Genomic DNA, 72,089 nt, shown 5'->3' on the forward strand with positions numbered 1-72,089 from the left:
ACTAGCCTCTATATATGTACTTTCTGTTACATTAACTTTTTCCATTTAATTTTTTTACTAAAAATATATTCTGATAAACCTCACCAAGTGAATGTGAAATATAACAACCAGTTCCTAAAATTATAATTCATGTACATGTAGAAATTAAGGTGTGGACATATATCTGGAAATGTTACATACCAGTGAAGCCCACCAGTTCTTTCTAATGACTAACAAGCGCAGAAACACAACTACTTCCATTACATTTTTGTTTGTTGGCAAGTATAGCCTGGCTTAAGCCAAAAATATGTGGCTTTCTAAATGAACAAAATCATTCAGTTTTTGCATTTTCTAGAAAGTTATTTATTTGTGGTTTTGTTAAAATGAGAAAAAAATATATAAATTGATGATTTAATTTGGACCTCCTGGTTATTGTTTCATGTTATACAAGAACTGCCCTTTTCAGTATGATGGCCACTAACTACATGTAGCTCATCAATTAAAATTAAATATAGTTTAAAATTCTGTTTCTCAGAATTTGTACTTAAGTAAAACTGGCAAAAGTTTAAAAAATAATTTGAATCTACTAGCATATTACATATGGTAGTTGTTTACTACTTGATTTGTATTTATATTTATATATGTTCTTTCTTAATTAACATATAATGTATTCTTTATTTCAGGGGTACAGGTATGTAAATCATCAGTCTTACACAATTCACAGCACTCACCATAGCACATACCCTCCCCAGTGTCTATCACCAGCCACCCTATCCCTTCCACACCCCTCCCCTCCAGCAACCCTCAATTTGTTTCCTGAGATTCAGAGTCTCTTATGGTTTGTCTCCCTCTCAGACTCTATTTATTCGTCAGAGAGAGAGAGAGTGAGAGAGAGGGAGGGAGCACAAGCAGGGGGATTGGCAGGCAGAGGGAGAAACAGATTCCCTGCTGAGTAGGAGCCTAATGCAGGGCTCCATCCCAGGACCCAGAGATCATGACCCAAGCCAAAGGCAGACGCTTAACCGACTGAGCCACCCAGGCATCTCATATTTATACACATTTTAGAGTCAGTTTTTTCAGATTTGCACTCTTGCAATGTATCTCAGCCACACAGAATTGCTTCATATTGTGTAAGTCCATACATGACAGCAGATTCCACACTCCTGTGCATTTTAACACATTCTACAGTGACTCCTCATTTTTGATAAGCTTTCTGAGTATTCCCTTGAGTATTTTCCTTTCTGAATAGCTGCTTTATATTTTCCTAATGTGAGGTTAAACAGCTCCTTTTAAGTAGTTTTTACTTATTATTATTTTGGCTTCTAGAGAATTCTGTTCTGAGCTCGTGTCTCCCTCTGCTTATTCAACAGAAACTCCTTAAGTTCTTTCTTCTGAAAAGACCTCATTGGGCCATTTCTCTTTTGGAAGACTGGCCTAACAGTTGTAGTAGACAAGGAGGAGCAGTTCTCTGAGAGTCAGAGACCTAGGCTAAATCACATGTTAAACAAGTTACTAAGTGAAGAAAGCTAGTTGATCTACTGTTCTGATCTTATTCTCCTTATTTTGGGCATGTTAAATATACTTTTTTACTTAAAGATCTGTTGGGTGAATAAAATTATATAATGAACCCTTTGGGTATTTGAAAGTTTTTTCAGATATCATTTGTTTTAATCTACATTTTTTATACATGTTGGCACCTCTATCCTTATTTTAGATTTAATAAATAATTATATTTCACCTGTTCTGCCTAGATAGAAAACAGATAAATTCTCAGGCACTAAGTTTCCAAAAAATGTAGTATTTTTTCATGTCTTAATTGCATCTTTTTCATGAATGATTCTCATCCAACAACCTGTTTGATGTCATTAATGGACTGGTGTGATAATTTAATCAAAAGAATTAAACTAGCTGTGTATGTAGTTTAACACTGATCTTTAAGACAAACCCTAAAGAATTGACTTCCTGTAATTTTCTTTATGAAATTCTATTAATGAAAGAATATTGTTTATATTACATAGCAAGAATTTCCTAGTGTTGAAAGTACTTTTACGACTAAAGACTATTTTAAAAACTAACATGAAATATCTGAATAATTATAATCCATTGGCATATATTTACTATTTTCAGACTATAAGGGCCATTACACTTCAGTGGACAGAATTTTGGTGAGGCATGATAGTGACTAGTACTTGCTTTGAAATTGGTGGATAAAAGTAGATTCTTGAGGTTTTGGTTGAAACACTGACAAAAAAAAAAATTATCTAACTGGTAGGGAAAGCTGAGAGAAGCAGATTTCATCAAGGACCGTGTGTTAAACATAGGTTCAAGACGTTTCAAACTAGAAAACCCTCTTAACTACCAAGTAGAGAGCTTGGTATCTGAATTTCAGGTCTGCAGTTCAGGGAATGAGCTCAGAGAAATGTGAAAAAATGGGGGCATCTTCAGCGTGTCAATTATATTTACAGTCTAATCTTCCACTGAGGTCATGAGAGAGGACAGAACACGGAAGTAACATTGTATCAAAAGCTACCGTGAACTCTCTTCCCTGCAGAAGCACAGTGCCTGGGGGGTGTTTGGGTTTAGAAACTTACAGTAGCCTATACAGCCTTCGTGGCTGTGGCTCATGGTGGCCGCTGGTCAGAGGATGACAAAGCCTCTGTTAAGGAAGATGATATATTATAGCAATTTTTAAAAAGCTAGAGGATTATAGTAAAGTATCTACAGCAGAAGGAGAACATAGGAAGGGGTATGGTTTAAATATGTCTCCCCAAAATTCACGTGTTGAATTTTATGTCTCCCCAAAATTCACGTGTTGAATCACAAATTACTAGTATCAGTAGGTGAGGTGTCTGGGAGTTGATGACATCATGGGGTGGAGCCCTCATGAAGGGGACTGTGTTCTTATACAAGAGAATCCTCAGAGCTCCCCAGCCCCTTTCCCCATGTAAGGATACAACAGGAAACTTGAAACCTAGAAGAGGGCTCTCACCTGATCATACAGGCACTCTGATCTGGGATTTCCAACCTCTTGAATTGTGAGCAATTAATTTCTGTTGTTTTTAAGTTACCCTCTTTGTGGCATTTTGTCGCAGCAGCCTGAATGGACTAAGACAGGAAATAGCTTATTCAAATGTTACCAAATATCCTTCATTATAAAAAAATAAAAAAGCTCATGCTAAGAGCATACATTTGAAGGGAAATGCCATAAAGTTCAAAATAAATCAAAATAAATTATTCAAGTAATTTGAATGCCAGCTCAGTCACAAAATTTGCTGGATTGTTAAAGTTTTTTAAAATATATTTTCTCTCATTTCTTATTTAGATACAGATTAATTAAGAAATACAAAACAGGGGCATCTCGGTGGCTCAGTTGGTTAAGCATTGAACTCTTGATTTTGGCTGAGGTCGTGATCTCAGAGTTCTGAGATGGAGCCCTGCCTCAAGCTCTGCGTTGAGTGTGGAGCCTGCTTAAAATTCTGTCTCCCTCTTCCTCTTCCACTGCCTCTTTCCCCCACCTCACTCACCTGTGTGCTTTCTCTTTATCTAAAAAAAAAAAAAAAAAAAGTAGTGGGCTCCTGGGTGGCTCCAAAGTAACTGCCTTTGGCTCAGGTCATGATCTCAGGGTCCTGGAATCAAGCCACATATTGGGCTCTCTGCTCATTCAGTGGTGAGTCTGCTTCTCCCTCTCTCTCTGTGATCTCTCTCTTTTTCACTCTCAAATAAATAAATAAAATCTTAAAAAAAAAAAAAGAAGTGCAAAATAATGAACTTTTTTCAGTTGTCTCCTTTGTCTGTTAGGCTGATTTCATAACTACTATTCAATTGGCAGTAGATTCGTTATTATTTATCTATACAAAACTTGCAAGACTTTTAAAATAATGAATGAACCTAAACCATCCTTTCCCAGAACTTGGTGTAAGAGCATATGTACATATCATCACATGAATACTATCTGATGTCATATTCAATTAGGAAAACAAGTGCGTGTGTGTGTGTGTGTGTGTGTGTGTGTGTGTGTTTATGTGTGTGTGTGTGGAATGTTACTAGAAAATTCCAACAGTCCAGAGTTTGACATAAACTTAACCTAAACTCTGGTTTCTAGTCTCTCATGTAAGAAATTTGGAAGTTGCTTCTCCGTCCTAACAACGAGCAAAAACTGAACAATAAGCATAAACTGAAAAATCAACTCCTCTTAGATCTGCAAGAGAAGTGAGTTCACTGGGCAAATCTGTGTCTCCCCCCACCCAGCCCCCCGAGTTGGAGTAGCAGGTGCCTGGGAACACCTGCTTTAACTCGGTTGTTGGAACTGAAAATGAGACCACCTGGGTCAACATAATTTAACTGTTGGCTCTGGAAATTCTTGCTCAGAACGTGAGACACCAAACTAATAACTTCACTATTTATTTCAAAAAATTCGTGCAAAGAGGTTAATCCTGGCAAAATTTTTCACATCTGAACAAACAGTTTTCTTATCATAACAGATTACTCAAGACTCACATTGAAACCCTCATCTTACCATTCCCAATTATTATATGAACTTTATCTAATCTTAAACCCCCTCCTGGAAAGATTTTTCTTAACCAGTCTTGCTCAGAGCTCAAACTCCAATAAACAGCCTTTTTAAACTTACTTCGTTTGAGAAACTACGAAGATTGCCAAGATTGTGTGTTCCCTTGCTATAGTAATTTTTACAAGCCAATTTTACTTGACTGACAGAGGTCTTCCTAGCATCTCTGTGTCAGTTGATAGTATATTACATAAACAAAAGCAATCAAAAACAAAAATATATCTCAAAGATTAGAAAGTCAGGCACAGCTACTTTATTTGCCCCCAAAAGCATAATTTTAAATAAGATTACCATACTATGATGACAGAATATGAATAATTATAACAGGAATACCTGGGTAGCTCAATTAAGTGTCCCACTCATGTTTTGGCTCGGGTCATGATCTCATGGGTTGTGAGATAAAGCATAGTCTAGGCTCCCTAAGTCTGCTTGAGATTCTCTCCCTCTGGCTCTCCCTGCACTCATGCATTCTCTTGTCTCTCTCTGTAAGTCAGTCTTAATAAAGCACAATAGCATTTTACTATAAATCCTTATAGTAAATGTACATGCCAAAAATTAAAAATAAAATTTCAAATATTAAAATATCTGGATAATTTTATGATTTGAAATTTTAGGGTAAACAAAGATTTTTCTCAAGTAAGTTACAGACATATATTTTTTATGACCAATTTTTTTTATTATGTTCAGTTAGCCAATATTTTTAACAATTTTATTTACCTTTTTCTGTTATCATAATTTATGTGGAAAAATATTATTCTTTATTTTAGATTATTAAAAATACACAGCCATTTGAGTGCAAGTCAAAATGTTAATAATAGAAATAAAAAATGCAAGGGTAGAATCTGAATAATTAATAATTGCTTTATATCTTTTAGGAAAATTCTATGCTGTCCTATTTGTAAAATAAAATATTATGAGATGGAGTTACCACTTAAAATGAATACATATGTATACTATGTATGTATAAAGAAATATTTATAATCGCATATCTGTATATATGTATGCATATATATTTTCCAATATCTTTATATATTTATCTTTATAAATTTTTTATATTTGGATATATTAATCCTAAAACATAAGCTAGCATTAGTCTATTTTTACTATCTAATATGATATCAAAACACAATAAGTGACAAGACACTTAATAAAATAAATGATTAGTTATGCCATAAGATTTTATTTAGTAATACATGACATAGAACATTCTTTCTGGTATACCATGAAGGCTTAAATGACCTTGGATGTGAAAAACAAACTGGAAAGTAAATCCTGTCATGTTTAGTTTCACAGCCGTATAAAAATATAATCAAATGTCAGCACAACAGCTTGCACGCTAACAATATCAAGTCCCAATAAAGTGTTTGGAATGCTACATTAAATTATTGGATACCGATTCTTATCAGATTTGATTTTTCCTTTGAGAAATTTGATAGAATCATCAGACACAGTCCTATTTTATGATCCTGAACTCTATTTTTATTTTAAAATTTCTGTTCATCTTATAACAAGTTTGTGAAATAAATGTATGAAAACTAAGAAAAAAGCCAATCATTAGGGTATTTTAAGGAGTCTATTTTGTATAATTATATTTTCTTCTTTAATAGTAGTATGACATATTGTCCATATATCAGAAATCCCACATCCAAAGAACATTTGTTAATAATAAAGACGGTTCATTAAGAAAGTTATGAAAACTTTCATACACCAAAAATCAGATTTTTCATATATTAAAAACCATGTGCTAAAAAATCAGAGCTATTAGTCTTTATCATCTCTAGTTAGGAAGCTAATATTCAATATACTTCACAAACATGAAGATTTATTAATCAAAACATAAATGATAAATTATAAGCATTAAAATTTTATAATCCTAGGACATATTTTTTGTATCTGTGCTATATTTTTTGCACTACACTAGCTATAATTTTACTTTTATCTGTAGTAGGCAGTTGATAAATATTTGCTGACTCCATTGCTGAATTTCATACATAAAACAAATAGAAGAATTCAAATATTTATTATTTAAAAAATCAATAGAATTCAATTTTCAAGCAAAGGAGAAAAATCATACAAAAAATCATATAATTATTTTGACAAAATTAAACATCCATTCACAGTAAAATTTTCTTAGAAAACTAGGAAAAGGAGAAAACTTTGTTCATCTAACTCTGTCTAAAATACATATACACAAAAATCTTCATGCAAATCCCATTCTTAATGTTTAAAAGTTGAAATACTGTCCTTCCAGATCTGAAACAAAGAATGGTAGCTTTAGTATCTTTGTCCTAATAATTTAGCTTTGAGTTTTTTCCTACTATTTTCTCTGTATTTTATATTAGTTTTCAGTAATGGCTGTTTTGTGTCTTCCATTTTCATCCTTGTTCTAGTTCAGGTGCAAAGAAATTAGGTCAGTATATAAAACATATCTGTGCATGTGTGTCTTTTGTGTGTATGCATATGCATTCAAAATTTCTAGATAGTAACAAAAAACTTTTCATATGTGATTTTAAAATTTGCTATTCTTAACTGTAAACTTCAAAACATCAAATGACTGAAATAAATCCAACAAAAGAAGTGTAAGACTTGTGGGGAAAATTTGTGGAAAGGAATGAAAGCATCCAAGGTATAGTGCTATACCATATTCAAGATTTGGAATATTCTATTATGTAAAGAAAATGTAACAGCATTTTTCTCAAAGCAGAAAAATGGCATATGTTTATCAAATATTTCATTTGTAATCACATAATAAAGCACATTATATCAGGGAAATGAATGGACTCTGGCTACCCACAAGAATAACTCATAAACAAACTGCTCCGTGAAAGAACCTAGCCTTAGAAAGAATACATGAGGTAGGATTCCCTTTATGGAAATCTAACATTAAAAACACCCAAATGGACAAAACTAAAACTACGTTTTGGGGATGCAAGCTTACTTGATAAAACAATTTCATCACACTGATACCCGAAAAAGTCAGCGTTAATTTTGGCAATGTGGAAGGCAGTTTGTAATTGGAAGGTATGGAAGAATGGAAATTTATGGGAAAATGGGAGATTTACATGTATGTTTTGTGTGTTTCTGTGTTATATTTCAAATTATAATCCAATATAAAATGACTAAAATTTAATATGTTAAGAGAGTATTTTGAATATTATTTTGCAGCTATTTAGTTTTAAAGAAATAAAGTTAATACTGCTATGAAATACATTGTTTACATTGCTTGACACATGTATAATAAACATGTATGAAAATATCATGCACATGATACATACTAAAAATAGACTCAACCTGAAGACTACTATTATTTTCAATCCTCAAATTATGTAGATTTACAAAAGGAACTTTATCTTAGAAAATTTTACTTTATTTTACTTGCAATTGTGTTTTAGTGAAATGTAAAAATTTCAGAAATGCATACACATTAATTACATAAGCCATATGAAAAAGTGAAAATAATGTATGTAAGATTTTGAAAATGGAATTTCCTGTAGTTTTTTTCATCAGCTACTGGTATTTCTTATGCTTGTTTATAATGATAACATAGCAATTTATTTGTATTTATTTTTTAATTTATTTAAAATTAATTAACATATAATGTATTATTAGTTTCAGAGAAGAGTTTAGTGATTCATCAGTTGCATATAACACCCATATAACCAGCTCATTACATCAAGTGCCCTCCTTAATGCCCATCACCCAGCTACTCCATTTCCATTAGTGTAATAAAAATATCTGTTCTCTCATACTTATATGCCCAAGGAATTACCACCCTTAGGAATCTACTTCTTGAATTTTGTCTTTAAATTATTAATGCCAGTTTTAAGGGCGCCTGGGTGGCTCAGTTGGTTAAACGTTTGCCTTCTGCTCAGGTCATAATCCTGGGGTCCTAGGACCCTGTCCTGTGTCAGACTCCCTGCTAGACTCCCTGTCAGACTCCCTTTCTCTCACCTTCTTCCTCTTCTCCCCTCTCCTCCTTCTGCTCAGGTCATAATCCTGGGGTCCTAGGACTCTGCCCTGTGTCAGACTCCTTGCTAGACTCCTTGTCAGACTCCCTTTCCTTGTCCTTCTTCCTCTCCTCCCCCCGACCCCTGTTCATGCTCTCTCTCAAATAAACAAGTAAAATCATTAAAATTTTTTTTAAAAATTAACACCATTTTAAAGATTCAAATTCATCACATAAATTTATATTGAGCATCAAGCTTATTATACATTGCTAGCTGTTCTGAAAAATATTTATTTGGAAAGCATATATCTATTATTCACAATATAAATCAGAATATAAAATATTTGGATAAATGCGTGTTTAAGAAGGACTTGAAAAACAATAATAATCATAAAATATTCCTATTCACCTGACTTACTTCGTTAAGTATACCTATTCTTGGTAGAAGACCAGAGAAAAACAATACTGCCTCTTCCACAGTATGTGCTTTTTCCATTGTTTTGCATCAGTTTTTCTTTTTTCTCTGCTCTCCTTACATTTTATTATGTGCTGTATTGTATCATTTATCTAATTCTAGTTTTTACTGGAATTTACTGGAATTATGCATTTGTTTTTAGTATTTTCCTAACTTTGATAAAATTGAAATTTTTGAAGGCATTGTGTGTGCACGTGTATGTGGGTGTGTTTCTGTGTTTTATATCCTTTTGCCTAGCAATGCCAAGCTATGGTATTTATTAAGCCATTGTTTCTTAGCTTTAAACCTATTCTTTTATTGCCTGCTTAGCAATGATTGTAGGACTGGGAATCTATAAACACCATTTCTTCTTTGTCAAAGAGTTCCTGTGTCTGGTGCTTGACAGGTAGGGGTTGCACCGTGAGATTGGCAGGCTGGAGAAGGAAAGGACTTGCAGGGTTTTGTTTACTTCTTGTGGGCTTCCCATTCCTTTCTATTGGCTAGTCCTTTTGTCAGCTTTGTATCTGTGGGGCACAGAATAAGAGCTGCTCTCCCAAATGATGCCCATATCCTAATTCTTGAATCCTGTGAACATATTACCGTCCTTTGCAAAAAAAAAAAAAAAAAAAAAAAGACTTTGCAGGTGTGTTTTCGTTAAGGGTTTTGAGATGGGAAAATTACCTGAATTATCCTCATGAACTCAATACCATCACAGGTGTCCTCAAATGTAGAGACAGGAAAGTCAGAGTCAGCAAAGATGTCACAATGCAAGCCAAGGGAGAGGGGAGATGTGACCAGAGGAGCATGGCTGATGGGCTTTGGTGATGGAGGAAAGTGACACAATCCATGGAGTGCAGGTGGCCTCTAGAAACTGGTAATGGAAAGGAGGTGGATTTTCACATAGATCTTCCAGGAAGAACGCAGCTGTGCTAACACCTTGATTGTTGACAGGAAGACCCATATCAGATTTCTGACTTCCAGAACTGCAATATAATTCTCTTGTGATGTTCAAAGCCAGTAATGTTGTAATAATGTGTTACATCAGCAATGGAAAGTAATAAACTCTTCTTGTCACCAACATGCCAGCAGTGCTGCTTCTCTCCAGCAGCAGCGGTTAGTTCTAGTAACAACAGCTGATTTATTTGCATTTTTCTGGTCCTTTCAGAACCAGCCTTATTGTACTCCCTCAGAATTAATGAACACTAAACCAGGTATCACTTCTTCATTTATCTTGGCTCTTGTCTGTGGGACTTATTTTTCCTGCTCAGAAGAAGGCATCACAAATATCTGAAACATTAGCAGTTTTTCTGAATTATGAGTTTCTGCTCCATGGGACCCTTCCCACTTTGGCTCCCTTGTGCTTACACTAGAAATCTGCTTCTTCAGGTGCCCACTGAAATACGTTACTGTTCTCTTTTTGCCTTTTTTTAGTTAATAATTCTTTTTTTTTTTCTTAAAGATTTCATTTATTTATTTGACAGACAGAGATCACAAGTAGGCAGAGAGGCAGGCAGAGAGAGAGGAGGAAGCAGGCTCCTCACTGAGCAGAGAGCCCGATGCGGGGCTCGATCCCAGGACCCTGGGATCATGACCTGAGCTGAAGAGGCTTTAACCCACTGAGCCACCCAGGTGCCCCTTAATAATTCTTTATATTAAATTCTCTCTGCTGAAATAAACTGATGTAGTTTCTTAATTTTTTTTTTTTTGAGATTTTATTTGTTTATTTGAGACAGAGAGAAAGTGGTAGTACATGAGTGGGGTGGGAGGGATCTCAGGGTTCTGTACTCCCTGCTTGGTGGGGAGCCTGCTTCTCCTTTTCCCTCTGCCCCCAGTGCAAATAAATAAATAGAGAAAATCTTTAAAAATAAATAAATAAAAATTCAATTACCTTTACTATAATTTTAAGTAATAACCTCTGCTGCATTTCCTCACGTAACTACCATTTCTGATGTTCTTCATTCTTAGGTATAGATCCATATTTCCAAAAGATGTTACTTTCCTTCAATAGGCAAAACCTACTTTAAACTTTCTTGTGCTGTGGCTATGCTAGTAATGCATTTTTTTCTTTTTATGTATGTTTGAAAATTTCATATTCATTTTCTAAAAGATTTCATTTATTAGAGAGAGAGAGGGCAGGTACCAGTGAGGGGAGGAGCAGAGGGAGAGGGAGAAGCAGGTTTCCCAATGAGCAGGGAGCCTGACATGGACCTGGGTTGGATCTGGAGATCATGACCTGAGCCAAAGGCAGATGCTTAACCAACTGAGCTATGCAGGCCCCGCTCATATCCATTTTTTAAACTTTTTTTTTTCTCTATTTAGAATATTAGGTCGACAGTTTGTTGTGATTCTTTCAGATATTTATAAATATCTTTTGTCTACTGTCATTGCTTGCATTCTTTAGACCAGAAATCTGCTGTTGCCCTTACTTTTTTCCTGTCTGTATACTATGACTTTTACCTCTGGCTGCTTTTAAGATCTTCTCTCTGTCCCTGGTTTTGAGCAATATGGACATTACATACTTTGGTGTAGTGTTCTACATATTTTCGTGCCTGTGTGTGTGTGTGTGTGTGTGTGTGTGTGTGTGTGTGTGTTTTAACATCTTTACATAGGTGTAATTGATAAAGTAATGCATGTATTTAATGTGTACAGTTTGATGAGTTTAGACATGATCTCAAGGTAGATATTTTTATGACACACAAATATCAACAATGACAACAAAGGGACCCAAGGCTTCTTTGGAATATGTTAGATATGTCTGTTCCTTTGATTGTGGAGTCATAAGTGTATGGAGAATTTTGAGCTCATTGAATCTATGTATTTGTAGTTTTTTTTTATCAGATTTGAAAAATTTGGGGCATTTATTTCTGCAAATATTTTTGTTCCGTTCCTTTCAGGATTTCAGTTGCCCTTAGAATTGCCTGACTTTTAAAATTTTTACTTTGTTCATTTTATTTGAATAAATTCTATTGCCACATCTTCAGATTCACTCATCTTTTCTTATGATGACTGATCTGCCATCATATTATCCACTTAAATTTTCATCTCAGACATTTTACTTTCCATTTCTAAAAGTTTAGTCTTAATATTTTAATAGTTTCTATGACTCCACTTAACTTTTCGAACACCTGGAATCCAGTTCAATAGCTGTTTTTATATCTGTTAATCCTAACATCCTATTTCAGTTCTCTGTCAATACGAGTGATTTTTCTCGTGGTTGGTTGTACTCTGCTTTTTTTCATTGGAAGCCATACACTATGAATTGTATCCCATAGAGGGATCGGTAATTTTGTACTTCTATAAATATTTGTGAGCTTTCCCCCCACTACTCTGGAATGATGCTAAATTAGGTGAAGACAATTTGATACCTTTATGTTTTGCTTTTGAGATTATTAAAAATGGTGGGAACCCTTTTTAGTCTAGGTTTAAATATCCTCCACTTTTGAGGCAAGACCTTCTTGAATACTCCACCTTATGCCCCCTGAATTATGAGGTTATTAGAGCCTCCGAGTGTAGAGCATTTTTGCTTCTATTTATTTGGTTGATTCTTTCCCCCTAGTTTTTGGATAGTTTCCTGTCATACGTGACCAGTTGCTGCTGCTACATAGTTGATGAGGATCCTCTGCAGATGTTCAGGATTCTTTTCTTGGGCACTTTGCTCTGTTAGTCCGGCCTACACGTTGTAGCTGACTTGGTCTCCCTGGCTTCAAATCTCTGTCTCCTTGATTAAGAGAGTATGCTAGGCACTTCTAGGTCCCCCTTCCTTAGGCCTGGGAACTATTTAAAGGCGATAGCTTAAGGCAATGGTAGGGTTTATCACATCTGTTTCCTTTGTTTCAGGAAGCACTGTCCTTGGTTGACTGATATTTAGTGTCTTGATAGCCATTGTTTTGTATTTTTTGCCAATTTTGTTGTTGGTGCTATTGCCTTTGCCAAGGGACGTAAGTCTGGTAGTCCCTATTACTCCATCTTGGTCAGAAATAGAAGCCTGTGTCTTTATTCTTAAATTATATTCATTTTTTTTAAAGATTTTGTTTATTTATTTGACAGACAGAGATCACAAGTAGGCAGAGAGGCAGGCAGAGAGAGAGAGGAGGAAGCAGGCTTCCCGCTGTGCAGAGAGCCCAATGCGGGGCTCGATCCCAGGACCCTGGGATCATGACCTGAGCTGAAGGCAGAGGCTTTAACCCACTGAGCCACCCAGGCGCTCCAATTATATTCATTTTAAACACAGTTAAGTCTTTATATTTTTAACCCAGTCTGACCATCTCATATTTAGTCATATGTTTAGCCATTTTATATTTAATTTTAGGTTTAATGCAATTATTTATATGTTTAGATTTAAGATTTCCATTTTTATGTTCGGCTTCTCATTGTGGCTCTTGATCCTTTCATGGCTTTATTTTTTGCTTAAATTGCTTTTTTTTTTTTTCCTTTAATGTCTTTTTATTTATCATCTTACTTGCAATTTTTTTTTTCCATCTTGCTAACTTTTTAGTCTACTATAAGCCTCATAAACTTTGTGTGTGTGTGTGTGTGTGTGTGTGTGGAGAGCTTCATGAAAAATGTAATTGTTGCAACAGTATTTTTTTTTAATAACTTTTTTAATACTGAACTCCTGGGAATAAATTTTTATACTATTTGTCTTTCTGAAACATTTTTACACTTTTTTTTTTTTTCCTTGAGTAGATTTTTAAGTTGGTAATTTTCTTCTTTCAGCACACTAAAGGTGTCACTTCTTTGCCTTCTGGTCTTCATTGTGTCTTATGAGAAGTCAACCATCTATTGCATTATTGTTACCTGAATGCTACACATCTTTATCTGAATGCTCTCAAGATGTGTTTCTTTTCTTTCTTTTTTTTTTTTTTTTTAAAGATTTTATTTATTTATTTGACAGAGAGAAATCACAAGTAGATGGAGAGGTAGGCAGAGAGAGAGGGAAGCAGGCTCCCTGCTGAGCAGAGAGCCCGATGCGGGACTCGATCCCAGGACCTTGAGATCATGACCTGAGCCGAAGGCAGCGGCTTAACCCACTGAGCCACCCAGGCGCCCCTGTGTTTCTTTTCTTGCTTTGTTTTTTTTTTTTTTTTTTTTTTTTGGTTTTACTTTGATATTCCTAAGTTTTTCTTTCTGTTTACTCTTTTTGGAATATGCTGCGTTGCTTGGATTTGTGGGTTTATGTTTTTCATTCATATGGAAAATCTTGGCCCTTCTTTCTTCAAATGTTATTTCTGCACTATTACATCTGTCCTCTCCTTCTTAAACTCCCATCTCACATATGTTATACCATTTGATATTATCCCACCAACTTCAGAATGCTCTGTTCCATTTTCTTCTTCACACTATCCTTTTTGGTTTCTGTTTTTATAGTTTTTCTTGGTCTGGTTTCAAGGTAAATGAATTTTCCCATGCTGTATACAGTCTGTTAAGTTGAATTATTCATCTCCAATATCATAGATTTCATTTCTAGAATTTACATTTGGTTTCATACCTTTTCAGAAATTCCCAGCTGGTTCTTGTTGTTCATATTTCTTGTTCACCATTTCCTCTCAGTCCTTTAACATGTTTATTTTAGACAAAAATAAATTAAATGACACATTTATCATATTTTATGGTCCCTTTCTGAAAATTATAGCATTGGAGTACTCTCTTTGTCTGATTCTATTGATTATTTCCTCTCTTGATGATAAATCATACATTCTTGTCTCTTTTTAACATATCTATGATTTTTTATTGAATATTAAGCAATATGTACACAATTCTACTGTAAATAATATTTAAGTATGGAGAAGGGAATGACTTTTTTGCCAGGTGTTTGGTTGGAACACCTGAGTCAAACAAGTCTGTAGTGGACTGGTTTCGGTATTATTTTGTTTCATTTACATTCAGTTCACAACAATATTCACATTATTTGATGCAGAGTTACACCTTTTCTCTAGCAGCAGTTGAGACCTGAGTGACTAGAGGATTTGACTAGTTTCCTCATTAGCCATCAACAGAACTCAGAGATGTCGCTCTCAGGTCTCCTTTATTTCTGCAGTGGTAGAAAGGTTTGATGCCAGGGACTTGCTGCAAAGTCTTAGTGCCTTTGAGGTTCCCTTTAGTTATCTTCCCTGCTGACACTTCATCTGAGTCTAACTAACAAAGCTTCTCTTTCAACTCTCCTGTGTCTTCAATGATAGCAGATACTTGCTGCCTGGTTTCAGTGTATGGTCCAATTGCCTGTGAATTTACTTTCAGTTCTCCTTCTTGCTCTCATTCTTTAGTGGATTATATATGTCTGTGACCTACAATGGGTAGCTCAGCCCCCCTGCCTTTCTCTGAGTACTAATTACAGAAGTGTGTACTTTACCTATCACAAATAAATATTGGTAATCCCTGATGTATTTTTATTTGTCTGAGTTAGATTATTTAAGGGAATTTTTATTGAAAACTTATTTTTCCCCCCTGGAAGCATAAGGAATTAGCTTATGTAATAGATATAATCTTGAAATCTGTTATCCCACAGATTCAGTTTTGATCACTTATGTGATTTGGATTTATTACTTACCTATAAACCTCAGTTTCCTATCTGGGAAAAATTTGAAAATAATGGTGCTAATATCTTAGGTTTGCTGTGAAGATGAAATAAAACATATAAAATCATTTACTTAAGGGATGGATATATTAATCACACAACAAATTAGGTAACATTATCATTATCATTATAACTCTAATATATATATATATAATAAATATTGTAGGTACTACAGCTCTGTACAGAAATTATTACATAATAAAAGCAACATATAGTAACCTTCTTGGTGGACTGTTTGTTTCAAGGTAGATATTTTTACTGCATGCTGAACACTCATAGGTTGGGAATGAAATGATTTTACCATGTACCATTTAGACATGACCTCCAATGAGACTTCCCAGCCTTTGGGGATATAAGTTTTATTTCCTAGAGAAGATTATTCCTGAAATATATACTCATGCAATATTGTTATCTATTTACAAATGGTGGTTAAAGAAAAGAAGGAAGATGAGTTTAATGTGAAACATGAGTTTTCTCTCCCTTCCTCCAGTTTCCTGGCAACTCAATCAAGTGACAAAAATAAAATATTTAAATAATTTTGAGGCACACAGTAGGTGATCAATAAATGGACCATCCTTTGCCTTATTTGTATGCATACTACACATAATAAACAAATGATTATCCCTTGTTAAGCAATACTGTGTGAAAACACAAGGACCTTATTGTGTGTGTGTGTGTGTGTGTGTGTGTAAACAAATGCTTATAGAAGCTTTATTTGTAATAGCCTAAAACTGGGAACAATGCAAAAGTCCGTCAGCAGGTGAATAGAAAAACAAACTTCAGGATATGCATACAATGGACTACTACTTGGTAATAAGAAATGAACTATTGATACATACTATAACATGGATGAATCTCAGAATAATTATTGTGAGTGAAAGAAGCCAGTAAAAAAGAATAATATTATATGATTCCACTTATATAAAATTCTACAAGATGGAAACAAATTAATAGTGACAAAGCAGATCAGTGGTTACTGGAGGATGAGGGCAGAGAGGGACAAGAGGAAATTTCTGGAGACAATGGGTATGTTCATCATTATCAAACTTGTGATTGTTTCCTGGGTGTCTATATACATCATACCTTCAGAATATTTAGTATATACTTTAATTATGTTCAGTTTGTTTTACATCAGCCATATCTTAATGGTCCTGTTTTAAAAAGGACCCTATCTTGTAGATCAGAGGATTTATTCCAATAATTTGCATAGGATAAATGGTCAATATTATTTTGAAAACCAGAATATTGATAAATATTTTTTTTCAAATGAATGAATATTCTCATTTAACTATGTGGATGCTTAGAAGAGGTAACTAATGAAATTATATTATTTTAGATAAGGATGTTTGTATGAGGTGGGCTGACATGTTCTCTGAGAACATCTCAGTTTCGGGGATTCCTTTCTGAGTATTGGATTGGTCCAATGTGCTACTGGGTGGATTTCTTACTATGCATTATCTCTGAAGTGGCTTGATTATTTTGAAAGTTGAGTTGATTATGATTGGGCTATGACCACTTCCTGTGCTTCCTAATCAGATTTGCTCAAGTGTTCACCACTATTCTGTTACTCTTTCCTTCATCCCTCAGATTTCTTCTTATCCACAGTAATCTCTAGAAAGTCCTAGGCTGATTGCTAAGGATGAGACTCTTTAAGTCAAGAGAGATACTTTCTCTTTGGCTTGATTCTTATTCTGAATATAGCTGGTAAATATAATTATTCTGGGATGTAGTATGTCCCAGGTGAATGTATGAAATTCTAAGGCCAGAATCAGACCAAAAAATGTGTTAATTTACATCACTTTATATTCTGGACATTTATTTCCCAGAAAGACAACATGAAGAATGGTTTGTTTAGAATAGGTATCTACTACTAATGGGATCTAAAGACATTCATTCTCAACACTAACTAGAAAATTGGAGAAAAAGCTATGAGAGAACATATTTATCCTATATATTAAGTCCTTCCAATTATTGGCATTGTGGTATTGGTATGGTCTTATAGGTATTGGTATGGTCTTATAGCTATAATCTGATATGCTTATCAAGCATATCAATAGAAATACAATAGAAATCATACTGGGAATGTAGTATCTGCAGTTAGGAAAGATTAAAGATGATTTTATTGTTTTCTTATGAGAAGCTTAAAATTTCATGGAATAAAGTATACTTCCACTATTCAAAAGACCCATAAGATGCCCAGTATGCAGTCATCAATAGCAAATCTCTTTAAACCATCACTGCCTTGCTCTCTCTTTTACTTTAATCTTCTCCATATGTAGATGTTATTAAAATTCATCATTATAAGCAACCTTGCATTTTATCAATTGGAACTTCCTGATCCCTCCCCAAAGAAAGACATGTGTATTTTATTACTTAGTATTCTTGTTATTCTCTCTTAAATGTGGCACATACTGCAAAATCTTACTTTTACTATAAAAATACATAAATTTGTCAAATGAATATTTTCTCTTACAAAAACATTTGAATTTTTTGTTAAGTGTTTTGTTTGTGTTTTTCAGATAAACCCACCTATACATTGAAATGAATATTAATTAATTGCTTTATGTAATATTCCCATAAATAAAATACATTCCAGGACATATTCCGTAGATAGGTGGTAAAATTGTTTTCTTTATATTGCCATATTCTTGGGAATTATTATTGTCTGAAACAGTATTAATAGGTATCTTCAATATATTTAGCTCTGACCATCCATTTACAGTCAGAATAAATATTTTGTTACATAAAATAAAACAAAAGTGGATAACTGGAAATTTAATGTGGAATTTTTCATCTATTTATTTCTGGTTTTAGTTGTAATGTCGTGGGATTTTTCCCCTTCATTCTTTTTTTCCATTAGTCCACACTTATATTTAAGTCACAGCATGCAATTGAGCTAGAAAATTATGAAATCATTGTAAACACAGTATGAATCCTCTAAAGAAAATATTTGTGAAAATTGGAGTAATGCACTGTTTTACCCAACAGGACATGAGATGGCTCTTTCTATTTCAGAAATGCATAATCAGGTGTTACCATTCATCTTTAATGTTCCTGTTGACTCAGAGGCAAGCCATTAATGTATTTATTTATAGGACCCACAGTTGTTTTGATTTCATTTGTTTCAACTAACATTTTGGAGGTAAAATACATGACTTGATTATTCCTTTGTTGACTTATACATAAAGGTTTCATTCCTACTTACCCAATAAAAATCTAATTCATTTTCTTCTCTTTATTTTAGTTAACAACTGTTCACATCAGACCAGTAAAACAACAGAAATAAAAATCATTAAAATTATCACTAACTAAAATTAATTATACTGTGGGAGTAACAGCAAGCTAAAGGTGCTTATTATAGAGACTGATTTAGAAATTTCTATTACTTATTATTCTTATTTATATTATTTAAAAATTTCTATTTATTATTTAGTATAGTAAAGATTTTTGTATTATAAAGCAATAACATTTCAGTGGGAGATTAATTGTGGTAGGTAATCTTTTATCCCATTCTTATTCCTAATTTTCTCCCAAGTCCCATAATAACCAAAATAAAAAATGCATTTTTGAGTATTTTTGAGTGTTGTAACAATTTTGGGGGGACTTATGATACACCTTTGGTTATACTGATTATACATTTGTTTTAGTTCATTTGCTTACCCTCAATGAACCGCAGATACTCAGCATTCATACCCCTGTATAACCTTTTCCCTAGAATCTGTGATGGGCTGGTGACTTGGTTTAGCCAACTGAATGTACCAGATTCTACAGTGTGTCAGTTCTGGGCTGAAGCCTTAGGAAGGCTAAGCAGCTTCTTTGATCCTCTAGTACAAAGTTAACTATTCTGTTGGAGCTTCCAAATAGAAAGACCAGGTGGAGAGACCATATTGAGAAAGAGATGCTTCAGACTACTTGGAATAAGAGGGAAATCCAGCTGTCTCACTGTCCCAGATGAACGGTGGTTGCAGAAGACTTGCCAGCTAAACATAGCTACTCTCATAACCACCAGCAAGAAGTAGAAAAGAACCACCTACTGAGCCTAGCATAGATGGATGATTTCTGAGAAGTAAGATCATTGTTTCGTTAAGCCACTAATTTTGATGTTGGTTTGTTATAGAGGAATCATTAACTGAAATAGAAATAGCTAACAAGGGGCGGCGGTGTGGCTCAGTGGGTTAGAGTCTCTGCCTTCGGCTCAGGTCATGATATCAGGGTCCTGGGATCCAACTCCGCCTCGGGCTTTCTGCTTGGTGGGGAGCCTGCTTCCCCCTCTCTCTCTGCCTCCCTCTCTGCCTACTTGTGATCTCTGTCTGTCAAATGAATAAGTAAAATCTTAAAAAAAGGCAGAAAGAAAGAAAGAAAGAACGAGCTAACAAAAATGAACCACTGTTGCAACAAAACACATGGCCTTGACTTTGGGATCAGGCATTTAAATAGAGGGCACTTAAGATGAGACTGTTGGTGAAGGCGAAAAAAGCAGTGATGAGTTGCTATAAAAGGCGAGAGGAAAGAGGATGGAGTTCTATACTGGCACTAAATTAATGATATTATCTTCTAGGGTAACATGGACACCAGGATATTTAATAAATTTGAGGACCCGGCTAATCAGATTTCCAGGCAGATTGTGAAAGTAGCAAATAGTTTCTTTTAGCTCCCTTTGATTAAGAATGCAAGGAGAGATGAGATTAAGATGGAAACGTGGAGTTTTCAGGGTAGAGAAAACATACACATTTCACATGTTCTTTTATTTCTCCTCTGACTCGAGGGTATTTAAATAATTTTGCAGTAACTGTAGTTATTGTTTTCTTATCCTTAACAAAGAAAGCTTTTTATGCAGAGGTGACTAATGAAATTCAGGTAATGTGTGTGAATGGCCCTTATAACCTCTTGATCAACAAATTATATGCTTTCAAAATTCACATTCACATTGTTTAACTCTGCACAGAGATGTGTGCACACAGCCCTTATCTCAGCTCTGAATGTCAAGCATAAGTTCACTGAATGATTAAACTTCAAATTATTTGACTCCATTCTTGTCACCCAGGCAAGGAAAGTAAACTGCTTGGTTTTCTTAATGTCATCTACATTATTTTCTCTTAATTATAAGCAATGCTGCTGTAGCAAACATTTTTCTATTTAAATTTTTAAGTGTCTTAACACTGCTTCATTCTATTTATTTTCGACCATAATTTCTCTTCTTTTGAAATTCTGTATCTGGTGGGACATCATTGTGATATAGTCCTTTAGTTCTTTAGGCTCAGTTTTCCTTATTTCTTGGAGCATATTTAAAATCACTATATTAATGTCTTTGTCTAGCAAGTCCAACATCTGCACCCCCCCTCAGGGGTAGTTTCTATGCCCTTTGTTTTTCTCTGCATATATGCATTTTGTTCTTTGGATGCATCATAACTTTGTGCCAAAACCATACATTTTCGATAATCCAACGTGGCAGCTCTGGAAATGAGATTTTCCTTACTTAGAGTTTGTTGGTGGTGTTGCTGCGGCTTTTTGTTTTTTGTTGTTTACTGACTTTCCTGGAGTTTCTGCATTTCCTAAAGTGTGCAGCCACTTAAGTCAGGGTTCAGTTAGCTTACTGGTCAGATGATTGGTCATAATTTTCCTTAAATGCCTGAAACAATATGTATCCTGCCCTTTGCCAAGCCCTCTGTGTGTGTTGGGGTACGCCTGCAGCATTCGGGGCGTTTGCAAATCTTCCTTAAACCTTCACATCCTGCTTGCGCAGGACTTTAAGACAACCAGGTGTGGGACCTTGGTACTCTCTCAAGTCTTTCTTGATCATGTGCACAGCTCTGCATATGTGTTCCTTTTGCTCAGCCTTTTAAATTCTCATGTGTTAGAGCTTTTCAGAATCCCTGATGCACATGTAATTCTCCAGCTGTTTTTGGCCAGGATCTTGTTTTCACCAACTGGTATCACATCACAGCTTCATGATGGAAATACTTGCCACTGATTTTTTTTTTTTTTAAGATCTTATTTTTAAGTACTCTCTTAAAAAGTGGCTCCCACTCACAACCCCGAGATCAAGAGTTTCACACTCCACCCACGGAGCCAGCCAGGCACCTGCCCCTGATTATTTTTTGACAAACTCTGAAGATAAGACTTTTCCTGTGGAATTCCAGACAAATTAAAAAATGGAAACATTTGGGGAGTGGGTTTTTCCAGAAGCCCTGAGACAGATTCAAGAAGTGATGATACTCTGGGGTGGGAGTTTTTGAAGGATTTCAATATGAGTCGGCCTCTTCCAAAGCGTGCAGTGAAAGGCTGCTGGTTTTCAAGGGTGCGGAGAGATACACACATGGAGATGGGAGTAGACATCGTTGCAGTGCCACAGACCCTGCTGCTCCGAGTACAGCACTTTTCTAAGGGAAACATTCCTCAGATTGTCGAAAGCCTTTGTTTAATTTCTAGAGTCCCGAAAATACTGATTTTGAACAATTTTTGCCAGCATTTCTGTTATTTTTCTGGAGAAGTAGATTTATGGTGCTCTTCACTGTAGAAGTCTAGCCGACATTACTCCGTGTTTAGAATAGTTTTCTAGAAGGATATCATTTGATATAAGTATCTTTACATAGCTTGCTTAATTTATTTCCAAAATTTCCAACAATATTTCTATCAGAAGAGAATGAAAGTTACCATCTTGTACTGTACAGACAGATTGGCGTAATATTGCTAATATTTGTCAATATGACAGACCATAAATGCAACTGTTGGTTTTTTGCATTTCTTTTTAATTGATGTAACAGACACATGTGCACATGCACACACACATGTAAAAACTGATCTTGCTTAGTTAATGAAGAAATTTATGTTAGTCATGTCTATGATGGGTTTCTAAGAATATTTTTAGAAAGACTTGGCGAGTCAGAAAGTGTGCTCTGCCTCCAAGAATGATGTGAAACCAAAAGTACCATCCCTGCAAGACTATCTCTGTGAGTCACATAAAATCAGCCTGACCAAGTAATTTAGTCTCAGATTTTGTTGCCTTCATATATATCCACACTTAGAGGGACATTTTTTTGTTGTTGTTTTGTTTTGTTTTGTTGTGGTAGTGTCTTGCATGTTTCTGTCTCTTACTCTCTTATTTTTAAGTTTTTCATCGGTTATCATGATTCTCCTGGGACAAAGAAGGTTTAACAAGGTCTAATAGATGAATTTCTAACGGGGATGTGAATGAAAATTTGGATAGAGGTAGGCAATTTGAGGGGAAAATGATAAAAGATGTAATAAAAATGTCAACAAATTGTTTTTCACATGTAATAAAATTTTCTGTTAATTCTGAAACACCAAAAGTTTTCTGGAAGCCATATATTTAATCATTTTTCCCATATGGATAAACCATAAATAAATAGATAGCATTTTCAATTATTTTCTGGAATTATTATTAATTTCCTATGTAGTTCTGAGAGAGCCTATTAGTTCTTTCATAACAGTTGTTTCAATTTTAAAATTAGAACTGAATAACTTGACTCATGGTTTATCTTATGAATAAATAAGGGTGATTGGAAAGTTTGCAAATTTTGCCCACATAAAAACTAAAGTTTCTGCCCCAGGTTGAAAAGTAAGCTCTTTATAACCATTAACCAATGTGTGTTTTGGGGATGGGAATAATATGTACTTCTAACACTTGTGTATAGGTGAAAACCCTGGGTATGACATCGTTTTGAGTTCCACTTTTTAAAAATATGAACATTCTACCTCCTCGAGTTCTTTTGAGCAAACTTTCTTAAATCCACTTTTTTTCCTTCTCTTGAAGAGATTTTGTAGCAATGCATAAAGTAACTTGCTTTTGTCAACATACTGTAATTAGTCACTTATTTTTAGAGCTGAATGTTAATGAGTCATTTCATGTTCTTAATTAAAAATGTTTCAGAATGGCATTGAGCTATAGAACAAATGGACAAATTAAGTCTATTCTGCATGATCATTTACCCTTTCAAATACATAATATATTTTTAAATGTTGAAATTAAGCACGAAGATTAATGCTATAATAATAGAGAAATAAACCTACTGCTCAAGTGCATTTTTTTTTTCATGACAACAATCACTTTAAGGTCATACTTCTTCATTAATAACCTTTTAAAAAATTCTGGATGGGGCGCCTGGGTGGCTCAGGGGGTTAAAGCCTCTGCCTTCAGCTCAGGTCATGATTCCAGGGTCCTGGGATTGAGCCTTACATCAGGTTCTCTGCCCAGCAGGGAGCCTGCTTCCCTTCCTCTCTCTCTGCCTGCCTCTCTGACTACTTGTGATCTCTGTCAAATAAATAAACAAAATCTTTAAAAAAATTCTGGATAAATACATCTCAGTTATCGTTCCCTTTTCATCTCTCATCTGATCTTTTAAATCACCTGGCTATTCAATGCTTCTCATTCTGACCCTACTCAACCTTATGTCACTAATCTACTTACTTATTTGTTACCATTTATTATTGTTTACCATTCAGTTTACCCTATTTAGTATTTCAAATCCATTGTATCTCATTTACCAATGCATTTTAGTTTTCTACTTATTATTTTTTGTTTACTTTAAATTAAACTGTTACTTTTAAAAACTGTATGTAAAATATAACAATTTTAATGATTTTTATTGGGGAAAATTTTCAAAAGATGAGCAGTAATATGATCTGAGATTCAGGATCGATGTCAGAAGAAAGTATAGTATTACTTCTCAAACTTTAGGATCATTTTCTGGTACTTCTAAGGTTTTCCTCAAAATGTCAGGAAAGCATATTTATTTTGTTATTAATGTTGCAGTTGTTTTACTGGAATCTAAAGGTGTAATAGGAAACCGAGTGTTTTCAATTATATTTCTGCACCTATGCAGAAAATATCAGAACCTATCTGTTCTGTAATTGTTGTATGTCTATGAAAAGAAAATGCAGAACCTATCTGTTCTGTAATTGTTGTATGTCTATGAAAAGAGACACAACACACTGGCAAATGCATTTGTCTGAGTATTGTGTGTGTGTATTGGTAGGGGGAGTGCAGTTGCAAGGGATAACTGAATGTATATGGGTATGGTATTCTAGAGTTTTGTATGGGGGGTTGTTTTTTGTTTGTTTGTTTTAGGTCAGTTCCACGCCAACATGGAGCCCAGCACGGGTCTTGAATTCAAGACCCTGACATCATGTCCTGAGATGATTTCAAGAGTTGGATGCTTAACTGACTGGACTACCCAGGTGTTCCTAGAGTTGTCTGTGTGTATGTGTGTGTGTGTGTGTGTTTAATGCCATAGTTCTATTATGAGGTTTTTAATGGGTTGGGAGTTAGTCTGCAAGTGTGTATTGTAAAGTTTTAAACATGAGTATTGGAGTAAATATCTTGTTTTCATTTTGTATAAGTTTGTGTTTGTAATGTAGATTTGTTCCTTTTATACTACCTACTCTCTCTGATAAACTATGTCCCAGTTCAGTTTCTTCTTCCTTGGAGCCATTTCTCATTCCTTTTCTCTTCTCTGTATGACTACTCTCACTGTTTTTTAGTTCCAGCTCTCATACTTCTCACCTGCCTCATTATTACAGAAGCCCCTAGAAGAAGGACTGTTTATTGCTTCTGTGAACATGTCTCACTCCTTCCTTCGTAGATACTAACCCTGACACCTCACAGCTATTTTGCCCACCTCCTAATCTCCTTAACAGCTTGAAGTGGAAAGTGTTACTAAGATCTTTTAACAAGAATATATCCTTTCACAGACCTGTACCCCTGGGGCTAAAAATACATTATATATTTATTTAAAAAACTAAAAAATTAAAAAAAAAATATCTCCTAATAGTTGAAAAAGTCACTGTGGCAGGATCCAATAGAAAAGCCCCAGACCAAATAACTCTCGAAAATACTAACTGAAGAAGTGGATTCCACAACTTGCCTCACTTGCATGCTTTGCAATCTGAATTCCTGAGGTAGCCTCTCAACTGAATATATCCTAGCAGGAAATCTGGCCTATGCTCCTGTGATTTCAAGGAATTTGTGCTGTATTTCCTTTTCCTTTTATTGTAGATAGTCTCAACATTTTTATCATGAAGTTCCACCACACATTACTATCTATTCAATAAAGGAACTGTGGAAGTGTGTGGGGGAAAAGAAGTGAGGCAGCTGAGATTTGCTGTACAATTAATACACTCTCTCTGTTGTCCTATCTCTGTTTCTATAGTATTTTAAAATATATACCTCATGAGGCTTCTTTCACTTACCATTTTAAGAAATATTTCTTGACACTACTCTTTCCTCTCCATCCTCAACATTACTGACATAGTTCAAATATTCATTACTTTTAACATAAACTGTTGTAGAAAGCTTATAATCTTCTCTATGTCTCTACAGTAGATTCTTAATACCTCTTCCATATTGGTATTTCTAAAAACAGATTTGATCATAAAATTCCCCAGTTTAAAAGGCAGGCTAATTCTCTACAACCTATGCTGACATGTGTTTCAGAATATATGTTTCAGAATATATGTTAGTAAACAAGCATTTATTTAGCACCCATTATTTAGAACATCAGAGAATAAGATAAACCTGGGTCCTTCTTTCAAAGAACTTACACTCTGTTGGGTAATAGAGAGTGGTGCCAAAAAATAAACAAGTAAATAAAACATAAATACGACAATTTCACTTAAAAATAAGGAGGGCAATTTGACAGAGTGCATGTAAGAATGGTTCTTAAGACAGTGTGGTCATGAGTGAATGAAGCTGAATGAAAAAAATCAACGAGCCAATAATGTAGGAACAGAGCTGCAGAGGCAAAGAGAACAGCAACAACAGCTTTGACACATGAACACATTTTCTGAATGGAGGTGGCTGAATGGAAGTCTGTATGACTGAGAGTTAGTGACCTGGGAATAACATGTTACAGAATGAGTTCAGAATGTTAGAATCCTGAGCATGTGGGAATCTATAAGCTGGTTATTGTTTGAATTTTTATGTTAACTGCAATGAGAAAGAATTGGAGAGTTTAAGTAGAGCAGTGATGTGAGCTGATTTGATTTAAGGAAACCATGTTGCTGCTCTGAGGAGAACAACCAGGAGGGGTTTCCTGTGGAGTCAGGGAGACCAGTCCAGGAGCTCAGGTCAGAAGTGCCAGTTTCTTGAGCTAGGGCACCAGTGAGGAAATGGAGCCAAGTAAACAGATTTGGAATGTACTTCGTAGTTAGATCTGAGCAAATGCTGATGGCTCACAGACTTATTTGCTGCAATGGGCATGACAGGAGCCACAGTTGATTTGGAGGAGGAGGAGTCAAAGTTCTGTTTTGGAGATGTTGGATTTGGCCTATTTTTTAAGGGTCAAGTAGCCAATGTAAGTCTGGAACAAGGGAAGATAGCAGTACTGTAAATATTATTTGAGAACTTACTAACAGAAAAGTAATATTTAATACCTGATTTGCCCTTATGATGATACCTCAGAGTAGTTATCACTATCTGGCATTGTGTTGCATATTCTCTTTTTTTTTTTTTTTCCTGTGTATCCTCCTTACAATGTAGATTCCATAAAGCCAGGGGCTTTCTCTGTTTTTTGTTACACTTGTCTATTTAGCCCTCAGACTGCATATAACATACAGTAGTCACTCAGTATATATTCACTGAGTGAGTGAAATAAATGAATAATTATTTCTTTCTCCCCATTTGTCTAGGCTGTCCTTGATGGAAGAAACACTCATGACAATCTGTAATAGATATTTAAGAGATGTCTGTGCAATCTAATTTAAAAAGCCATTGGTGTAACTGACTGAGGTTTGTTTGTCTTCTTTATGGCACAGTGATCTTTGAGTCCATCCATGTTGGTTCAGCATCACTGTTTACTCCTAAACTTAAACCATTATTTAGGCTCCACTAGTGCCACATGCATTTTTATTATCACTATAGTTTTCACCTTCTTTCTCACTATTTTTTACTTTTTTGCTCACTAAAAATCATTTTCCTTTGGGAAAAAAATAATATTACCAGTAACAGCCTTATACAGAACTATATGTGTTCAAAGGGACATTTTCCAACTTTCAAGAGCTAAATAATGGAAATATGTTGTTTGATAACTCTAGGCTGTGAATATCACAGAATTATTTTTAAAAAGAAACTCTAGACAAAATTTAATTCATTCTCTTTATTTTACAAAAATGAAAACAAAGGGCTAGAAATAACAAAAGAGACATTGCTATTTTGTGTGATAAATATAACTAAATTTTATGGATAGTTAAATTTTAGGCCCTCTTTTAAAATTTTTATTTGTACTATTTTAATTCTTAACATAGTTTTATGCTATAAATGCCCACTATAAATGCCCACTCTCACCATTATTCTCCTGATGAGGAAATTGAAGCTAAGTAATATTCCTGAGACCAGCCTATTTATAAGAGAAAAAGTGAGATTCCAAATCAGTGCCAATAGAGATAAGGAAAGATTTATTGAATAAATTATTGTCATAAATCCATTTCACATACATCTTTAGGTTGAACTATAACATTACCAATTTATATCTATCAACTATTATTTTTGACATGGTACTAGTTATCATATGTTATAATTTTGTTACTTCTAAGGAAAAGACAAGATTTCTTCTTTGGACTATGAAAGAGGAAATGGTGCTATACTTGGCAGGCTGTCATAAACAAGTATACAATGGAACAAAATATAGGAGATGAGTGTTTCTATGCATTGACTGCAAGACCATTTACTACCATGATCTTGAGAGAAGGGAAAGATAAAAGATGAAGCCTACACATGCCCCAACTTTCTGCTGAGGGGGCATATTCTTACAGCACAGAGGAAAAGTGCTGGCCAAAGAAGATCAAAAGTCTGTCTGAACTCAAGAGAATGAATTCCAAGTGGCAGAAGAACCGGGATTTTCAGAGCAGGGTACTGGGAGCAGGGAGCTGTGCTGAAGGCACATACCAGATATCTGCCTGGGGAATCCCTGAGAGTTGTTGGTAGAGTTTGGGCTATACCTGCATATAGAGAGACTTGGTAAGGCCCAGAAGATATCTACTCCTGCAGAGGTAAGAACTGAATGGAGATACCAGAGGTGGAGCAAAGCTGGAAGTCAGAGTTCTAGATCAAACAAGTGACAAGACCCCAAGATCTTGAGCATTCAAGGCAGCCCACGAAGGCCATACCTTAGAGTGGCCTTACTAGACTACAGGTCATACTAGAAGATGAAGTTCAAAACCAAGAGGGATCTTCCCTACCAAATAATAGACAGCTAAGTCTGACAGTAACAAAAACTCCCACACAGACTCGATCATATAATTTAAAAACTACTAAAAACTACTACACATGAAAAGAAGATATTTCAAATAATATAATAATTTGCAACTTGCTAAAATTTATGGAATATTTGAGTTACTAAAAGGGAAATTTGTATTTTTAAATGTGTGTATTAGAAAGAATAAAATTATAAAATCAATGATCTGAGTTGCTTTCTTAAGAATATAGAAAAAAGAACAAATTAATGCCTCAAAAAAGGGAAGAATAATAATGACAAAAACATAAATTGACTTCATAGAAAGAGTCTGGAAGTTTTCCTTCTGCTTCAGTTTTTTTGAAACAGCTTCAGGAGAATAGGTGTTATTTCTTCTTTGAAAGTTTGGTAGAATTCCCCAGGGAATTCGTCAGTTCCGGGGCTCTTGTTTTTTGGGAGGTTTTTGATCACTGCTTCAATCTTGTTACTAGATATCGGTCTATTCAGGCTGTCGATTTCTTCCTGGTTCAATTTTGGGAGTTTATAGTTTTCCAGGAATGCATCCATTTCATCAAGTTTGCTAACCTTATTGGCATATAACTGTTGATAATAACTTCTGATGATTGTTTCTACTTCCTTGGTGTTAGTTGTGATCTCTCCCTTTTCATTCATAATTTTATGAATTTGGGCTTTCTCTTTTCTTTTGGATTAGTGTGGCCAGTGGCTTATCAATCTTATTGATTCTTTCAAAAAACCAACTTCTAGTTTCATTGATACGTTCTACTGTATCTTTGGTTTCTACCTCATTGATCTCAGCTCTAATCTTGATGATTTCCCTTCTTATGTGTGGAGTTGGTTTGATTTGTTGTTGATTCTCCTGTTCTTTAAGGTGTAGAGACAGATGCTGTGTTCTGGATTTTTCAATTTTTTTGAGGGAGGCTTGGATGGCTGTGTATTTTCTCCTTAGGACTGCCTTTGCTGTATCACATAGGTTTTGGACCGAAGTGTCTTCATTCTCATTGGTTTCCATGAATTGTTTCAGTTCTTCTTTGATCTCCTGGGCAGAAGATATGAACAGACACTTCTCCAATGAAGACATACAAATGGCTATCAGACACATGAAAAAATGTTCATCATCACTAGCTCTCAGGGAGATTAAAATTAAAACCACATTGAGATATCACCTTACACCAGTTAGAATGGCCAAAATTAGCAAGACAAGAAACATGTGTTGGAGGGGATGTGGAGAAAGGGGAACCCTCTTACACTGTTGGTGGGAAGGCAGGTTGGTGCAGCCTCTTTGGAAAACAGTGTGAAGATTCCTCAAGAAATTAAAAATAGAACTTCCCTATGATCCTGCAATTGCACTCCTGGGTATTTACCCCAAAGATACAGATGTAGTGAAAAGAAGGGCCATCTGTACCCCAATGTTTATAGCAGCAATGGCCACGGTCGCCAAACTATGGAAAGAACCAAGATGCCCTTCAACAGATGAATGGATAAGGAAAATGTGGTCCATATACACTATGGAGTATTATACCTCCATCAGAAAGGATGAATACCCAACTTTTGTAGCAACATGGACGGGACTGGAAGAGATTATGCTGAGTGAAATAAGTCAAGCAGAGAGGTCAATTATCATATGGTTTCACTTATTTGTGGAGCATAACAAATAGCATGGAGGACATGGAGAGTTAGAGAGGAGAAGGGAGTTGAGGGAAATTGGAAGGGGAGGTGAATCATGAGAGACTATGGACTCTGTAAAACAATCTGAGGGGTTTGAAGTAGTGGGGGTGTGGGAGGTTGGGGTACCAGGTGGTGGGTATTATAGAGGGCACAGATTGCATGGAGCACTGGGTGTGGTGAAAAAATAATGAATACTATTATGCTGAAAATAAATAAATTTAATTAAAAAACATAAATTGATGTAATAGTAAAAAAGACACAATAAAGAAAATTAATAAAGTCTAATGATCACTATCAAGAAAGAAAAAAGGAAAATCACTACAAAGACTGTTTAATTAAAAGAATAATAATGAAATATTATGAAGACCTTTCATGGCAGTACATTTGACAACTTACATAGAATGCAAAAATTCTTTGAAAACCACAGTTTACAAGGAAGAGAAAAGGTGGTGGAGGAGTAGGGGACCCTATTTCATCCAGTTCCCTGAATTGAGCTGGATATCTACCAGACCATTCTGGACAACCATGAAATCAGCCTGAGATGTAAGAAGATATATCTGGATCTCCACAAACAGAAATATCTCCAATATCATCTCAAGGTATGATGCAGGGAGCTAGGATTCTGTGGGCAGATCCCAGAAGATAAATGGAAGGAGGAAGGAACTGCTATAAGTACTGAAGCTGGGAAGGTGAAATAACACAGGAGTGCAAAAGCCTCCCACACTGGGGATGGGGCACAGACTCAAAGACCGGGTAGCAGTGTGAAAAGGACTTTAGGGCAGGCCCCCAGACTGAAACCAGGAGCTTTAGGGGCACCTGGACAAACCAGGGGCGGCTTGCAGATTTAGAAGCATAAAGAGCAAAGGTAGCGGGGCCAGTCCTGGAAATGAGGGCTGGGAGTGCTACTGTGGAGCACACAACCCAGGATTTTAGCAGCATAGACAGAAATGGAGACAGTGTGTTGTGTAGAGCTCAGTGAAGATCAGACTGCTAACTCTCTGTTCTGAGACATTTGGATATGGTCACTTTTTCTCTGACTCTCAGAAGAGATGCAGAAAGCTGTCAAGACACACAAAAAAAATGGTTTTCACTGAGTCCATTCCCCAAAAAAGGGTTGCCTGAATAACAGGGTGGTTGGACCCTTCCATAGAATACAGGCTAGAAGAAGAGTCTGGCAATCCTAAGGTGCCTATAAAACAGGTACATCTTGCTTGGGTTTTGGACTCTGTGCATTTTGTTAACCACCCCTCAGTAGAGTGACTGAGAGGAGAGGGGCACCTGGGTGGCTCTGTGGGTTAAAACCTTTGCCTTTGGCTCAGGTTGTGATCTCAGGTCCTGGGATCAAGCCCAGCACCAGGCTCTCTGCTCAGCAGGAGGCCTGCTTCCTCCCCTCTCTCTCTCTCTGCCTGCCTCTCTGCCTACTTGTGATCTCTGTCTGTCAAATAAATAAATAAAATCTTTAAAAAAAATGACTAAGAAGAGAAACCCCTAAAAAGGAAAGATTCAGAGACTGTGTCCTCTACCACAGAGCTAATGGATATGGATGTAACCAAGACGTCAGAAAATGATTTCAGAGTAACAGTTATCAAGGTAATATCTAGGTTTAAGAAAAATATTAACAACAATATAGAATTTCTATGGTCAGAAATGAGATATAATCAGGCCAAACTTAAAAATGTTATGAGGTGCCTTCAGCTCAGGCTTACTGCTCAGTGGGGAGGCTGCTTCTCCCTCTCCCACTCCCCTTGCTGGTGTTCCCTCTCTCACTGTGTCTATTTCTGTCAAATAAATAAACAAAATCTTTTAAAAAAATACTATGAATGAAATGTTGTCTAAACTGGATACTCTGACTGACAGGGTAAATGAGGCAGAAGAAGGAATTAGTGAGACAGAGGATAGGATAATAGAAAAGAAGGAAATCAAGGGGCATGGGAAAAATATATTAAAACCCAAGGAATCCAGCTGAAAGAGATTAATGACTCAATGAAACATTCCAATATCAGAACTATTTGGGATCACTGAGGGAGGTGGAGAGAGAAGACACATTTGAGCAAATTGTAGCTGAGGAATTCCCTAATTTGGGGAAGGAAACAAGGATTCATGTCCAAGATGCAGAGAGGATCCCTCCCAAGATCAATGAGAACAAACTCACACCATGAAATATAATAGTACAATTTGCAATTCTTAGCTTCAAGGAAACAATCTTGAAAGCAGTGAGAAAGAAGAGAATTCTTACATACAGAGGGAGGAATATCAGAGTAAAGTCAGATCTGTCCACAGAGTTCTAGCAAGCCAGAAAGGACTGGCAAAACATATTCAGGGTACTAAATGAGAATATGCAGCCAAGGATAATTTATCCAGCAAGGTTGTCATTCAGAATGGATGGAGAGACAAGGAACTGCCAAGACTGGCAGAAACTGAAAGAATATGTGACCACCAAGCTGGCCCTCCAAAAAATATTAAAGGGAGGTTTTATAAAAAGAGAAAGAATCCAAGAGCAGACATTTACAGAGACAATTTATAGGAACAAGGACTTCACAGGCAACATGATAACAATAAAAACATACCTTTCAATAATCACTCTCAATGTGAATGACCTAAATGCTCCCACGAAATGGCAGAGGGTTGCAGACTGGATAAAAGACAGGACCCATCCATATATTGTCTACAAGAGATTCATTTTGAACCTAAAGATACATCCAGACTGAAAGTGAAGGGATGTAAAACCACTTTTCATGCCAATGGACCTCAAAAGAAAGCTGGGGTAACAATTCTCATATCAGACAAATTAGATTTTAAGCTAAAGACTGTGATTAGAGATACAGAAGAACACTATATCATTCTTAAAGGGTCTATTCAACAAGAGGATCTAATAATTGTAAATACCTATGATCCCCCAACATGGGAGTAGCCAACTACATAAGCCAACTGTTAACCAAAATAAAAAGACATATTGATAATCATACTCTAATAGTATGACCTCAACACTCCATTCTCAGCAATAGACAGATCATCTGAGCAGGGAATCAACAAAGAAACAAGAGCTTTGAATGTCACATGGGACCAGAGGGACCTCATAGATATATATATACACAGAATATTCCACCCTAAAACAACAGAAAAGTCATTCTTCCTGAACGCACATGGAACTTTCTCCAGAATAAACCACATATTGGGTCACAAGTCAGGTCTCAACTGATACCAGAAGATTGAGATTATTCCCTGCATAGTCTCAGACCATAATGGTTTGAAACTGGAACTCAATCACAAGAAAAAAATTGGAAGAAATTCAAACACTTGGAAGTTAAAGATTCTTGCTTAAAAATGTTTGGGTCAACCAGGAAATCAAAGAAGAACTTAAAAAATTCATGGAAACCAATGAGAATGAAAATATATCAGTCCAAATCCTATGGGGTACAGAAAGACTGTTCTAAAGGGGAAATACATAGCCATCCAAGACTCACTCAAAAACAAAACAAAACAAAAAACAAGAAAGAAAGAAAAATAAAAATCCTGAAAACACAAATTAACTTTACACCTTAAAGAACTAGAAAAAGAACAACAAATAAAGCCTAAGGCATACACGAGAAGAGAAATAATTAAGATTAGGGCAGAGATCAATGAATTCGAAACCAGAAATATAGTAGAGTGGGTCAACGAAACTAGATGCTGGTTCTTTCAAAGAATAAGATCAATAAACCACTGGCCAAACTAATCCAAAAGAAAAGAAAACAAATTAAAAGAGACCCAAATTAATAAAGTTATGAACGAAAGGGGTGAGATCAAAACTAATACCTAGGAAATAGAAACAATTATTAGAAATTATTATCAACAGCTATATGCCAATAGGTTAAGCAACCTGAAAGAGATGGATGCCCTCCTGGAAACCTATAAACTACCAAGATTGAAACAGGAAGAAATTTATAACCTGAATATACCAATAACTGGTAATGAGATTGAAGCAGTAATCAGAAACTTCTGAAAAAAACAAGAACCCACAGCCTGATGGATTCCTTGGGGAATTCTACCAAGCATTCAAAAATCATTAATACCTATTCTCCTGAAACTGTTCCAAAAAATAGAAACAGAAGGAAGATGTCCAAACTCATTCTATGAGGCCAGAATTACCTTGATTCCCAATCCAGACAAAGACCCCATCAAAAAGGAGAATTACAGACTAATATCCCTGATGAATGTGGATGCCAAAATTCTCAACAAGATCCTAGCTAATAGCTTCCAGCAATACATTGAAAGAATTATCCATTACGACCAGGTGGAATTTATCCCTGGGATGCAAGGGTGGTTCAGCATTCTCAAATCAATCAATGTAATAGAACATATTAATAAGAGAAGAGACAAGAACCACATGATCCTCTGAATTGATGGAGAAAAAGCATTTGACAAAATACAGCATCCTCTCCTGATTAAAACTCTTCAAGTATAGGGATAGAGAGAAAATTCCTCATTTCATAAAAACTATCTATGAAAAACCCGCAGACAATATCATTCTCAATGGGGAAAAGCTGAGAGCCTTTCCCTTAAGATCAGGAACACAAGGATACTTACTCTCACCACTATTGTTCAACATAGTACTGGAAGTCCTAGCAACAGCAATCAGTCAACAAGAAATAAATAACTTCAGTCAACAAGAAGTCAAACTCTCTGTCTTCAGAGTTGACATGATAAGCAAAGAGGTAAAGGATCTATACTCTAGGAACCACAGAACACTTATCAGAGAAATTGAAGAAGGCACAAAAAGATGGAAATACTTTCCATGCTATGGATCAGAAGAATAAACATTGTTAAAATGCCTGTGCTGTCCAGAGTAATTTGTACTTTGAAGGCCATCTCAGTCAAAAACCAATGGAATTTTTCAAAGTGATGGAACAAGCAATTCTAAAATTTGCATGGAACCAGAAAAGACCCTGAATAACCAAGGAAATGTTGAAAAAGAAAAACAAACCTGGGGGCATCGCATTGCCTGATTTCAAGCTATGTTACAAAACTGTGATCACCAAGACAGCATAGTACTGGCACAAAAACAGACACAGGGATCAATGGAACAGAATAGAGAGCCCAGCAATGGACCCTCAACTCTATGGTCAACTAATCTTCGACAAAGCAGGAAAAAATATCCAATGACAGCCTCTTCAATAAATGGTGCTGGGATGGGCGCCTGGGTGGCTCAGTGGGTTAAGCCTCTGCCTTTGGCTCAGGTCATGGTCTCAGGGTCCTGGGATTGAGCCCCGCATCGGGCTCTCCGCTCAGTGGGGAACCTGCTTCCCCCTTTCTCTCTGCCGGCCTCTCTGACTACTTGTGATCTCTCTCTCTCTGTGTCAAATAAATAAAATCTTTAAAAAAAAATGGTGCTGGGAAAATTGGGCAGCTATGTAAAGAAGAATGAAACTCAACCATTCTCTTATACCATACACAAAGATAAACTTGAAATGGATAAAAGACCATCATGTGAGATGGTCCTAGAGGAGAACATAGGTAATCCTAGAGGAGAACATAGGTAATGACCTTTTTGACATCAGCCACAGAAATTTCTTTCAAACACATCTCCAAAGGCAAGGGAAACATAAGTGAAAATGAACTTTTGGGACTTCATTAAGATAAAAAGCTTTTGCATAACAAAGTAAACAGTCAACAAAACAAAGAGACAACCCATGGAATGGGAGAAGATATTTGCAAATGACACTACATTTAAGGGCTGGTATCCAAGATCTATAAAGAGCTTCTCAAACTTAATATCCAAAAAACAAATAATCAAGTTAAGAAATGGGCAGAAGACATAAACAGAAACTTCTCCAAAGAACACACACAAATGGGTAACAGACACATGAAAAAATGTTCAACATCATTAGCCATCAGGGAAATTCAAATCAAAACCACATTGAGATACCACCTTACCCCTGTTAGGATGGCAGAAATTGATAAGACAAGAAACAATAAATGTTGGAAAGGTTGTAGGGAAAGGGGAATCCCCTTTACACTGTTGGTGGGAGTACAAGTTGATACAGGCACTTTGGAAAACAGTGTGGAGGTGCCTCAAAAAGTTAACAATAGAGCACCATATGACCCAGCAACTGCACTACTAGTATTTACCCCAAAGATACAGATGTAGTGAAAAGAAGGGCCATATGCACTCCAGTGTTCATAGCAGCCGTGTCCACAATAGCCAAACTGTTGAAGGAGCCAAGATGCCCTTCAACAGATGGATGGATAAAGAAGATGTGTTCTGTTTATATAATGGAATATTACTCAGCCATCAGAAAGGATGAATACCCAACATTTGCATCAACATGAATGGAACTGGAAGAGATTATGCTAAGTGAAATAAGTCAAACAGAGAAAGAAAATTATCATATAATTTCACCTATTTGGGGAGCATAAGGAGTAGCATGGAGGACATTAGGAGAAGGAAAGGAAAAATGAAGTGGGGGGGAGTGAGAGGGGGATACAAACCATCAGAGACTATGGACTCTGGGAATCAAGCTGAGGCTTTTAGAGGAGAGGGGGTTTGGGGGATGGGTGAGCCCAGTGATGGGTATTAAGGAGGGCACAAATCACACGGAGCACTGGGTGTTATACACAAAGAATCATGGAACACTCCATCAAAAACTAATGATATACTGATGGTGACTAATAATGTGATTTTTTAAATTTTACATTTTAATAATTTTAAAAATTTTAATTAAATTTAAAAATTATTAAATATTTTATTTTATTTTTATTATATATACTATTTATATATAGTTTATTATATATTTATATATTTTATTTTATATAATATATATTATTTTTATATTTAAATTATTTAATTTAATTAAAATAATTTAATTAAAATGATTTAATTTTAATAATTTAAAAATTATTAAGAAAAGAAAACCACAATATAATAAAAAGGACACAAGAAGAAATAAAATTGTGAATAGTTCTTTTCTATTAATGTTTGGATTAATAATAAATACTCTTACTCAAAATAAACATTGATACCCAGATGGTTTGATGGGAAATTTTATCAAAAATTAAAGGAAGAGTGAGGTGGTGCCTGTGTGGTTCAGTCAGTTGAGCTCCAACTTTTATTAATATTTATATCTATATTATTTATGATAAAATGAATGAAAATGGTTGAAATATCCGTTAGAAGAAGAATGAATAAACATTATGACATATTCATAGAATAGATGATGATTCATCTATAAAAATTGGAGAATACACAACAGATAGATACATTTTTAAATTTCAAAAACACTATGTTGATAAAAGAACCCAGTATAAAAGAGTATGTAACACATGATACGACTTATATGACATTCAGAAATAATCAAAATTAATGTACAGAGATGAAAATATGGAAGAATTGTGACCTACAGAAGATTAAAATAACCATAAGAGGGCCACAGGGTAAAGTTTAGCTAGTAGAAATATACTATACTTTGATAGAAGTGTTAAATGTACATATATACATTTGTAAAAACTCCTTGAACTGCACATTTTAAGTGTGCATTTCAGTGTGTGTAAATTTTACTTCCATTACTTTTTAAAGGTATTATGAAAGTACTTCAACCTGTGATTTAAAATTGGACCAAAAAATAAAAACTTTGCCTGAACTTATTTATCATTTCTAATTATTTCCTAATTATGTATATATGAAATGCCCACATTTATAGCATTTCTTTTTTTTTTTTTTTAAGAATTATTTATTTTAGAGAGTAGGAGATAGCGCATGAACAGGGGGAGGGAAGAAGCAGAAGGAGACAGAGAATCCTGAGCAGACTCCACGCTGAGCATGCAACCTGATCTAGGGCTCGCTCTCCTGACCCTGGATCATGACCTAAGCTGAAACCAAGAGTCTCATGCTCAATCCACTGAGCCAACCAAGTACCCCTATATCATTTGTTTTCGAAGAATATGTCCTTTAACAAACAAATTTTGGTGGTTAATAAGAAGTTGGAAAACAGACTATCTTAGTGAAAAAGAATATGGACATTGTCAAAGCCTACAGAAAATCTTTCTCTTTTAGAAAGGTTTTACAAAATTCCTGAATAAAAATCCTCCATATTATGAACTATGGGAATAAGACAAAAGCTACCTATTAAAATTTTGTTTTTCAGTACTAAAATTTTCTTGTTCCTGGCTGCAATATGTGGTTAAAGTAATATAATTTCAGACATGCCTGTTTTCAGGTGCATATGATATTTTATTTGATTTTTAAAGAATTAAAATTAATTTCATTTTATTGTCTCTCCTGAGAGTGCAATTACAGTAAAAGATTATCTTTTTAATTCCATTAGAATGATATTCTTGTGGATAGTGTTTTTCAAGAAATTGAATTTATAGTTTTGTTATATAATTCTTGGAAAGAAATATGTAAGTTTATAAAGAAAGTACAGCTCATGCTTTTATGAAGTACAGAAACATTTAATAATAATCATGTAAAACTTTAACAAGACATTTGCCTGTTTTTGCTATAGAAGTTAATAAGGTGATTATAAAATTTATTTGGAAATGCAAAGAACAAAGAACTAAAGTATTTCGGTTTAAAAATCATGTACTCCCTTTTTTTAGTGTGATTTATATAGTCTTTATTTCCTATGCTCTTTTTCCCTCTTTTTTAAAAAAGAAATGTCATTTAAAATTAAGACAGAGAGTGGTAATTTGCTTCACAGGCTTTTAGCGGTGATAACCCTATATTAGGAGCTAAAAGGATATTTTGTAAGGCAGTAAACATGCAAAGTCTTGATGTACATTGGAGATAAAAAAGGCCATTTAGGTGAACATTGGATGTGTTTATCCTTAAATAAGCAAATCTATTTCTTAGATGGGAGATGAAAAAAAAAAGTAGAGTGAAATCATTCACATTAGGCTCCACATCCTTTTTATATGTCTACTTTTTTTTTTTAAAGCACTTTCACATATTAGACTCTGGCTTTATATTTAAATAGAAAACATGCAAACTTCTATAATTAGAAAATAGAAATTATATCAAATATTTCAAGAACACTTTATAATTTTGTTTCAAAATCTTAATTTTATAAAAAGGAAATATTAAATGCTTACCATTAATAAAACATTCCATTGGTTTTTAACATAAAGATTTTTTTTTTTTTCTGTAGCACTTGAAGGATTTATTTTAGTTGAAGATGAGATAATAATGCTAACAATATGCTTGCACTGAAGGAGGAGTGTTGGCCTAGCATCTCACCATCCATAGTCACTATTTGGAGGTGCTTTTTATTTCCTTTTTGAATACTTAATAACACCTTTGATGATTAACCTCTTTTACGTATTCATAACGCTGTTATTCCAGAAAAGAAAATAAACCAATGAGAATACATAAAATAAATTAGTTATTACCATGTGTGTTACACATTTTTAGGTAACAATTATTTGGGGAAAGAGAACACACTGAATTATCAATTAGTGGTTAAATTTAAATTTTTCTACTTTGGGTAAACTTTAAAAACAAAGAGACATTATTTAATTTTTTTTATTTGAAGACCTAGGAAAAAAAGTTTGATAAATCAATAATACAATTTTCAATGAAAGAAGCATTTTATATTTATTAGTAGTAAATCTTTAATGTTTCTTGATATAGATTGGAATTTTTGAAGTCTCATAGCCTATTTGTGTCTGTTAGACACTAAGGACAGTAAAATGTCATCAAATAGGAAAACAAATACAAAATGCTTTATAATTATACATTGAAGTTACTATTTAAAAATTATAAATGTCACTCATCTTTCCCTTAAAAGATTGCACTTTTTTTTTTTATGTAGAAAAGACAGGAGGAATTATTGAAAGGAATGCTTTTTCACTATTTTATTTTAATTTTAAGCTCCTCTTAAAATTAAGGATTGTCCCAAGTACGTCAAAATATGCCCATGGTAGTGAGAATTACCATGTAAAATTTATTTTATATCAGAATCCCAAGAAGAGAGGGGAGGCGTTTGTCCTCAAGTTCAAGGTACACTCCAAACTCATGAATGCTTTTGGTTATTCTGTAGGGGGCAGCAAAATCTAAACTAAATAAATATTGAAGGACTACTGACAGGAACCGTTTAGCAGCTGGTTTGTACTATGAGCAAGGGGGTGGAATATACCTGAATTGCTGCAAAATTATCATAATGCTAATTAAAATTCTTTACGTTCGCAACAGGGGTTGCTTGTATTCCCCTTTATCTAATCTCTGCTTTTATATACACAACTACTGAAGCTGAACAAAACCAGTGAGATAAAATTAACACACAAATTGTTTTTCCTCCCTTTGGGCAGGAAACATCCTGTTTACAAGGAAAATGATATTATACATAAATATTTATGAAAAACAACAAAGAGTCAAACCAAATCAGTGAGTTTTTGTGGAAACTAGCAAAAATAACATGAGGTAGAATACTTGATACTTTTATGAACAGTTCCACAGTGTTCTGAAATAAAAACCTATTTGGAAAACGGAGCAATTTCTAACATTTGCTATCAATAATTAATTTTAGGTTGTGCCAGGTGAAACTGAAGACTTAACTAATATTGTAAATTAATTCAAGTTTCCTGTCCATCATACATACAATACTTTCATTTTAGTGTATTGTCAAAAGGTGAACTCTCCATTTTCTTCACCCTCAAAAAACTTTTGTAAGGAAGGAATTAAGAAAGTGAGTAGATGCATTATCTTCATTAAGATTCCAGGGGGAAAACTGGATCTGATCAGAGGTATAGGAGGAACGAGTTAAAGTAGAGGGCAACATTTTTCATTTAATGAGACATCTACATTAACCTATAAAATCATATGATTTTCAAGAGTGAAGAATTCATTATCTTTCAGAATTAAATTGCAGTCTTTAGTAAAAAACTCACGGAAGAAACTTTTGGATTGAATCCTTATCTCATGTTTCTTGGCTTTACTTTTCAGTTCTTTGGTTATGTCCTAGACCTAATGAAACAAATAATATGTGTTGATATCAACATTGAACACAGTACTTCTTAAGTATGTATTAAAATATGTAAATGGTAAATTAAAGAAGCACATTGTGACAAATGGTAGGTATATTCTTAAGACATTAAAATGAAAATTTTAAATGGCAAAAACTCAAATAATACCAAATAAAAAATTAAAATTGCATTTATTTTTTCTTCTATTTGAAAACATAGTAAAATCTTAGTTTCCTCTTGCTAAATTTTCAGCATGGATTCTTTTCCTTCCTATTTAATGTTCCTTATTCAAAATCTTTTCCCATTAGGACATTATATGAGAAAATGTTACTTGGTGTCCAGCATATGATTAAATCCCAAATTCTTATTTTCTAACATTACAAGAAAGTGAAAAATTGAGAAGGGACACTGTTATTTTAAGACATCTTTTAGATGTGGTTTTCTCATTCCATTAGTGACGAGCTAATGGTTTATTAATATTATGAATAGTCTTTTTTTTTTTAATGTGACAGGACAAATTGTGGGTAACATAGAGACCATGCAAGGAAAGTTCTTTATTTGTGAAGTATTGTGCATCATTATGTAAAAATTATATTTTGAGGGAAGGAAAACCTCCTATCATTAAAGGAACTAGAATTTTCCCAGATGATACTGATGTATTTTACAGTGCAGGAGTAATTGTAATAGACCTAAAAGACTATCTAGTATATTTTAAAAACTAAAATATGGAAGCAGAACTCCCTTAAATTACCCCCCCAATTCACTGTGATATACTTCCAGCCCTTTTATTTCTAAAGTTTTATTTTATTTTACATTATTCTAAATCTGCATCTTAGGATCAAGTGATTTATTTAAGTCAACAATTTATAAATCATATTTGTCTTGGAATCTATTATTTTAGTGATCAGAAACTGTTTGCTAATAATGAGAATGCTTAACCAAACTCTTGTCATAATAAAAAGAATAAGGTCACTGCAGAAACTCTTTCATAAAGCCAAATGCCAGATGTCCTTCGCTACCCAGACACTCTGGATCCAATCTCTTGAGATGAGATCATATAAATAAATTGTTATGGAATTATTTTAAGGAAGCCCTCTCTCTGTCATTCTGATGTCACTGTCCTAACTTAGGAGTCAAACAAATTTGTACACTGAGTGATACATGCTTTGATTTGAAATTATATCCTTCCTATACGTTTGGTCTTAAAAATGTGCTCCAGTTAATGACAAGGAAGAATGTGTGGATGTGAGTGTTTGTGCATGTGCATTTATATGTTTGCTTTTTAGAATACTTACTTAGCAAAATACATAATTCACAAGCTTATTGTTGTCTCCATTTAACACTGAGAATCATGTACAATTATAATAATTAATAATAGTGGAACTTAGGACAAAATCTTCATGGAGTTCCCCAATACATACTTCTGCAACTGCCAGAATAATATTTGTTAAAATAAAACCCATTCCTTCTTTTCCCTTCTCCCTCAAACTTTCCAAAAATTTTAGAATTATTTTTGTGTGGCAGAATGGATACTCTTTCTTTTCCATTTTATTTATTTATGAAATAGATAAACACTCATATTTGACTTCAGGCTCATTCAGTACTTAAGAACCAATTATTCAGAAAATCATGAAATTATTGATATTCTCAAAAGTCTCAAGGAAAGGCTTAAGTAATTCTGAGACACACATTTAGATAAAACATTTAGAATATGTAACATTTGTTTATGAAAATGTTATCAAAGCTCTTTTTTGAAGTTTTTTTAAAAATTTAAATTCCTCGGGTCCCTGGGTGGCTCAGTGGGTTAAGTCTCTGCCTTCACTCAGGTCATGATCTCAGGGTCCTGGGATCAAGTCCCACGTCGGGCTCTCTGCTCAGCAGGGAGCCTGCTTTCCCCTTCTCTCTATGCCTGTCTCTCTGCCTATCTATGATCTCTGTCTGTCAAATAAATAAATAAAATATTAAAAAAAAATTAAATTCCAGTATCATTAACATACAGCATTTTATTAGTTTCAGGTGTACAATGTAGAGATTCAATTGTTCCATACGTCACCAAGTGCTCATGATAATAAGTGCTCTCCTTAATCCCCATCACCTTTCACCCATCCCCCCCACCTCCCCTCTGGTAACCATCAGTTTGTTCTCAGTAGTTAATAGTCTGTTTCTATATTTATCTCTCTCTCTCTTTAGTTTGCTCATTTGTTTTGTTTCTCAAATTCCACATATGAGTAAAATAATATAGTATCTGTCTTTCTCTGACTCACTTGTTTCACTTAGCATTATATTCTGTAGCTCCATCCAGGTCCTTGCAAATGGCAAGACTTCATTCTTTTTATGGCCAAGTAATATTCTATACATATATATATGTATACACACATATGTATATATATTCTAATATGTATATGTATATATTATTATGTATACACATATATGTATATACATATATGTGTGTATTCTTATATATATACATATATATACACACACATATATATTTACTGTATATTGTACATGAATGCATAAAGGAGTGGTATATACGTATATATATGTACACACATATGCATACACATATATACGTGTGTGTGTATATATATATATATATATATATATATATCCCACTCCTTCTTTATGCATTCATGTATCAGTGGACATTTGGGCTGCTTCCATAACTTGTATACTCTACATAATTCTGCTATAAACATTGGGGTACATGTATCTCTTTGAATCAGTGTTTTTGTATTTTTGCGGTAAATACCCAGTAGCTCAATTACTGGATCTTAGAGTAGTTCTATTTTTAACTTTTTGAGAAACACCCATACTGTTTTCCTCAGTGACTTCATCAGTTTGCATCCCCACCAATAGTGCCGGAGGGGCTGGGAGGTGGGGAAAATGGGGAGATTGGGGTAAAAGGGTACAAATTTCCAGTCAGAAGATGTATAAGTTTTGGGGATCTAATATACAGCATTGGGATTATTGGGATAACAATACTGTATTACATACTTTAAAAAGTTGCTAAGAGACTGATTCTAAAATGTTCTCACTTCCAAAATAAATCCTAATTATGTAATGTGATGGAAGTGTTAGCTAATACTAATGTGACTATCCTATGGCAGTGTATGTGTATCAAACCAACATGTTGTACATCTTAAACTTACACAATATTATAGGTCAATTGTATCTCAATTAAAAGATGGTAATAGTACCTACCTGATAATACATGTAGAGCTTTCAGTACAGTGCCTTTCACTTGGTAAATATACCAGGAGCATTTACTACTATTACTCCAACTATTAGCACTATTACTGTTTTTAGCTTGACTTACATAATTTTCTGGAGTAATCACCTTCTTTACAGCACTAGTACTTTATTTTTCACCTAAATCTAGAAAATGTCATTTCTTTTTATGTATACATTCTCTTCACTATGGGTATATATGATTATGTACATATAGTTACATAAAATAAGTCCACACCAAGACTTTAGGGTTAAATTTGTTGTCAGATTTCTTTTTTTCTTTTAAACACCAAACTGAATTGATCAGTTTCTCCACAGTTTCCCGTGAAGTTCTTGGAATCATTATTTTAATATATCTCTATTATATGTGCTGCCCTTTGTTTGATCTGTCACTTTGATAGATGACACTTTCTTACAGGGGACACCTATGTGTCGTAATGGTTTGAAAAAAGAAACTTCTCTGAAAGGTCCTTTAGTGATCATGGGTAGGCTTCAAAGGTTGGCAAGTCAGATAAATGTCACTTATTCTATTTTCAGATCTTCTTCCATTTGAATAATTTAAGCTTTTTATTTTGTGGTCCTTAGAGATCTGTGAAACTCCATTTGAATTAGGTGCTGTCAAAATTATTAAATCTGTCAAGAATTGAAATTCTTTGCAATTCAATATTAAATTTTACTTGTCATTTAAAAAAAAATACTGAAGACAGTTTTCCCTAAATGGGGGTGGAAATGTCAAAAACTTCTCAGCTCTAGCGTTTTTAATACTAGATTAATGAGTGCCAATCAATAATCTTATATCAGGTCACCTTTCCTCCATGAAGTGGGTTTAGAAATAAAAATATCCTGCTATCCTGTGTCATTATTTTTGTAAATATTTGCATCTGAGAAAGGGTCTACTCTTTGAGTGGAGGACCAGGAATCGTATGTGCTGTTGGACAACTTTCTAGCAGCAATGGAAAAAAAAAAATGTAAGCTGAATGTAAGCTGAAAAGAGGAGCAGGTGATCATTTATGTAAGAATGCAAGCTGGTATTTTAGGAAACTCTGCATAGCATCATTCTAAAAATTTTCTGTAATGAAGATCTAAAAGTATGACAGGAAATTCAAACTTCTAATCTTAGATTGAGAAGTCCTACCCCTGTCTTTCAGCTTCTCCTATCCCTTTTCTCCAAAATACCTTTTTTACCTCCATAGTCCAAAATAGACAAACTCTCAGCTCCAGCGTATGAACTCCCCCCTCTCCATTTTGTGAGGTCTAGCTAGTAAAAAGTTTTTAAAAATAATGACAGGGGCACCCTGGGTGGCTCAGATGGTTAAGCGTCTGCCTTTGGCCCAGGTCATGATCCCAGCCTCCTGGGACTGAGCCACAAATCAGGCTCCTGGCTTAGCGTTGGTTCTGGATCTCCCTCTCCCTCTGCCTCTCCCCCGCTCATGCTCTCTCACTCTTTCTGTATCTCTCTATCTCAAATAAATAAATGAAATCCTTAAAAAATTGTTTTAAAAAATAATGACATTAGAGTTTTCTTTTTTTGAGATTTAATATAATTAATATTTATAACATCACCAAGTAAATTATTTTTTTTTAAATATAATTTAATTTTTTTTTCAGGGTTCCAAAATCCATTGTTTATGCACCACACTTAGTGCTCCATGCAATACGTTTCCTCCATAATACCCACCACCAGGCTCACTCAACCCCCAACTCCCCTTCCCTCCAAGACCCTCAGTTTGTTTCTCAGACCATGAGAGACCATGGACTCTGAGAAACAGTTTTATTTTTCTTATCTCAGCTGTGGTTCAAGGCTATTACAGCATTTCATGTCCTTTCCCAGTCATAGCTCTTTCTGTCCTCAGCACTGCCTAACTGCATGTTTCCTTTTGGATTCAGGTTCTGCAATCCAGGGCTACCCAAACTGTGTTTGACAGGACAGAAAATGTCTATGAACTCTTTGCCACCATGCATTGTAAGAACAGGGCAGCAGTCAAAGGTATTTAGAAACTTGGCAGACTAATTTGGCAGACTAATGTGTCAATTAAATGTAATAGTGATATAAAATTGGGTATTTTTCTTCTATTTTAAGAATTCATAGTTTATTGTATTTTTTATAAGTGAGAGTTTACATCACATAAGATTCATCTCCAGTTCAGTGACTCTCAAATTATGACATTGGATGTCTTATTTATTGTATTTTCTTCTGTTTTTACTTCACAGTAAAGGAGAAGCTTGCATGTCAACACTACAATGAAGTATATCAGTAAGCTAAGTCAGATCACACTTTTTCCTGGACTTGAGAGCCTTGGACCAAATGTGCAAATAAAATTTGTGGTCTCACCACTCTGATTAGAGAAAAAGTTGGTTCAAATTATATGCCCCAGAGACAGAGGAAAAGAAGGCAAAGCAAACTGAGGTTGAGAGGAACCACATTTGCTTATGATGTGTAAGGTGGAGCCAGATCAAGACAACTGCCCTAGACCTTGAACTGATGCAGTAATTCTACAATTTTCTTTTTAAAACCCTAGCCCATCAATGTATGAGAATTAATACCATGTCCATCTATGAAGCCTAAAAACAAGAGGTTTTGTAATTGCCTTCTATTTCTCCTTCCCATTCTCAGTTACCAAAAGTTCTCCTGGTCCAATCCACTTTTTAACTTTTTGTTTTTCTTTTCTCAGTCCTTTTTCTCCAATTTGAGTCCAGACTCTCACTTAGAGCTTTGTCATATGCCCCACTCATCTCATTACTATTACCCTGTGCAATTTCTGGTACGAAACATCAGAATACAAATGTTTCTTCCCTGATTCTCTCACATTATGGAGCTTATTAAAGTTATTGGTTTCTGCTTGTTAAAAGACTACTTCAGATGGTTGTATCAAAGGTTGTAAAAGTCAGAACAAGACACCCTGCACATTTTTGGATGGAGTTTAGTGTCAACATGACATCAGGCCATCTACCCTAATAATGGGACACCAGTGACAGCTTTAAATTTCATATTAAATAATAGGTTGAGAGATACCAAGTGCTTTATGAACCTTTATTTTGAATTGCTGAGGAAAGCAGGATTCAGTGACAGTTTCAGCTCTGTAATTGTTCTGGGGAAGTCGTTTGCCTGTAGAAAGGGATTTAATCTCTCCCTAGTTAAGAATTGTGTAAATGAAACGCAAGGAAGCCCTACAATTTCTCATTACGGTATAAATTTGGAAGATCCTACGAGCAATTATTATTTTGTTTAATGACTCTTAATAATAGATTACTCTGTCTTATTTTAAATTACCACCTGCAGTATATCCATACAATAAGAGCTACCAAGTCCTTTTGAAGAAAGACAAACTATTTCCGTATTCTACTAACCTATTATCATCAAGGATCAAAGACGAAAATGACAATGTGGGTGGAGAGGTAGGATGGTGGTTTGATTCAGGACATGTAAACCAATGGTTTTCTAGCTAGAGAATATCCTTAGCTTTCTGAAGAGTATGTGCTATAGTGGATTGCATTCTGGAAAATCTGAAACCATTATTTATGTAGTGTTTATTGGTTTTAAACCGGAAAGCCTCCATATTTTGTGACAATATGAATAGATATTTTTATTCCAGACTCTTGTGAAAATAGCCTAGAACCTGACTTTTATATTTTAGTAAAATAATTCTGATTTTCTAAATTTCATTTCCTTCTGCTGTTTACATTTTGGGAAATTGATTAAAGTAAGGAATTATACAGAATTTCTGAGCTTTTATTGACTAATTTCACTAAGAATTTCAAGTCAGAATAGTGGCCTGGGATAAATAGAAGAAGCTTCTTCTGGGCATGATTTCTTTTTTTTTCTTTTTCTTTTTTGAGAGAGAGAGAGAGCAGTGAGCATGGGAGCAGCAGAGGGAGAGGGAGAGAAAAATCTTAGGCAGGCTCCATGCTCAGCCCATGACCTGAACCGAAATGTAGAATCAGATGCTTAACCAATGGAGCCACCCTGGCGTCCTGCGTGGGCCCGATATTTTAATTAATATAGCAAAACATATTAAATATATTATTTATATTTAACACAAATATATATTAAGATATATAACTTACATTTTATATATTTTATAAATATATTAAATAATTAACCAATATATTAGTAAATATTAAATAATTAATATATTATTATGTAGTTCTGAATTAAAGTACATACCATAGCTTAATTTTAAGTATAGAAAATATTTTACTATAATAGATTAAAGAATGTCTTTTTATTTATTTTGTTTCAATTTTTTATTTAAATTCCATTTAGTTAATGTATAGTATAATACTAGTTTCAGGAACAGAATTTAGTGACTCATCACTGCATATAACACCCAGTGCTCATCACAAATGCCCTCCTTAATTGCTCATTCAACCCATCCCCCTGTCCACTTTCCCTCTAGCTACCTTCAGTTTGTCCTCTATAGTTAAGAGTCTGTTTTATGGTTTGCCTCCCTTTTTTTCTCCCATATTCATCTGTTTTTATCTTAAATTTCCACATGTGAATGAAATCATTTGGTGTTTGTCTTTGACTGACTTATTTCACTTAATCATAATACACTGTAGCTCCATCCATGCCATTGCAAGTAGCAAGATTTCATTCTTTTCATGGTTGAGTAATTGTCCATCCATATAGATAGATAAGGTATATAGACATATATAGATATAGATATAGATATAGATGATATAGATATATGATAATGCTGCTATAAACAACAGGTTGCATGTGCCCCTTCAAATCTGTACTTTTGTATTTTGGATGAATAACTAGTAGTGCAATTGGTGGGTCATAGGGTAGTCCTATTATAAAAACTTTGGGGGAAATTCCATAGTGTTTTCCAGAATGGCTGCACTCTGGAAACTCCAGAGTTTGCATTCCCATCAACAGTGTAGGAGAGTTCCCCTTTCTCCACATCCTCACCAACATCTGTTGTTTCCTGTGATGTTGACCTTTGCCATTGTGACAGGTATAAGGTGATACCTCATTGCAGTTTGATTTGTATTTCCCTAATGATGAGTGGTGTTGAGCATCTTTTTATGTGTCAGCTCATCATCTGTATGTCTTTGGGAAAATGTCTATTCATGTCTTCTGCCCATTTTTTAACTGGATTATTGGTTTTTTAGATGTTGAGTTTATATAGATTATTTCAGTATAGTGTGCAGAACTTCAGGATGAAAGTCAGAAAATTGTTAATGAAACTTCAACACAGATGCCTAAAAAAGCCACTTTATCCGATAATAATAAACATTTATTGAGCATTATGTGCTGACACTATGACATTTTCTTTACATTCATTGACACATTTAATCTTCACAATAACACTGAATAATAGTACTATTTTATTCTTTATAGATAAAGACATTGACACAAGGAAAGACTAAATTATTTCCCAAGGTCTCATAAATAGAAAAAGTCAGTACTCAAATGGGAAAAAGCCTATTTGGGTTTTTATGTTCTGATTTCCTTGCTCTGATAATCACAATTACTATCCTACTTTTTAAATATCTACACATTTAATACTTGGTTAGAGCAAAGAATGCTTTTACATGACCTGATTTAAAATAGTAGGTGGGGCACTGGGTTGCTCAGTAGGTTGAGTGTCAGACCCTTGATCTTAAGATGAGTAAGTTCAAGCCCCATGTTGGGCTCCACATGGTGTGGAACATACTAAGAAAATAATAAAGTAAATGAATAAATAAATAATAAATAAATAAATAAATAAATGAAGTAGGTAAACCAGAGAAGCTATATGCTCTTATGAAGTTTGAAGACATACCAAAAGGCAATCCAATTACAGATTCAGGCTTAAATAAATTCTTTCAGGAAATCAGTGCACTGGAAGGACTTGGGGAATTGGATTGACTTGTGTTGTGGTCCCAAGAGATGTAGAGCATATTGGGAGATTAATTTCTTGAGGATAAGTGGCTTGGGAAAGACACTGTGACAATAATTAAGGAGACAAATGAGAGGTATATTGGATTTAGATGACATAAGCTCTGTTTTAAAACGATTTCAGAGGTCTTGATACTCTTGTGGAGATTTTGTTAGGAACTTGCAGATGTTGAACACAAACCTTGCAGCAATGTTTTATCTCTAACTCCTCTTATTTTGGCCTGGGAATTATTGATAAACAGTGCATAGTCTCATTTTATTTCACTTTAGCATGAGATTCCATCTTTTGGGGGACTTATTTGGAGTCCCAGGTTAATATGAAAATTACTTTAAGCTAAAGACATTTGAAGATTCAACCGATATAAGAAAGAAGCCTTCTTAGATCTTTCCTAATCTGATTAAAAGCAGCAACTTCTAGGAAATGAGGCTGTTATAAATTCCATCTTTGGAGCAGGTCTTCTCCCAGGAAGAAGTCCTCAAGTAAACCAAACATAAGTTGTTTCTCAGGGGACTTTCTTGGCTATGAAGAAGGAAAGACCACTCCCACCTACATAAACAGACATCACAAACTCTTATCTCCTGTTTGTTCTTCCAAAAATCCCTTTGTCTTTCCTAAAGAGACCTGTTATTTTTGTCATAGAAGCCTTTCTATCTCCCTTTTTCCTATTAATTTAGGTATAGTAAGACTCCAACCATTTAATAAGCTAGCTATTTCTGTTATTAGCTTTCATCTGCTTACAAATAAACCTTTTGTTCACCTGTTAATTTGACCTTTGTAACTTTAATTTTCAAGCCCCTAACATTGAAGCTAAGATGACAGAGGAAAAGATTCCCTCTTTGACAATCTTTTACAGCAAATCGAGTGTAGATCCACTTTTAGAGACAAATATGTCCACATATCTATGGTTTCACATGATGCAACAATTTGGTGTCTATTGTCTCTGAGCCCTGTTCAAGATGCTAATTTTCCCTAGGGCTGGACTCCATTTTTAGGTCTGGGTAAAGCCTGAGCATTAGTACATTTTTTTTTTTTTTCAGAGTTTCCCATTTAAAACTTGTTCACCTAGAGTGAAGAATGGAGATCCTAAAGAAGACCTCCTGAAGTTTTATCTGCTCTAGAGGCTTCTCTCTTAATAAATGAGGCTTGGGGTTTCAGAGGTCTTATTTATTTATTTTCAGTTTTATTTTTCATTACTTTTATTTTTAAAATTTAAATTCAATAGCCAACATATAGTACATCATTAGTTTTTGACATAATGTTCAGTGATTCATCAGTTGCCTATAACACCCAGTGCTCACCGTATCCCTTGCCCTACCTAATGCAGAGATCTTATAATGGGCAGTTTTGGGTCACCTAGACTGAAAGATATTGGTGACAGATGAAGATAATCATCTGTCTGGCACTTTTCCAAGGATTAAGTTATAAATATGCTTAAATTATAGTTACCATCCTTATGGAGTTTACAGTCTACTTGGGAATAGTTTTACATACAACAAAGACTAAACTTGTGAGAATGGGTATGAGAGGGGTGTATACAAATTACCGAGTAATAAATGAGATCATTTACTCTGTTAAGATGGGTGAGGTGCATATAGAAAGAAACACTTGACCCAGGACTTAAAAGGGTAGAGTTTGACCTTTATCACCTGTCAAGTTTGACAGGTGATAAAGAAGAGGAGAAAATAAAAGTTTTAGAAACTAATGATAACATATGTAAGAGAGAGACATTAAATAGAGAATATTTTAAATGACCTTCAGTTTAATGTGGATAAAGTATAGCGTAGAATATGGAAAAGTGACAATAGCTCAAGTTGTTAAGGCTGGCTCAGGCTAGATTGTGGGATTTGGATTCTACTGCAGTAGTTAAACCAGAAGGAGACAATATCTTTGTCCTAAAAATTCGGCATAGAAAATAACTTTCTAAGCTTTCTATGCTTTTTAAGATTTATTTGAAATGTCAACTACCTAAAAAGACCCCACACATTTTAATCTTCTTGAATGTGAAATACATTGAATTGACATATGTCATCTGTTGTTTAATAAAGCCATTTCATGTGAACTCATGGCTCACATTTATTTCGAGCCATCCAGCAAACTTTAAGTTACATGGATTGTATAAAATATTGTAAATTTGAGTATCAATAAGTTCTTAGTTTAATAAATAGTAGAAATTATCAAAGATGAAAAAAATACAATTCTGGCATTGAATTAGGAGTCGGTCAATAGGTATTCTAATGAATGTTTATTATATTAATTAAATTGAATGACACTTTTAAACTGGCTGACAATAGATGACTAAAGGTGACAAATAAATAAGAAAATTTAAATAAAAAATGCTTTTCCTTATTGTGTATCTGGAAGTAAATGTTCAGCATTTATAGGACGAGATTTACTAAATTATGTTACATTTCAATAGAGCAAAGCCTGGTAATGGCCTTTCAATACTTAGAATACAGTTTCTGTATAGATGTATGCCCTATACATAAGTAGCTATGTCTACATAATATTAAGTAAATATACATAAAATAACTATATTCAAAAGGCATAATAATTTGAAAGTATCAACAATTTTGACTTGAAAGGAAGCTGAATTGTTAGTCATCTTGCCTTTTCCAACTGTTAAGTTTGAAGTACTATATATTTCAGAGTGGTAAAATTGAATTGATAAAGTGAAAGCAATAAAAGGTAAATTAATAGGGTGGGAAGGGTACTATGTGCTATAATGGAAGAATCTCATACAAAAAAAAAATAAAAGAAAATGATTATTCCTATGAAAAAGACTTCTATCGGGATGCCTGGGTGGCTCAGTTGGTTGAGCAGCTGCTTTCGGCTCAGGTCATGATCCCAGCGTCCTGGGATTGAGTCCCATAAGGAGCCCACTTCTCCCTCTGACTCTGCCTGCCACTCTGTCTGCCTGTGTTCGCTCTCGCTCTCTCTCTGACAAATACATAAATAAAATCTTAAAAAAACAAAGATTTATATCTACGTAGTCTAAGTCCTAGCTAGTGATAGTAAAGGAAAATAACTTCAAAATGGTTCTATATGCACACATACATGTACACAGACCTACATGAGTATCAGCCTTATCCTGGGGTCTTGTGATTATTTCTCTAATCACATTAAAATCCTGAAGGATATATTTTACACAAATCCATGGGGAAACACTATAATTCTTTCCCCAAATCATGGAATTTCAATATGGGCTTTCTATGAGTCTCTTTTACATTCGAATGGGAAAGGAAGGGAGAAAGTAAGGGAGGGGAAGAAGAAACAACAGAACAACAGGGATAAATTAGGTTTTTCCTTTCAAAATTCATTGAACCTCATGTTATTTTACAAACCAAAGATAGTAATATATAATAATGATACAATGTATAAAGAGTTTAAGACAATTTTGAAAAGGGATTTTTATCTATGATTATCATTAAGGTGAGTAAGTACAGGGGCGCCAGGGTGGCTCAGTCCATTAAATATCTGACTCTTGGTTTTGGTTCAGGTCATGATCTCAGGGCCTTGAGATCCAGCCCGACATGAGGCTCCACACTCATCACGGAGTCTGCTTGAGATTCTCTCTCTCTCCTCTCCCTCTGCCTCTCCCCCTGCTCACTTGCACCCATGCACTTTCTGTCTCTCTGAAATAACTAAATAAAATCTTTTTCAAAAAAGTCTTTAAAAAGAATATAAATAGGTACATGTGATGATTGTAGAATTGAATAGAATGTTGAGTAATGGAAATAAGACATTGTTCAGTGTTAGAAAAACTTAGAACATGAGAGTAAGATTCTGGGATATAATGTGGACTGTATATTCTATACCAACTAGACCATGTTAAGGAGAACAGATATGATCTTAGCAAAAAGAAAACACACACACACACACACACACACACACACACACACACAGTTAAATTGTAGAATGATACCATGTACTAGGATCAAAGAATCTTTTGTAAAAGATTTACATGATTTTAACTATGTAAGAAGAGTTTTATAACTAGCCCATGTGCTAGCTTTTGAAAGGAAGGGAAGACAAGAGAAATTAAGCAGAAGTTCTGATATTTAGCAGCCACTTAGATATGTCAAGAAAAAGATCGATATGAGTTGAAAATTACTTAGAACTTCTCTATCTCAGATTAAAAAAAAAAGTAGCAGTGTGTTTTATTGGAAGGAAGGTAAGTAAAGCAGACCCATTACCGCCATATTTAATGATGTCAGTCATTAGCATATATGTGATCTAATATTCAATCAGATATTTAGAGAAGGGCAGATTACGAGAACAATGCAAAGGTTAAGAAAATTGAGTTCAGTGATTGCCCATTAGCAAATAACTTTACATAGAATTTAATGTAGACATAATAGGCTAAAAATAGAGAACTCAGAAAACAACAGTACATTTAGAGATGTGGTAAAAGTGTCCAGAAAAAAAGATAAAAAAAAAAAAAAAACAAGGAAGATATTTGGAAAGGTTGGCTTGAAGATGGTTTGAGCATTATATCCATTAAATTGTATTATAGAAGTGAATGGTGATGGTGCTGTTTCATGCCATTACTTGGTGAATGGAATCAAATAGCTCAAATGGGTTTTGAGAAATCTTCTGTTCAAACTCCTTGCCTCAGGATGGATGGATGTGTAAACTCTGCAGCCTAGGTGCTTTTTTTGTTGCTCTTGAATATTTTAAAAACATATCCTAATAACTCATACAGTGTTTTGTCCTTTTTGGGTTACCTTTCTTTCTTTCTAGTCAAAAATCATCCCTGCTGAGAGTTAGGAAACAATGTTAGATACAACCAAAGAAAAAGGCATAATGAAATTTGGCACCATTTGTGATACTTACAATCTAGTACCTTGTACTTGAAATTGAGGTATTTTACACAGTTGTTTTAATAATAAAGAAAGAGAACTTAGAATGTAAATTTGTCATTATTTTAGTCCTCACTGCTTAGGTTAAAGAAGCTTCCCCTATATTTGATAGCTCTCCTAGTATTCTGAGCCCTTCTTTGTTTCAAAAGTCAATTATAAGTGCAGTTCTCTAAATTAATAGGGCTTGATGAACATAAGCTATGTTAGAAAATTTCGATTAACTTCAGGTGGACTTCTTTTCCAGTCTATTCCAATGGTTTACATTATTTTTGGGAGATGAAAAATGTGTCTTAAATAAGTAAAAAAGAAACATTATTTCTAGAACTTTTTGTTTTCTTTTTTTGTACTTCCCAGAGCATTGAGATGAATCCTGTCCATGTTGTTTAGTGATGCAGCTATAAAGGTAGCCTCACAAAACAAAAAAGCAAACAAACAAAAAATAATTTTGCTGTTTTTTATTATGAATCACACACACACACACACACACACACACACATACACACACTTACAAAGTATCCATAATGTAAAGGAATGAGAAACGATCATCCCAATCAAACATAATTTGGGTTTATTGTTGATGTCCTGCCTGGAGGAGATTGGGGCTTAGTCTTGGAGTACTAAGAATGAAGTTAGAAACTTTTTTTGGGGGGGGGGGAGATAATCCTGTCTTGTGGAAGGAGGCTAAAAATCATGTACTTGAATTTCTGAAAATTTTATTGTTTTAACTGTAAAATTGTACTTGGAATTTTGAATTTTGATCTTTTCCTGGGCCAGTAGTTTGAAGTCTGATCCTCTCTCATGATGGTGCTGGTCGATGGCAGTGAGCCTTGGCCAGTCTGCCACGTAGTCATGAGGCTAAAAAATCAATATACGTACAATCATTCTGTACCCATACAGCTATTCAGATTTTCAGTCTCAGTATAGTATTCAATACATTACATGAGATATTCAACACTTTATTATAAAACAGGCTTTGTGTTAGATGATTTTGCCTAATTTATAGGCTAACATAAGTGTTCGGAGCAAGTTTAAGGAGATCCAGGCTAAGCTACTGATGTTGCACAGATAAGGTGTACTTTTTACTTTACTTTGCATATACTAACTTTGATGGACTTCTCAGAACGTAACCTTGTCATAAGTGAGGAAGATCCCTATCATTATTGTGAAAATAAATACATTTACACATGTTATTAGAAAATTTATTAGAAAAGCTGTAAAGAAAATGTGCTTAGCACATTATAAATGCTCAAAGGTGAGAACGATATCATATTTAGATATAGTTACCATTATTGTTGATTTTCAGAAAACATGTAGATATTTCCTATTTACTAAATATATTATGTGTTCTGTTTGACAACTTAGGGATTACTCTATTAGATTATAAAAAATATTCCAAGAAATTCTAAAACACAATAGAAATATAAAATATACTGGTGCTAGATATAAAGATAAATATTATGTCTCCTACACATTATTTGCTAGAGAAAAAAATGTTCCCTCTTCAGAGAGTCCTTCTCTATTTAAAATAATGTGTCTATTCATTTACCCAGCTTTGTTTCACTTTAAACCATTTACAAACTACCTGAAATGATATTTAATTTGCTTTTACTTAGTACCCTCCTCAATTAAATTGCAAGCTCAAGGTACACAGAGACTGTCATTTTAAAAGACATAGTATCAACAAAATTACAATGAGTAGTAACTGAGTCTTAGAGATCTAATGCACAGTTTGGTGACTATGGACAATAATACTGAATTATAATCATCAAGCTTGTTAAGAGACTAGATCATAATTATTCCAACCACTAAAAATAAATGATAATTACATGACATGATAGAAGTGCTAATTATTGCTACAATGGCAATCATATTACAACATATAAATGGAGCAAATTAACATGTTGTACACCTTAAATTTACAGTGTTATATGTCAAATGTATTTCAATAAAAAATAAGAGCCTCACAGGTGGTAGATGCTTAATTAATATTAGGTGTGGGTCAAATATTGAATTAATTGAGGGATTACTTTTAAAAAATACACTAGCTGAAATATTGATTTGATTCTGGAACATATTTACCTGGAATGCAAAGAGACAGCTTTGCTTTATTATTATCAATTTGTGCAGGTTTTAAAAATTATTTAATTTCTCTGCCCCTTTTCATATTTAACAGGAGGATTTAAGTGCATTATTGTGTTTACTCTCTAAGAGAATATCTTTCTAAAATGGGGTTATACAAAACCCAGAAAGCTGAAAGCCTGTATTCTAGTCCCATCTTTGCTTCTTACTTTAACCCAGTTTTTCTAACTGTAAAAAGAGGATTATTAGACTTATTCAATTGGATTATAAAAGCACATAAACACGTATGCCTAATCTCTGTATATTCTCCGTATGGTTTTTTGTTTGTTTGTTTGTTTGTTTCTTTGAAGGTACTTTCTAGTTCCAATAATTAACAATTTAATTAAATCATTCTAGCACTAAGGTAAGCATGAGTAAACTGAACATTATCAAATCACACCATTTTAGAAGCTTTAAACTCCTCTTTTGGAGGCTAGATCATACTCAAGACCCTACAGGCCAGATTATAATCTCATATAATGAAAATGCCAAACATAGATCTACTTCAGTGAAAAACTCATTACACCTTCTTAAAATCAAACTTGTTAGTGGTGTGCATCTCTGAAGACAGCTGATCCAGAAAAAGTCTGAAACTGGCTTTTAACACTGACTAACTCAGAATGACTAGAAAAAGATAACGTTGGATTATATTGGCTGGTAACATGTGACTAGTGAGCTGTCATTGATTTAGCAGTGAGGTGCAGTGACAGGTGTATTGGAGCTGTAAGCGCTATCAAATATATCCAGGACATTATGCAATAATAAAGCAGTAAAAAGTTCTTCTCTCTGAATGTAATATTCTCTTCTGCCTAAAATCAGAAAATATACACATGTGGATTTCAGCATACTGACAATGACATGACAGAAGTTGGTTAAGTTTGTGCTAAGGCAGCTCCTGGCGTGACTCTAAATTTAGTCATCTCTGACTGTAAGAGACTGCTGATGAAACTCTCAACTTAGTTTGCATAGTGATCCGAATATTATCTCAAGGCAGTTTCTAAATAGATATTTAAACCAATATTCACCAACACGAACTTTGTTGTTCAACTTCCCTATTGGCACCAACTTATAATTGTTATAACATGGTTAAAATTAATTCTAAGTTCGTGTTTGCCTACTGCTAAAACAAACACACACTCTTATTCTAATAATATACTCCATACTGGAATTAGAGACAAAGTTGAAAAACTCAAATACGTTCAGTAAACCAAATTTGGTGAAAGGTTCCAAAGGGACAATACACAGAAGTGTACCGTCCTCTTTTCTACACCACAAGAATGTCTCTTATCCTGTGTACATTAATACAATTAAGTGTTTAAGATTCCTTCCTGTTTCCTTCCTTCCTCTGACTCAATAAAGTGTTACAGTTGATAATATTGACAAGTACTTTTTTTCTCTTCACTTCTGGGCACAATGGTTACATTCTCTAGTCCCTTAATCCTAAAATTTGGCCATATAACTTGCTTTGGTAATGAAATGCAAGCACAAGTGATGTGTGTCACTTTTGGGTTAAATCTCTAAGAGCCAGAGTACCATTTATCTTTCTGCTCTTTTTAAAATCTGTCTACAGGGACGCCTGGGTGGCTTAGTTGGTTAGGCAGCTGCCTTCGGCTCAGGTCATGATCCCAGCGTCCTGGGATTGAGTCCCACATCAGGCTCCTTGCTCAGCAGGGAGCCTGTTTCTCCCTCTTCCTCTGCCTGCCACTCTGTCTGCCTCTGCTCACTCTCTCTGACAAATAAATAAATAAAATCTTTAAAAAATAAAATAAAATAAATAAAAAATAATAAAATAAAATAAATAAAATATTTAAAAAATAATAATAAAATAAAAATAAATATATTAGAATCTGCCTACAGTGACAAATTAGTTTTCATAATATATATGCTAATATAAATAAAATCATATGGAATGCATTGTTTGGTCTAGCTTCTTTCATTCTGCATATTTTGATATCCATCCATTTTGTCGGATGTCTCAATAGTAATTTTTTTTGTTGAATAGTATTACATGGTACGGACATAATACCTTATGTTTACCCATTCACCTGTTGGTTGACATCGACATTGGGCCGTTTCTACTTTTGTCTATTAGCAATAAATCTTTCATGAACTTTTATGTACCCATTTTTGCATGGGCATCTGCTTTCATTTGTCTTGAGTAGAAACCTTAGAAACTGTTGTTCTATTTTCCAAAGTGGTTGTACTACTTCACAATGCAGTCAACAGTGTATGAGAGTTTCAGTTCTTCCATATCCTCACTAAAATTCATACTGTTTTTAATTTGCATTTCCCTAATTATGAACGACATTGAACATATTTGCATGTGTTTGCCTTCTGGGTATCATCTCTCATGAAGTTTCTGTCCAAATTTCCCCCCTATTTTTTTATGTCAGTTGTTTTTTTTTCTTCTTATCTAATTTGAGAGGCCCTTAGACATTCTGGATGTAGTTTATATGATACAAGATTGGCAAGTATTGTATTCTAGCCAGTGACTTGTTCTTCTTTCTCAGAGCTGGACCTTTTTTTCTTAATTTTGAAAATGTTCAGGTTTTTTTTTTTAATTTTTTTTTTAATTTATTTTTCATTTTCAGCATAACAGTATTCATTATTTTTGCACCACACCCAGTGCTCCATGCAATCCGTGCCCCCTATAATACCCACCACCTGGTACCCCGACCTCCCACCCCCCGCCCCTTCAAAACCCTCAGATTGTTTCTCAGAGTCCATAGTCTCAGTTTGTCAATTTTTAAAATGGATCATGCTTTCGGTGATGTATCTGAGAAATTTGTGTTGCTAAGCCCAAGGTAACAAGATTTTAGTTTATTTCTTTCCTAGTTTTTTGCACAGGGTTATGATCTTTTGAGTCAACATTTGTTTACCATCCAAGGCATGTATCTTTTTTGGGGGGGGGGCATATAGATATCTAATTGTTTTAGGAAAATTCGTTGAAAAGACTATTGTTTCTTCAGAATCATGTTTTTGAACCTTTGTGAAATATAAGTTGGCCTTTTCCCTCCACTGCTTTCCATTAGCAGCGGTGGATTGTGCAGACATGGCCAAGATTAAGGCTCCAGACCTTCTCGGCTTCTCTTCCAGCTGGTTAAGCAGCTCCTCCAGCTGAACGTGGAGCTGTCCCAGCTGTGTGTTTCTGAAGTGATAAGCAGCAGGGCTTCCAAGCTCTCCAAGATCTGAGTTGGCAAATCCTTGCCCATGTTCTCAGAGTCATCAACCAGATGCAGAAAGAGAACCTCAGGAAATTCTACAAGGATAAGGTGTACAAACTCCTAGATTTGCAGCCCAAGGACACACATGTTATGCGCTGCCAGCTTAATAAGCATGAGGAAAATCTGAAGGCCAAGAAGCTGCAGCAAGTATGGGGTCAAGGCCTGAGCATCAGCATCAATAGTACACAAACTGAGAAAAATAAATACATAAAAATAAAAACAAGTAAATAAAAATGAGTTGCCCTTATACATGTCAGTTTATTTCTTGACTATCTACTCTATCCCATTGATCTGTTTATCTTTATGAAAATACCATGTGGTCTTAATTATGGTAGCTTTAGAATATGCTTTTAAAACATTAATCCTGCAACTTTGCTCTTATTTTCAAGTTTTTTTTTTGAAATTTTCATATAAATTTTAAATTTTAAAATTTTCATATAAATTTTAGAATCAACTTGTGAATTTCTACAAAAAAAAAAAAACCTAGTAGAATTCTTACTGGAATTGTATTCAACCCACAGATCAATGTGGGAAGGATTGACATCTTAAATATATGGAATTTTCCTACATATTAACCCGGGATTACCCTCCACTTATTTTTGTGTATTATTTTGATACATTTATTTATTATTGAAGTTTAATTTTGTTGGGTCCATGATCAAAGGAACGAGACTGCGACAAGGTGAAAATTATTTAAAGCTTTATTTTATGCCAAGTATTAGAAGTCAGACTGATCGGCCAGGGGAACAAGACTGAAACAAAGTGAAAGTTATGCAAAGCTTTATTCTATGCCAAGCATTAGAAGTCAGACCGACCCGCCAAGGCTGTCTTGGAAGAGAATTGACTGACCTGTCAGGGCTGCTTCTAAAGAGAGCGACCCCTCCCAGCCTCACAGACTAACTTTTATACAGCAAAAGCCTGGCCACACATAGGTGGCCAATGAGATTGTAACATTGCATAGGCATGTTAGGCCACACGCAGGTGGACAATTGAATTACAATTTACCCTTTAGTAGCTGTTTGAACTAACCTATTACTCTGGTCAGAATTGGCGCTCAAGTTTGGCACCCAAAAGGCGGAGTTTACATTCTTTGTAAACTTTGATGGTTAGGTAGATAGTTTGTGTGCTTTTTACTGAGTGGATGTCTCCACCTGACCTGACTTGTTCTTGTATTCTGGGCTCTGTTATTAGGAACTGGCCAACCATAATTTACTGGTTTCGCAGACTTGCTTCTAAGTAAGTTCCTCTGGGATGGGGTTAGGGGAGGGTCAGTTTAAGGTTTACTGCACAAATAACAAAATGGCTTTTTAACTGAGATGGAGTCGCTCTGGCTAAATAGGTCCTTACAAATTTGGGGACTTTTTACATATTTTCATTCTCTACTTTTAGAACATAAGAAAAATTATAGTAACTCTTCTAAAGTATCTTTCCTTTAATTCTAGTCATGGTGTCACTTCTGAGGTGCTTTTATTTTATAGATTTATTTCCTTATTATGAGCCATGTTTCCTTGTTTATTTGCATGCATCTTAATTTTTAAAATTTGTACCAGACATTATAAATTTTACATCATCATACATTGGACATTTTCATATTTCTATAAATGTTCTGGATCTTTGTTCTGGGATTCAGTTGAGTTACTTAGACATTGTTCCTTTTGGGTCTTGATTTTATGATTGGTTAGGTAACTGCAGAGCAGTTCCCAGGAAGCTAATTATCTCCCAACAATAAAATATGACTTTCCTGAGTTTTCCACATATTGCCTCATGAATTATGATTTTTCCATCTTACTGGTGGGAAGACACACTATTATTCCTGGCCTCACAAGCACCAGACACTTTACTCTCTCATCCTTTCGGAGAGCTCTTTACCCAGCCCCAGGACATTTTCTCATGTGTGTACACTGATCAGTATTCTGCTGGCCATTTGTGGGGCATTCCACAGCTCTCTAGCATTTTCTCTGTGTGCAGCTTTCTTCCCTGCAGTGTTTGGGCTAGAACTTTAACGGCTTAAGTCTCCAGGAACTTTCAGCTCCATCTCCTCAACTCTTGGAGTCTGGCAGTCTCCTCTGTGCAGTTTGTGAGAAAACTCTTTCTCAAATGTAAAAATGATACTGTCATTTCCTTCACCTGAAATCTACTTTATATGGCTTGGCATAACTTATAGGAGTCCTCGTGATTATATTCTTGCCTACTCCTTCAATCTTACACTGTTACACTCTGACACATAGAGCAAAGAAACCTAAGCAGCACTCATAACAAAATCTCCTGAGTAGATTTTTATGTAATTTGTTATTTTTATATATTTTTAGACTTACAGAAAAGTTTCAAGAAATATAGAGATTTCCCATCATCCTTTCACCAGACTTTCCCTAATGTTAACATTTTATGTAACCATACTATAGTTGTCAATACCAGGAATTAACGTTGTCACAATACTACTCACTAAGCTAAAATTTTATTAAGATTTTATCCCCCTTTCCACTAATGCTCTTTTTATCTGTTATAGAACCCCATATAGCATATACTTATTATTTCTCCTTGGTTTTATTTAATTTAAGTATTTTTATAGTTGCCAGATCTTTGCTCTTCTTTTTATGACCTTGACACTTTTAAAGTACTGGTCAGTTATTTAGAGAACTCTTCCTAATCTGATTTTGATTGATGTCTTTTTTCTCATTTTTAAAATAAGGTTGTGCATTTTGGAGAAGAATATTACAAAAATTATATTAGGCTTAGGTCAGATACTTCATGATGTCAAAATATCTTAACACCGGTTATGTTAACCTTGATCACTTGGTTATGTTGGTATTGGCCAGGTTTATCCTTTTTAAGGTCACTCTACTTCTCTTTGTAATCAATACAAATCTTGGGGTAGATACTTTGAGACTAAGCAAATATCCTGTTTCTCCTCAAACCTCCACCTGTTAATTTTAACAATCCTCTGCAGCTCTTGTCTGGAACAACTCTTGCCTAATGGTGTTTGCCTAATGTTTGGCTTCCTCTTTCCCTCTTTTTTTTTTTTTTTTTAAGATTTTATTTATTTATTTGACAGAGAGAGATCACAAGTAGGCAGAGAGGCAGGCAGAGAGAGAGGGGGAAGCAGGCTCCCTGCTGAGCAGAGAGCCTGATGTGGGGCTCAATCCCAGGACCCTGGGATCATGACCTGAGCCGAAAGCAGAGGCTTTAACCCACTGAGCCACCCAGGCGCCCCTCCTCTTTCCCTCTTAACCTTTTACATTCTTAAGTTGGAATTTTTCTGGGAGAAAGTGTTCTTCCTTCGCTCCTATATATTTATTAGGTAAACATTTCTTTATCAGTAAGAACTCTTGTATACTGAATTCTATGGATTTTAATTCAACACTATCATTATTTTACTATTCAAATCATTTGGCCAGTAGGTTCTACTTTAGGTGGAGTATCCTTTTGTCAGGTTTCCATCCTTCTAAAAAAGCTTTCTTACTTTCTGGCAATCCAAGATGTTTTAAGCCAATCTTGGCATTTCCCTGTCCCAGCCTGGGCTCAACCATTTATTTCAACATGGAACCTTAGTTCTTTTTTTCTTTTTCTTTTTTGGTCTTTTAATTGGAAGGAAAAAAAATGGTTTTAGCACTAGTTGTGCTCATTGCTTCTGGGGTGTTAACTAACACCAGGCCTTTTTGGGGGACAGAGTTAGGAAATCTATGTATGAATACTTAATCCATGCAAACACAGAAGTTAAAAATCTGTATCTACATTTATTGTTTATTTTTAAAGATTTATTTATTTATTTGAGAAAGGAAGAGAGCAGAAGAAGGGGCAGAGGGAGAGGGACAGACAACCTTCAAGCTAACTCCCAGCTGAGCCCTGAGCCCTATGTAGATCTCAATCCCAGAACCCTGAGGTCATTACCTTAGCTAAAATCAAGAGATGGCCACTTAACTGACTGAACCACCCAGGTAGCCCTAATATCTGTATTTATATTTAATCTGTCAATCAACCACTATCTAATCTCTTGCCACGTGTTTCTACTGATATTTCTAATTCCATCATTTGGGCTTTCTCCTTTAAAAAAAAAATATTTTTGTGAGAGAGAGAGTGAGTGAGCACGCATGAGCCAAGGCGATGGGTAGCAGGAGGACTTGATCCCAGGACTCTGGAATCATGACCTGAGCCGAAGGCAGATGCTTAACCAACTGGGCAGCACAGGCAACCCTCCTTTTCTTATTTACAACTCTCCTGACAGTTATGTAATCAGCTCTTTTTATCAGTATTGTATCTATATGTTCATTTAATGCTATTGTATAAATATTTCAAAAATATTTATTCATTCCCTGGGTGTCTATTTTAATAATATTATTATATGGATTACAGTATTTATTTATAGTTTCTTTACCTTTAAAAAGTTTCTTAGGTTATAAGTTGCTTTCCCCATTCCCTTCCATATAGTTACATTATTGATTTGTAGTTCAGTTAGGTTAACTTTTTACCCTTGTATTCTGCTTTGGGTTTCTCACCACTTAGTGGTAGTTTTTAATTCTGGGTTAAGAGTCAGAGATATATAAAGGAACTATTCACTGAAATGTCATCGCCTCCTCATCCCTACTAACTATTCCCATTCTTTTCCTCTTTTCACTCTTTTCCACCCACTCCTTGCAGGTAATCAATATCTTTTTGGAACATTTTCCATTTCACTCTTTCTCTGTCTCTTTCTCATCATGTTTAGTAATTTTATATTTTTAAAATTTATTGGGCCTAGAACCATACTAAGGATTTTATATCATGCTGTTTGATCTTCACAAAAAGCCCTCTGAAATTGTTAATATTCATATCTCAACTTTATAGGTAATGAAAGCTGTGAGTGTGAATTGTAAGGGGCTGGCTACACAGGTATGTGAGTGGCTGAGCCAAGATTTATTCAATTCAGATCTGTTTGATTTAGATCTCTCAAATCTTTCTCAAGACCCAAAGATATGTTTACATTGAGGCCTTCAATGACCTCCCAGAGCAGCAAGCTGTCCCTTATCATCCTTCCCTTCAGCTTTCACAGAATCCCACTCATAATATGCATATATTTCTGCCACTTACTATTTTTATGTAAGTGGCCATATTTCTGCCATGTACTATTTTTATGACCATGTGCAATATTAATGACTCTCCATTTTTAATCTGTTATAATAACTTCTTCACATGGTTGGTGTGAATAATAAATTAATATTTTTAAACACATATCTCATATAATCATAAAATCCAATAATTGTGACGTATTTAAAACTTAGCCCAAGTCCTCTTAATTTATTAGTACTTAGTTAATAAAAAAAAATATATTTTGTTTCCAGTTTCTCCTTTACCTTTCAAGTAGTTTATGTGGAATTTGGGGATCATTCAGTTATCTCTGCTGCCTGAAAATTGCCTAGGAGACAGCAGTGCTCAGAATGTGTTTGAGAAGAAATGACTGCATAAAAAATTAAGGTCTGCCTATAGCACTCCAAAAGTTAAAAAAAGATGAAATATAATTGTTAACCCACCAATTATTTGAAATTCAAATTTAAAATGAATATGGAATTAAATATTTGCATTAATATATAAATATTTCTCAGGAAAATATCATCCTTTTTTAAAAAATTGTGTGCAGCATAAATTTCAATTAAAAACTCTTCCAGAGCAACATGCATTTTTTTTCCTCCTAAATTTTGAAAAAGAGCCTTTTGGCTAAAGATTTGGCAATGAATCCTTACATATGGCAGGCAGGCTCCCTTTCCTCTGGCATCAATGAACCAATAACGCTCTTTGGTGTTGGGATTCCCAGGGACAGCCACAGACTAAACTTGGCTCTCTTCTCAAAACTGTCTCCTGAAGAAGCTCTGGAGTTCAAGCTTTGAAATAAGGGGAGTGAAAGCATCTCTCCTCACCCAAATTCTTGATTTCATAAGGAATCATTACTGTGTAGGTATTTAACTGTCAACATAAATCAAACAGCTAACCTTCCATGGGGTTGTTTTAGAACCTTTACCTCCCTGTACAGGGAGGGGCCAAAGACAAAACGATTCTTTCAACATATTTAATGCTATTATTGGATAGGGAAATGAAGTGACATTTAGGGGTGCCTGGGTGGCTCAGTGGTTTAAGCCTCTGCCTTCAGCTCAGTTCATGATCTCAGGGTCCTAGGATCGAGCCCTGCTTTGGGCTCTCTGCTCGGCAGGGAGCCTGCTTCCCCCTCTCTCTCTGGCTACTTGTGATCTCTCTCTCTGTCAAATAAATAAATAAAATATTTTTTTAAAATGACATTTATAGATTTAATGCACCTTGGGTCTGTCTGTCATTTATTTATTTTACCATTTTGCAGGAGTAAAAGAATCCATGATATTATCTGTCGATGGGTTGCTTCTTTCTTTTCCTCCTCTTTTAATTTTTCTTCTAAATCAGACACATCAGGCCACTAGAGTAGTCATAAATAATCAAGATCCTGGATTGTAGGAGATACTGACAAGAGTTGCGGTTTCTAAGGGGGACAGCCTTGTCTAGCAGTTCCTGCCTCAGAGAAGGGCACTGTGGTTCTCCAGGGGTTGCAGACCCCGTTCAGGTTTATACATGTGGCTCTTCACTTTTTGAGACAAGCTGGGCTGTGTTTACTGCCCAAGTATCACGGGAACAAAAACAAAAACTATTTACTGAACAAACAATCTGGTGTGCAGCTATTTGGAAATGTGCTACTAATTCTAGTAAAGTCAGTTGGCTTATTATTGGTTAAAGTTACTTGGGGGATTCATTACAATTAAAATTTGTTTATTCATAATGCTGATTGTTCATAGACATTTAGCCTTGGTACCATTCTAATTCTTAAATGGCAAGAGAATTGTAATGTCACATTCTTGTATGTGCAAGACATGCCACCGAGTGTTGCCAAAAACAAAATTACACCTGATTCAAAATACCAACTTAAGTATCAATAATGTAAAAATTCCTCCCAGTCATCTGTTGATTCACAGACCTGTACCCCTGGGGATAAAAATATATGTTTATAAAAAATAAAAAATTAAAAAAAAATTCCTCCCAGTTACCAGTGTTTTGTTTTTTTGTTTTTTTGTTTTTTTTTTCAATTCCCAGATCATGCAAAAACTGTCTTGGGTACTGCAAGGAGAGGTCTTTCAGATGCACACAGGTTACCACAAAGGGCTTTAAGGTGAGACCTTGAATTCGGATGGCTTTGTTCTTTCTGTGCCAGCTCACTTCTACACATTTTAAGTCCGAGACCTGAGCAACCTAGCTTTCCAAATGTACTGGGAGGCCAACGAGGCCTTTGGAGGGCCTGTTGCCCACATACTTTAAGTGCTCTTGTTGTGGAGCTGGTAGATGCCCCCGCTCTTCACATGTAAAGCATCATGTTGGTTTTGCTCTTTGCAGTTTCTCTTGGCTTTGTGTCTGGTTTTCTTTTCTTTTGTTTCTGTGAATTCTTTTTAATTTAACTTAATTTCTTTTCAGTAATCCAAAATTCATTGTTTTTGCAGCACACCCAGTTCTCCATGCAATATGTGCCCTCCTTAATAACCGCCATCAGGCTCACACAAACCCCTACCCCATCCCCTCCAAAACCCTCAGTTTGTTTCTCAAAGTCCACAGTCTCACATGGTTTGCCTCCCCCTCTGATTTGCCCCAAGTCCTTTCTCCTCTCCATCTCCCTGTGTCCTCCATGTTATTCCTTATGCTCCACAAGTAAGTGAAAGCAGAAGATAAATGATTCTCTGCTTGACTTATTTCACTCAGCATAGTCTCTTCCAGTCCTGTCCATGTTGATACAAAAGTTGGGTATTCATCCTTTCTGATAGAAGCATAATACTCCATAGTGTATATGGACCATATCTTCTTTATCAATTTGTCTGTTGAAAGGGATCTTGGTTCTTTCCACAGTTTGGAGACTGTGGTCATTGCTGCTATGAACTTTGGGGTACAGGTGGCCCTGCTTTTCACTGCATCTATATCTTTGGGGTAAAAACCCAGTAGTGCAATTGCAGGGTCATATTTTTAATCTATTGAGGAATCTCCACAATGTTTTCCAAAGTGACTGCACCAGCTTGCGTTCCCACCAGCAGTATAAGAGGGTTCACCTTTCTCCACATCCTCTCCAACACTTGTTTTTACTATCTTGTTGATTTTGGCCATTCTAACTGGTGGAAGGTGGTATCTCAGTGTGGTTTTGATTTTAATCTCCCTGATGGCTAACAATGATGAATATTTTTCATGTGTCTGTTAGCCATTTGTATGCCTTCTTTGGAGAAGTGTCTGTACATGATTTTTGCCCATTTTTTTGATGTGATTATCTCTGTGTGTTCAGTTTGAGGAGTTATTTATAGATCTTGGATATCAGACCTTTGTCTATAGTGTCATTTGCGAATATCTTCTTCCATTCCATGAGTTGCCTTTTGGTTTTGTTGACTGTTTCCTTTGCTTTCCAGAAGCTTTTGATCTTGATGAAGTCCCAAAAGTTCATTTCACTTTTGTTTTCTCTTTGTTTTGGGGACATATCTTGAAAGAAGTTGCTGTGACTGATGTCTAAGGGGTTACTGCCTATGTTCTCCTCTAGGATTCCTGCCTTGTGTTGAGGTCTTTTATTCAACTTGAGTTTATCTTTGTGTATGGTGTAAGAGTATGGTCGAGTTTCATTCTACACATAGCTGTCCAATTTTCCAAGCACCATTTATTGAAGATACTGTTTTTTTTTTTTTCTAATGTATATATTTTTCCTGCTTTGCCAAAGATTAGTTGACCATAGAGTTGAAGGCCCATATCTGGGCTCTCTACTCTGTTCCCCTGGTCTATGTGTCTGTTTTTGTGCCAGTGCCATGCTGTGTTGATGATCACAGCTTTGTAGTAAAGCTTGAAATTGGGCAATGTGATGCCCCCAGTTTTGCTTTTCTTTTTTAACATTTCATTAGCAATTTGGTGTCTCTTCTGGCTCCATACCAACCAGGAAAATACCCAACAAAAAAAGGAGAATTTCAGACCAATATCCCTGGTGAATATGGATGCCAAAATTCTCAACAAGACCCTAGCTAATAGGATCAAGCAGTATATAAAAAGGATTATCCATCACGACCAGGTGGAATTTATCCCTGGCGTCCAAGGGTAGTTCAACATTCACAAATCAATCAATGTGATAGAACACATAAATAAGAGAAGAGGCAAAAACCACATGATCCTCTGAACTGATGAAGAAAAAGCGGTTGATAAGATACAGCATCCTTTCCTGATTAAAACTCTTCAAGTGTAGGGATAGAAGGAACATTCCTCATATCATAAAATCTATGTATGAAAAACCTACAGACAATATCATTCTCAATGGGGAAAAGCTGAGAGTCTTTCCCTTAAGAGCAGGAGCACAACAAGATGCCCACTCTCACCACTATTGTTCAACATAGTACTGGAAGTTCTAGCAACAGCAATCAGACAACAAAAAGAAATAAAATGTATTCAAATTGGCAAAGAAGAAGTCAAATTCTGTCTCTTCGCAGATGATAGGATACTCTATATGGAAAACGCAAAAGGCTCCACCCCAAACTACTAGAACTCATACAGCAATTCAGTAATGTGGCAGGATACAAAATCAATGTACAAAAATCAGTTGCTTTCTTATACACTAACAATGAAAATATGGAAAGGGAAATTAGAGAATTGATTCCATTTACTATAGCACCAAGAGCCATTAGATAGGAATAAACCCAAGCAAAGAGGTAAAATATCTGTACTCAACAAACTATAGAACGCTCATGAAAGAAATTGAAGAAGACACAAAAAGATGGAAGAGCATTCCCTGCTCATGCATTGGAAGTATAACATTGTTAAAATGTCTACTCTGCCTAGAGCCATCTATACTTTCAATGCCATCCTGATCAAAATTCCACTGGCATTTTTCAAAGAGCTGGAACAACCAATCCTAAAATTTATGTGTGTGTTTTTCTTCTTGCATGTTTTTTCTTTCACTTTGCTTTTGGTTGTTAGCTTGTTTTTCTTTTGTTTCCTCAATTTTTCAAGTATTTCCAAGAAAAATTTTAGTTTCAGAGAAATTTTAGAAAGCAACTATGATTATGTAATTACAACATATATAAACATTGGAAAATTGATTAGTTCATAAATGTGTGTGTGGGACTGTGAGTAGAACTGTGCCATAAACATTAATTTTTTATTTATTTATTTATTTATTTATTTATTTATTTTTATTTTTATTTTTTTATTTCCAGCATAACAGTATTCATTATTTTTGCACCACACCCTGTGCTCCATGCAATCCGTGCCCTCTATAATACCCACCACCTGGTACCCCAACCTCCCACCCCCCGTCCCTTCAAAACCCTCAGATTGTTTTTCAGAGTCCATAGTCTCTCATGGTTCACCTCCCCTTCCAATTTCCCCCAACTCCCTTCTCCACTCTAAGTCCCCATGTCCTCCATGCTATTTGTTATGCTCCACAAATAAGTGAAACCATATGATAATTGACTCTCTCTGCTTGACTTATTTCACTCAGCATAAACATTAATTTTTAAATAAACATAATGGGGTGTATTCATTTACATAGGTAGTGTTGTTCTTCACAAAGTAGGGATGAAGGAAGGATGCTGGAAGACAGCTACCAATGAAGCAATGATCATTCCTTAAAATTGTGCCCCTTTTATAAAACCAGAAAAGAGAGCACATTAAATAAGGTGGATTTGTGTAGTAAATGTTCTCAAGACAAGAAATATAAAACTATAAATGAAATATTTTATAGCATATATATATATATTCCATGTAAACCCTTATGAGTATGAACTTTGCCCTAGTTACTGGAATAATAAGAGTAAAACATTATGGTATCCTCACTGACCATAGTTTATGAGTGAGGAAATAACTAAAACTTTAGATGTGTAAATCTAACTTCACTTCTCTTACTGGCAAAAAAGGAGAGTTTAAATATTTGGCCAGATTTTATATATGTTAAATGTCTTATTAAGAGAAGAAAGTTAATAAGGACGGAATCTCCATTCAGCCATCTAACTCTAATGCTGAAGGAATTCAGAATTCAAAGAATGTGTTCATGTATGCAATATTAAAATCATATTTTCAAAGCTTTAGGACAAAGTATATGCACTAAAATACAAGATTAAGTGGAACATGAATTACTCATTTTTTACATTCATTTATACACTCAGGTTATTTTTTATGACCATCAATTGCCTTTGTATTATAATACAAAGTCAACTGATTATATATAATATAATATGTATATAATATATATACATATATATGTGGATGTGTTCTTTTTTTGTATCATTTTTTATTTACATTGTAGTTAATTAACATATGTATAAAACTGGTTTCAGAGTAGAACTTAGTGATTTAGTGATTCATCACTTCCATATAATACCCAGTGCTCATCTCAACAAGTGAATGTGCTCTAATCCTATGGGGAAATTTGAGCCTTTTTTTATTTT

At 34.9% G+C, this 72,089-nt stretch overlaps 1 long non-coding RNA gene across 1 annotated transcript; it reads left to right on the forward strand.

Annotated features, from left to right (window-relative positions):
• Positions 1 to 9,736: 9,736 nt before the first annotated feature.
• LOC116587723 lies at positions 9,737 to 46,497 on the forward strand. Its single transcript, XR_004284607.1, has 3 exons — positions 9,737 to 10,059; positions 27,167 to 27,266; positions 46,447 to 46,497. It is a non-coding gene; the product is annotated as an uncharacterized LOC116587723 (long non-coding RNA).
• Positions 46,498 to 72,089: the final 25,592 nt, after the last annotated feature.

The sequence above is a fragment of the Mustela erminea genome, chromosome 4, assembly GCF_009829155.1.
Source record: "Mustela erminea isolate mMusErm1 chromosome 4, mMusErm1.Pri, whole genome shotgun sequence".
NCBI lineage: Eukaryota > Metazoa > Chordata > Mammalia > Carnivora > Mustelidae > Mustela > Mustela erminea.